The sequence below is a fragment of the Mustela nivalis genome (genome assembly GCF_964662115.1).
Source record: "Mustela nivalis genome assembly, chromosome: 2".
Taxonomy (NCBI): Eukaryota; Metazoa; Chordata; class Mammalia; order Carnivora; family Mustelidae; genus Mustela; species Mustela nivalis.
The window spans coordinates 1,471,067-1,540,911 of record NC_139021.1 but is presented as its reverse complement, the minus strand read 5'-3'; the positions used below and the strand labels follow the sequence as shown (position 1 = coordinate 1,540,911).

Below are 69,845 nucleotides of genomic sequence, written 5' to 3'. Positions count from 1 at the left end.
GTTGGGGGGAGGCCCAGGAACCCCCAGAGCGGAGCACAGCCTCGGGGCCAGCCCCGGCGGTGATCCCCGGGGCACACAGAGCCAGGACCAAAGCCACCAGGCCGGCCACTCTGGGCTGCAAGGAGCAAGTTGACCAAGCTCTCCGCTCTGGCTGCCTTCCCGCCTGTGTCCTCAGCAGCTTCGGGAGGGACAGGTCAAAGCCCAAGTCCCTGGCTGCGGCCCCACACCCATGCCACCCTGCAATGTTCCTCCCTGAGGCTCCAGCCCTGCTGCCCCCTCAGGATTCCTGCCCTGGGGTCTCCCTACACACCCTCCGGCCCTTTCTCACCCTGGGCCTTTATACCTGTTGTCCTCACAGGTTCCCAGGGTCCGGATCACAGCTGTCACCTGCCCCTCAGAGAGGCTGGCGTTCCCTCCAGCACTGCCCTCCCCCCCTCCTCCTCCCCTGCCCCAGTCCTGGGGAGGACTGGCCTGCGCTGGTCTGTAGGCTTGCTGGCTGTGGCCCCATGTGCGTGCTGCTGCACTGGTCCCAGCGCCAGCACGACCCTGGTGTGTGGTGGGCGCTCTCTGAGTGTCTGTTGATTTCATGACTGTGGTGCCGCTGTGGGGGTTGGGGGAGAAAATTCTGGCTCTGGACAGACCACTCTGCCAGCCCAGAGTTGAATCTGAAAAGCTGTTTGTGTCTCAGTGTCCTCTAATGTCCTCACGTGGAACAGTCTCTTGGTCCCCTCCCCCCCGACTTCTGAACGCAGAAGCTCCCGGAGGAAGAGGCGGTGGGTCATGATGCGGCACCCACTGCGGCTTTCCGTTGTGACTTGTAGGGGTGGGGCGTGCCCTGGAGGGAGGGCTGGTCGGACAGGAGTCAAGAGAGGGACTTTCCACTCTGCTTAAGAAAACCGACCTTCCAAGGCTGCGTGGGGCCACCGTACCCCAAACGCCTGAGATGTGGACACTTGACATGGACCCCAAACCAATCTCCTCCTGGGTCCCTGGAGCCCCACAGGCCTGGCCACGAAGGGAAATCGTACTGGAGGCTGGGAGGGGCCCCAGGGGAAGGCTGGCATCCTTGCTTCCAAGCCGAGCCCCCTCCGCTGCCGTGTCTTCCAGGGTCTTCCTGGGCACAGAAGGAGCCACAGCAAGTCTGCCAGCACCGGGCACCCTCCCACCGGCCTGAGTCCCCACACGCCTCCGGAGCACTGAGCTTCCGCCAGAACGGCCGGCCCAGGGCAGGAGCAGGCACCGGGTGCCCGCAGCAGGCCGAGCTCACAGGCGCCGGGGGGCAGGGGCGCTGCCAGGCCAGAGAGGCGGCTGCTGGGAATGGGAAGGAGCGCCAGGCTGGGCTGTGGAGGCTGGAGGCTGAGAGAAGGGTGGTGGGGAGGCTGGGCGGGTTAGCGGCACATCTGCGGCCGGTTCCCAGACCTGAGGCCCATGCCCAACCGGGGAAGCGGCTGCCTTTACCACACCCCGTGGCCGTGGCCTTGAGCTGTGGCAGCCCACCTCCGGCAGGCAGGCCCCCCCAGGAGGGAGGTGAGGGTTAGTGATGTGACGGAAGGGAAAGGACTCGGGGCCTGCGTGGGGGGAGGCAGGCGGACCGGGCTAGGCCCCATAGGCTGGGACAGGGAGACCCCGCAGGAGCCGTGGGCAAGGGCACCCGTGTGAGGTTCTGCGGAGAGGCCCTGCGCAGAGGCTAGGGAGGGCCTTGCTGGCCAAGGAGAGCCTCGTGTGCCTGGCTGGGCCCCGACCGGGGGTGCAGTGCGGTGGGGGTTGTGGGGCACACGGTGGGGCTACCACGGATGTCAGGGGACCCCATGTGAGCCCCCAGGTCGAGGGGGTGGGAGGGGGTGCTGGCTTCTTGGGTTCCGAGGGGAGCGTGCTTGTCCCCGCTGAGCTTGTGCGTGAGAGTGCGCTCACCCTCTGTAGAGAGCTCCCCGCCTCGTCGGAGGCACAGCCCTCCACCCCCCAGTTGAGCGTCTCAGAGAATGGGACAGGACAGGATATGTGGCTTTATTGCCCCTCACGGGCTCCCAGGGGTGGGCTTGCTGCGGGCACCCCTGCCGGAGGCGGTGGCGGCCGGCAGCCGAGGGATCGGCACAAGCCTGCCTTCACCTGGCAGGGACTGGGCGGGGACGTGGCGATCTCTGAAAGCCTCATCCTCTCTCCAGGCTTCGGGCAGGGAGCCAGGGGCCCCGGGAGGGGCCTGGCAGATCCGACAGGGCGCCTGGCTCCCAGGAGGCCCTGGTGGGCCAGGAGGAGTGAGCGTGCCCACTGGGGTGTGAGTCAGCCGTGGAAGGAGTGGGCGGGGGATGCACGTGGGAGCCCAGGGGTGGCTGGTGCTGGGGTGGGGGGGATGCCCCGACCTCTGAACCCCCACCCCCATGCACAGTGGCTCTGGGCACACGAAGCTGGTTGGGAAGGAACCCCCAGTGGAAGCCCCTGAAAGCGGATGGAGGGAGCCAGGGGATGGAGGTGCCCTTCCCACTGCCGGGTGGCTGGGACCCAGGGACTCAGGACAGGGCTGAGGGTCCCTCGGAGGGGGCTTCCTGAGCAGGGGGGAGCCTCCCTCCCAGGGACAGGAGCCCGGGGTCTGGGTGGGGCCCAGAGGAAGCCAGGAGGAGCCCCAGGAGAGACAGAAGCTCTTCTTGCCAGCTTGGCAGTGTGCGGGGAGTGGCATGGCTACAAAGGACCACAGGGTCCAGGCGACAGCCAGCGCCAGGGCGGGCACGGCAGGCTCACCAGGCTGCCCGGAGCAGTGGCCACAGCAGGCTGGCCAAGGCGCTGAGCCACAGGGCCCCTGGGCTGCCCGCCAGGCCCGCGGCTGCGCTGCGGTTACACTGGCTGCCTTGGCAGCAGGAGACGGAGAGGGTGCGGCCGTCCGAGGACATGGTGCTGTTGGGACACACCGGGGCGCAGGACTTCATGACCAAGATGCCTCCGGGGTTTGCTGTGGAGAGAGGCACGAGGGCCCATGGCTGGCGTGCTCTGGGTACCCCCCCCAACCAGCCGCAGCGGGGCAGGCCAGTAGCCCAGGGCCATCAGCACCGCCCGCACGGCCAACCTCTAGGGCCTCCTTCCGTGGTGCCCGCCGGCCCGGGGAGTCCCGTCCAGGCCCTCAGTGACCCCCCACCTTAACCCTTCCCTCTCACAGGTGTCTGGACTCATTCCTGGGTCTAGAGGAAGGACCAGGCCCAGTCCCCAGCCCTGCCCTGTCCTGGGCCGGGAGGCAGAACACCTCGCTATGTGACCCTCTGGCTTGGCCTCTGCGCCTGCACCTGGGGACAGCTGAGCACCGGGTTCCCAAAGTGCCCGGATGGCCGCGCAAGCCAGCGGTGTTGTGACTGTGCGGGACTTCCCTCCACCTGTGACCTGTGACTCAGTGCACTTGCCACGGCCCTGCCAGAAAGGGACGGCCCCAGTGCGCGGCCGGACCTCTCGGCTCAGCTTCCTGGTCCAGGAGACAGGGGCCCAGAGCCGCCCCTCCGAGACTGCTCGGGGGTCGGCAAAGTTACTCCCCGCACAGCTCTGAGCGGGTCAAGAAAATGCTGCCCGTGGTGAGCGCCGTGCGCGGGGCCGCGGGCAGAGCAGGGGCACAGGTGGGCGGCAACAGCACTGGGACTTAGCTGAAGGTGATGGCTGGTCAGGACCGTGCTCAGTCGGGGCAGGAAGGGGCAGGAAGGGGCCTGTGTTTATGGACAGAATGAGTGGGGGCAGGGGCTGCCCCGAGTCTCCAGGGCCCAGTGGCATTTCCACAACGCAGCAGCCTCCTCCCTGCTGGGATCTGAGCTCCGGGCTCTTCCCTTGAGAAACGGGCTACGGAGCCAGGCTTGGGAGGGCGGAGTCGGAGGGCACGGCAGGTGGCCTGACGGCCCCTGACGCTCCCCTTCGTCACAGGCAAGACTGCTTGGCGCTGTGCTGCGTGGACGGCAGTGCCCCCTGCCCCTGGGATTGCCAGCAGGGAGCCGGACGCGCTGCCACCCCCAGAACCCGCCGGAGGGGCCTCAGTGGTGCAGGAGGCCCACGGGAGTGACGGCACGACCACCTGCCCACGGCCGGACCCCCCAACCAGGGGACCCCCGGTGCGGCTCCCGGAGGCCCCCCACCTCCTCCGCTCACACAGGAGCACCTCGTTCACGGCCCCCTGTAGCGAGCACAGCCCTCCAGCACGGCCCCAAGGTCAACACATCCGCTGCTCCTGGGGGACCTGCTCAGGGAGCGCGGCCCGGCCGGACCCAGGGACAGTCAGATGCACCGGGCGGTCCGTGAGGGAGAGGCCGGCCTGGGGGTCTGAAGGAAGCCCCCACCGTGGGGCTGGACCGAGGGGCCCATGGGGGCTCCGGGTACGCTGGGGACAACCAGGGAGAAGCCCCCTCGGCCCCTCCTCAACGCCCCCCGCCCCCTCACATCAAGGTCTGCGGTTTTAAGGCCCTTCCACCACCGATGCTGCTCAAGGCCGAGAGCCACGCGGGCCCAGCCTCACACCCGGCCAGAGCCAGCAGGCGCCAGGCTGTGGGTGACCGATGGAGAGCACGGCTGGCTGCGGCCCCCCACCCGCAGGGCTTGGCTGAGTGGGGCAAGTTCCCCTGCCCCCTGAGAACGCGACACGGTCCTGGGACGCGGTCCTCCTCTGTCTGACAGGGAAGGGTCCTGGGGGCAGTGGACTGTTTGTGCTGCTTCCTCATGGGGCCCTGGGCCGAGCGGGGGGTGGGGGTGGGGCAAGACCACCTGTGTCCCTGGCCAGACACCACGTCTCCTCGTACTAAGGGGCCTGTGTCCCAAGCAGGAAAGCCTTTGTGATCACCCAGGTTTATAGGGAGCTGGGCCCAGTGTGGCTGCCTGGCTGCCTGGCCCACGGCAGAGCCCCTGAGTCAACCAGGGAGTCTGGGGATGCTGCTGGGACCCCCCGACAGGACACTCATGGGGACAGCGGCCTGTGGGGCTCCTCATTCCCTCCCTGGAGCCCAGAGCCTCCTGGACCGCCACACACCACCGTCTGCAGGGGACCCGGCTCGCGTCATGCCTCCTCCTCTCTCGGGGGCTGCCGGGGGGGCTCACAGCAGCTTCTAGGCCCCCTCCCTTCAGTCCCCACCCTGTCCTTGCTGTGCCTCCAGGCCGGCTTCCCACTGCCCTGTCCAGGCCTCTACGACCCCGTCAGGCTCGCCACTCCTCGGGGTCACTGGAATCACCGCACCCCTTGCCTCCCTGCCATGTGACCTTCTGTGGTCTGTGCCCTGACCCTGACCCTGCCTGTCACCGCCACTCTCAGTCCCCGACTCAGCCCTTGACGGCTCACGGAGGGAGCAGACTGCAAAGGGCATCCTGGGAGGTCGGAGGAAGGAGAGAGCCTGTCCCATGGGGTCGGAGGAGGCCGGCAGCCGGGGGGCGGGGGGAGTCCGGAGGAGACGGGTCACAGGTGTGGTGGTGACATCCCCCTCCCCGGGCGGAAGCTGAGAGGGGCGCGGGGACCCATCACCTGCCACCAGCCAGGTGGCCCTGCAGGGCTGTGCCCGCCGGGTCCTCCAGGGGCCAGCCTCCCTCCATGTCTCGTCCTGCCACAGCCCTGTAGGGCCTGCTCCCCGCCGCCTACATCTCCTGCGTGGACCCCTCTGACTCCGGCTGGAGGGCGTGGGGTACTCACTGGCCTGCGTGATCACGCAGTACTTGTCGGTTGGGGCGCACTCCACCAGAGACTCGCAGTCCTTGTGGCCACAGCACACGTGGCAGTGCAGGGCCGGGGCTGGGGAGAAGCAAGCACAGGCCCCTGTCAGTCTGGGCAGGGGAGCCCGGGGCGGGGCGGGGTGACGGGGAGGCCGGGCCACTGTGCAGCTGGCTCTCTCTGACGGGGAGGCCGGGCCACTGTGCAGCTGGCCCTCTCTGACGGGGAGGCCGGGCCACTGCGCAGCTGGCTCTCTCTGCACCTTGTCTTCCTCCCAGACTCCCTGCAGAGCCGCTCCCGGTCCCCTGGGCTGGGACTAGAGACTCGGTGGCTGGAGACGCACCCCAGGCCAGCCGGGGCTGTGCAGGGAGTGCTGGCCCACAGGCGGGGTGTGTGTGTGTGAGTGTGTGTGTGTGTGTGTGTGTGTGTGCGGCGTGTGGCCTGGTGTCTGCAGGCGGCTCTGGGACCGGGACAGAGGCGGGCACCGGCAGCAGGGGCAATGCAAGGAGAGCTAACTTTGGGGGGATCCGGACTCTGCTTCTCAGTGCCCTTGCCTCTATCACGGGACTAGCGCAGCCTTGCTGGGAGAGGACACGACATGGGCATCGGGCACTTCTCTCGCCCCCACCCCCGCCCCGCGCGGAGCTCCCAGCCACGGTCCGCAGGGGTTTGCACACTGAGGGCTGCTTAGTTACCAGGAGGCACTGGCCCTGCCCCTCACTGCCTGGGACCTGCCTGCCTGATCCAAGGGGAGTCTACAGCAAAAGGCCCCTGTTCTAGCCAGACCCCCGTGTGGTGTGACTGGCCCCAGTTCCCAGCCACGAGGAGACCCTGCAGGACCCGGGGGTGGCCGACTGAGGTACTATGTGTGACTGAGTGGGATGGATTGGAAGCTACAATAGGGACACCTGTGGGACACCAGGCCCAGAAAGAACTGAGTCTCAGTACAGGGCGGGGTCCATCTGGGAGGGCTGCCAGAGCCGTGAGGCAGCAGCTGGGCTGGTGGGAAAGCGGGACGCCTTGCCCAGGATAGGGGGGCACTGTGCTGCCGGAGAGGGCACCTCTGCACCAGGTCTGGGGCCCTGTGGTGTGCTCTGGGCAAGGCAATGCCACTCGGACATCGAAGCCGGCACCTGAGAAAGGAGGTGATGGCGTCCCCTACACATGGGTCAGCGGCCATCAAAGACCCTTCCCCCTGTGCGGAAAGTGAGGACACTTGAGGCTGAACCATGGGCAATCAAGTCAAGGTCAGACCCCAGGCTCCCAGGCTATCTTCCCAGGCTAGGGTTCTGGAACCCCCAAGAAGAATCGGTATCTGGGGTGACCCTGGCTGTCCCTAGGGTCTTGTCTGCAACGGAGTCCCGGATGCTGGTGGGTGCAAGTCCTAGGTTCCTCTGAACAAGAACCTTACTTTGCCTCTGTTTCCCCCCAAAGGGTTGGAGGGGCCCTGTGAGCTGGGGGCTCTGAGCACATCCTCAGTGGGGCCCCGCACAGCTGCGCCCCACCTCCGCGCCAGCCTCTCTTCTGATAAGCACGTTGTCCTCTGCTCTCTCCCCAGAGCCAGCCTCGCAACCTTGCCCAAGCGTCCCCTGCCTGTTTCCAGACCGCCCCACCGCAGGCTGGGTCTGATCCCCTAGGTGCCTTTCCCCGCGGCCAGAGGCCCCACCTCACCGCCTCCACTCAGGGGACGCTGAGGGGCCATTATCCCTGGATGGTAATTACTCTGCTGATAATCACAGGCTGGATCACCCCCTCCTCGGGCCCCATTTCCGGTGGCCCCAAAGCAGCAGGTGCTCTGGTTCAAGGTCACACAGCCAGGTCATCAGGTAGAGACAGGGCTGGGGCTGGGAGGGGGTGACCCACTCCTTTTCCCAGTTTCAGCACGAGAACGCCCTTTTCCCAGGAGCACGGGGTGGAGGTCCCCCAGCTGCTCCCACCGCCAGCCCGGAGCTCTGGAGACTCGGGCCCCCCCACCGGGGTCTTTCACCCCACAAGATGCAGACAGACCAGAAACTGGGCCCGAGGGGACACAAGGAGCACAAAAGCCTCCAGGTCTGGCTGATCAAGGAGCAGCCACAGGAGCTCCCCCTTGGCTCCCTGCAGCTCCCAGCGGGCCCACCGATGGGAGCCAGTCCCGCCCAGCACCTGCTTGTCCAGTCCCTCCCACCCAGGTCAGTGGCCCTTACCCAGGTCAGCGCACAGAGTAGCCAGAAGCAGAGACAGCAGGAGCGGCCTCATCGTGGGGTATCCACCGGGACTGGGCAGCCGCCAGCACCAGGTGCCTTTATATGGCTGGCGTCCCGGCGGGGGTCAAACCTAGTAATTTAGCTGGAGCAGAGCTCGGGGTGGCAGGGCTGCCTGACTCCTGCTGCCTGGGCTTCCCTCTGCCCCACCCCCAGGCTCTGGGGGCTCTCTGGAGGCCCGCTGTGTCCTCTCTCTCCTGAACATTGGCCTCCTGGTCCCCATAGGTACCACGGGGCCCCAGGTCAGGCTGGGGAGAAGGAAGAGGAATGATGGTCTATGGGTGCCGGCCCACTCTAGGGACCTGGGGGCCGCAGCCCTGCCAGGGGTCTTCTGAGATTCTCCTGAGCCTCCCCCTTTGGACAGGCAATCAGAGAGACACCAACCCCATTTTGATGGGGACACTGAGGCTCTGTAGGCTGAAAGCTGGCTGCGGACCAGCCCGTCTCAATTTTCATGTACACACGGATCACATGGGACTCTGGTAAAGTGCTGGTCTGGGTTGGGGGCCCAGGCAGGACCCGAGACCATGCATTCCTGGTAAGCCCCTGGGCGTGCTTCTGCTGCTGGTCCGCGGGGCCGACCAAGTGGGGATGGGCAGAGCCAGAGGTGTGGCCCAGCATCTCAGGTAGCACCGGACTACTGCCCGTTGGCCTCCAGACCAGGCTTGGGGGAACCACGGAAGACAAGGGTGCCTGGGGAGGAGGCAGGGAAGAGTCTGCCCATGGCCGGCTGAGCCCAGTTGCTCTTTTGGGGTCTGGCTGGACTGCCAGGGCTGAGGGTCGGAGATCACACCTCCTGGTGTCTCTCCTGCAGCCCCTCCCAGGGCCACAGGCCCCTCTCTTCTGGCGGCTGGAGTCCCTTCTCCAGTGACCATAGCCACCCTTCTAGATGCCACCCTGACTGTGCCACCACCCACTGAGAGCCCCGAAGCTGTGCACCATCTGCATAACCCCGGCTCCCCGGCCTCCCCTGTGTCCCCCAGGCCCTTGCCTTCCCCACAGACTCTGGAGTGAACCCACAAGCCTCCGCGCCCTCATCCAGGCCTGGCCTGATGCCCGAGTACCCTCCCCTTCTTTCATGCCCCTGCAGAATCATCCTTGTCTAGGACCAGAAACTGGGCCCAAGGGACATCCTCAGACCCAGTATTCCTGTCTGTGTCCACCCGGAGCCTGTGTCCAGGCGGGGCTGGGCCGAGCTGCGCGTGCCCATCCCTGGGTACAAGGCAGCAGAGACGGTTGGTGGTGGGGTGGGGGGTGGAGCAGGCGCTGGGGGCCGTGTGCTTGAACATGGGGGCCCTGCTGTGTGGCAGGGGTCAGACCCTGGGCTGGGACGGGCATTCTCTGCACAGCCACCACCTAGCAGATTGTCTCAGAGCCTGGCATCCCAACACACTGGACCGCTTGCTTACTCTGATGGGATCTTTGTCGACGATATTTTATGTTCCTTTTTTAAACTTTGAGAACTTTCATAAGTTTAGCCACATGGGGTGTGAGGCCTCATTTGCCCAGAAAGATGGGGTGGGTTCCCCCTTATCAGGAGCCTGCTTACAGGGCACCAGGTGCGGCAAACACACAGCTCAGGTCACAAAGCCTGAAATTCATTCACATCCAGGTGCTATGATGGGAGGGGTCCTGGCTGCACAAACCCAGTGCCCACACCGTGCCTCCGGCCTCATTCAGTTTCTCTCCCCGCCATGCCCTCCACCCAACGGGCCCCCGAATCCCTGTTCATTCCATGCCCTCCACCTCCTCTCTCCACGCCACCTTGCATCCCTTCAGCTCATCCATTCATGGCACCCGCTCCGCGCACACCAGCCGCCCTGTGCACGCCAGCCGCCGCGCACACCAGCCGCCCTGTGCACGCCAGCCGCCGTGCACACCAGCAGCCCAGTGCACGCCAGCCGCACGTGCACGCCAGCCGCCGTGCACACCAGCAGCCCAGTGCACGCCAGCCGCACGTGCACGCCAGCCGCCGTGCACACCAGCAGCCCAGTGCACGCCAGCCACACGTGCACGCCAGCCGCCGTGCACACCAGCAGCCCAGTGCACGCCAGCCGCACGTGCACGCCAGCCGCCCGTGCACGCCAGCCGCCCATGCACACCAGCTGCCCCGTGTACACAGCCATCCGTGCACACCAGCCGCCCGTGCACACCAACCGCCCGTGCACACCATCCCTCTATCCATTCCATCCCCTAAAGCCGCTCCGTCCACACCATTCACTCCATCTCTCCATCCATGCCACCCCCTCTACCCCCGCGTCTCCTCCATCCTGGTCATCCCTTCCATCCAAACCACCTCCTCCACTCCCACCCCCACACCACGCAGCCCATTTCTCGGGTCACCGCATCCAGACCGTCCCCTCCATCGTCATCCCCCGCGCGCCCACTCCGCGCCCCCCGTCCTCACCAGCTGCTCCGTCCCGCCGGCCGCCCCCTCCTCCCGCTCTGTCCGGGTTAGTGCGTTCCGTTTCCCGCAGCTGCTCTGTCCGCTCTGGCTCCCCGCGTCTCTGCACCCCACGCGCCCCGTGCGCTCGACCCCACACACCCTCCTGGGTCACCCCATGTGCTCCGGTCCGTGGACCCAGAATTCCCGCCTTCATCTCACCACTGATCTTGGTGACCTCCTGCAGCCATGGCCATGACCGGCAGCCGGGCCTTGCTTAGCAGCCCCTGGCCTCGACGGACCCCACCCGCATGAGGCTGCCCTGGGACAGGGACCGGCCCCTGAGGACTGAGTTCCTTCCCAGACCCCACGTCGTCCTCAGCTCAGGCCTGAGAGAGTTCTTGACTCTGCTTCCAGGATGCGAAGGGGCGTGACGGAGCCCAGACCGTGATGTCGGAGCACAAGGCAGGGGGATGGCCCTCGATTCGGCTCAGCGCTCACGGGGGAGAGGCCAGGTGCTCAGGGGCCGGTCGCATTCTCCAGCTCTTCTAGCAGGGCCCTACCTGGGTTCCAGGGAAGGGGAGCCCCTCCCTACACGTGCGAGCTGCCCTTGCCATCTTGGGTGACTCTGACTACAGCCCCTCCTCTCGGTGAACTCAAACCTGCTTCTCACCTTTCTCCCACCCCCAGCACCCAGGTAACCCTGCCTGCGCCTCCGTGCCTGTCCGAGTGTGCCGCAGAGCAGCTGTGCGCGGGGAGGGAGCCTGGGACTCTGGGATCTCCCGACCCCAGGCAGTAAACAATCGTTGGCTCCAGCAGCTCTCACTCCTACTGTCAGGCTCCGGCCCTTGGTGCAGGGGTGCGGAGATGAGAGGTTGAGTGTGGGCACGCGGCAGACCTGCACTAACGGAGATCCGTCAGGTACCATGATGGGGACCCCACGCACAGCCCCCCACGCACCGCCGGGGGGCTGTGTCAGAGGCTTCTACCTGAAGAAGGTACCAGGTGGGCCGCATTTTGAAGTAGGGGCGAGGAGAAGGGGAAGGAAGGGCCGATGTGAAGGGGCCAGCTGAGCCAGGGAGATGGGTCCCCAGAACTGTCTGTGCAAGCAAGCTTGGCTGGATCTTACCGAATGGGCACGCCATGTCTCAGATCGGGCTCCATATGCTTGGGTTTCTTTGAGTATATTCTCCTCTAGTAAGGTGATCTGAGAAATGCTGAACTTTGCGCATCTGAAAGGACCGTTGGGGCAAAGACTCTGCAGCCTCGTGGGGTAGGGTCTCTGGGATGGGTCCCTGTGGGGCGTCATCCCTCAAGGGAGCAGTGACTCTTCCCACGGGAAAAGCAGGGAGGACAGGGCCTGTCCCGGGCTGGGGTGGGACGGGTGGCCCAGGCGCTGGCGGAGGAGGCGGACCCACCCCGCATTGAACTAATTGGGCATCTGCAACTTTACAAGCTGGGTCTTCTCCAATTAAGCCCCAGACTCCCACCCCAGGCCACAATTAATGCCTGGCTTCCCTCTCCTGCTGCCGCACTCCATTCCAGAGTGACTGAGAGGGAGACGTGGGACTTCCTGTCCCGCAGGTGCGCAGTGCAGGTGAGGGAACTGGGGCAGCAGTGGGGCTCTCAGCCTGACACCCAGCATAGACTTTGCCAGCCCGGAAGAGCCTGATCTCACCTTCCCGGAAGTGACCTTGACTTCTGATAGAAAGCCCAAGATGGCCACATGAACCAGAGGCCGAATCCTGTCCCTACCTCCCCCTCCCTCTGTCCTCCCCCCCCCCAGCCCTTTCTGCCCTGTCTCTTTCCCATCTTTCCTGCTGCTCTGGCAAGGAAGGGAGCAGGACCCAGAATTTGAACTGATGCCCTTCCCTGTCGGGCAGGGCCTGGAAAAGGGGTCTCCTGTGCCCACATTAACCAAGGAGTGCCCTGATCTTGGTCACACCCTAAGCCCTCATCGTGTTCATGCCCTGAGCCTTGACCCTGACGAACGGGTTCAAGACAGCCCCCCACCTACACCCCCAGCAGACACTACCACTTTGGTACGTGGATTATTTTGAGCTGAAGGCACTTGAGACCCTACAGGCGCAAGAGAAACTTTGTCCCTCCCTAGACTACACAGAAGAACCTAAATTGGGGCCTTTCGCAGAAGAGGGTGATTACCAGAGAGAAATTTTATCGAAGTGACCCGTCTGTACGGTGGGGCAAACGTCTGACCACCAAACACCTGCTCTTCGTTTCGCCTTGTGAAATGCGTCCTTTTCTTCTGACCCGCCGAGCCCCTTCTCTTTAGCTCAGAATGACACTGGACCTTTTTCCTCTCTCTGGAATTTGTGTGTCTATGTTGACCCCTTGCAGTCCATTCACTAAATTTGATTTTCTCCTGTTAATCTGTTTTATGTTGATTTGATTCTTAATCCAAACAAGCTCAGAGGATCTCGCAGGGGACAGTGTTCTTGCTCCCCGACCCTGCGCACACTCCGAGCCCTGTGTTTCCTGTCTGAGCCCTGACACTGTCCATAGACTGAGCCCTAACTCTGGCCATAGAGATTAGAAGCTGTTCTAGTCTTAGGACCCACAACCAGAGCATGGGGAGAAGCAACGAAAGGCCAGTTTGCTTGAGGGCTCAGAGGACCAATTGGAGGTAATAAGGGTAGCACAAGTCTTTGAGTGTTTTGAGCAAAAACTTTGGTGTTCTGAGGTGTTCTGGCCCCTGCTCTCGGTCAGCCTAGCCTCTCCCCGCCCTGCCCTGGCACTGGTGCCCTCCATTTTCTTACAGCAGCTAGAATACCGGCTTCTCTGTATCTATCCTGAGGGATCCCAGCCTCACGGGTTGGGTTCTCTGAGACTACACACAGAAACACAATGAGCTCTTGTCTGGGCATGTCCCAGCTGGTCCCTTTGAGGGCAGGTCCCTTGGGCCAGAGTGGGAGGGATTCCCTCTATGTGCTCGGGGCAGGGGGTGGTTGGCTGATCCAGTTCTGGTCTGTCTGGACAGCAAGGAGCCAGGATGTAGGGAGGCCCCTGTTGCTAAGTATGGGCAGCTGGTATTTTCCAGAAGAGGCAAGATGGCACACTGGATAAACAAGATTGTCCCCCCTGCCGGCATCCGGTCCCGCAGGACGCACCTGAGTTAGCCCCGCCTGCCCTGCCCTGCAGGCTAGGGCTGAGCCCTGGGCGGGACCCCACAGCCAGCTTCCCAGAGGAAAGGCACTGGCAGTGGGCCAAGAAGGGTGGAGAGGAACTCCGTAGCCAGAGCAGGGCCCAAGATGGACAATGAGGCCGTCCTAGGGACTGTTTCGTGGGAGCAGCTCCCTCTCTGAGCCAGGTTCCCTAGGCTTCTGTTCTGGCCCCATGGAAATCATAGCACTCCCTGGGCAAAGGCTGGCCATGGAATTTTATGTGCCATTATCCTGCTTGGCAGTGCCAGGGGATGGGGTCGTGAGCACGGTCTGAAGGTGCACACAGGAGCTGTGTCTTTCCACAATGCCCGCTCTAGTCATCATCAAACAAGGTGATGTCATCATAAAGCAGATTCAGGTCTCCAAATTTAGCGACATTTCACCACATGATTAACACAGCATAGAGAGTGAACACAAGACAAGCCACACGACAAACGAGATACCAAGGGGGCAGGGAGTTCACGAACTGAACCCCAAGTCCGTCTGTGGGCGGCGGCTGAGAGGAGGCCCGGGTCTTGCCCCCGGTCAGCTCTTGGCACTTGCTGCTGCTTCTGTTTAAGCAGGGACGCATCTCAGTCCTGTTCGGAGGCCAGCTGGGCGAGGCTTGGGCAGCAGCTGCCTTTCTGAGGTGGTCAGACTGAGGGGGTCTGTCTGTCTAGGGGGGTCCGTCCGGAGAGTCTGATGTTTGCTGCAAAGCCCCTCCCTTTTAATTTATTTATTGTTTTAATTTTTTATTTAAGTTCAATTAATTAACATATAGCATGCCATTAGTTTCAGAGGTAGAGGTCAGGGATTCCTCCGTCTGTTTTGTTTCTTAAATTCCACATATGAATGAGATCAGACGATAATTGTCTTCCTCTGACTGATTTCACTCAGCGTAACACCCTCCAGCTCCATCCACGTCATTGCGAATGACAAGATTTCATTTGCTGATGGCTGAGTAATACTCCACTGTGTATATGAACCACGTCTTCTTATCCATTCATCTGTCAGCGGACATCTGGGCTCTTTCCATAGTTTGGCTGTGGTGCTGGGTCCCCTTTGGATCATTATGTTTCTATCCTTTGGAGTAAAATACCCAGTAATGTAATTTCTGGGTTGTGGGATAGCTCTATTTTTGATGTCTTGAAGACCCTCCATACCGTTTTCCAGAATGACGGCGCTGACTTGAGTTCTCACAAGCAGTGTAAGACATTTCCTTTTTCGCCACGCCCTCCCCAACATCTGCTGTTGCCCACTTGTTAATTTTGGCCATTCTGGCTGGTAAGAGGTGGTATCTTATTGTGGTTTTGATTTGTATTTCCCTGATGCCAAATGACATTGCATACTTTTTCATGCGTTTGTTGCAGAAATGTCTGCTCATGTCTTTTGCCCATTTCTTGATTGGATTATTTGTTCTTTGGGTGTCGAGTTTGATAAGTTCTTTATAGATTTTGGATACTAGCCCTTTATCTGATATGCTGTTTACAAATATCTTTTCCCATTCTTTTGGTTGTCTTTTGGTTTTGTTGACTGTTTTCTTTGCTGTGAAAAAGATTTGATCTTGATGAAGTCCCAGTAGTTCATTTTTGCCCTTGCTTCCTTGCCTTTGGCGATGTTCCTAGGAAGAAGTTACTGAGGCTGAGGTCAAAGAAGTTGCTGCCTGTGTTCTTCCCAAGGATTTTGTTGGATTCCTGTCTCACACTGAGGTCTTTCATTTTGAGTCTATTTTTGTGAATGGTATAAGGAAATAGTCCAGTTTCATTCTTCTACATGTGGCCATCCAATGTTCCTAACACCATTCGTTGAAGACACTACCTTTTTTCCATGGAACATTCTTTCCTGCTTTGTTGAAGATTGGTTGACCATAGAGTTGAGGGTCTATTTCTGGACTCTCTATTCTGTTCCATCGATCTATGTGTCTGTTTTTGTGCCAGGACCATATTGTCTTGATGATGACAGCTTTGTAATAGAGCTTGAAGTCTGGAATTACGATGCCATCAGCTTTGCTTTTCTTTTTCAACATTCTTCTGGCTATTTGGGGTCTTTACTGATTCCATACAAATTTTAGGATTATTTGTTCCATTTCTTTGAAAAAAAGTTGATGGTATTTTAATAGAGATTGCATTAAATGTGTAGATTGCTCTAGATAGTATAGACATTTTCACAATATTTGTTCTTCCAATTCATGAGCATGGAAAATTTTTCCATTTATTTTTGTCTTCCTCAATTTTTTCCCTGAGTATTCTCTAATTTTCTGAGTGCAGATTCTTTGCCTCTTTGGTTAGATTATTTCTTATGTATCTTACAGTTTTGGCTGCAATTTTAAATGGGATCGACTCCTTAATCTCTCTCTCTTCTGGCTTCTTGTTGGTGTCTAGAAATGCAACTCATTTCTGTGCATTGATTTGCTATCCTGACACTTTACTGAATTGCTATAAGAGTTCTAGCAGTTTTGGGGTGGAGTCTTTGGCTTTTCCACATAAAATATCATATCATCGCAAAGAGTGAGAGTTTGACTTCTTTGCCAATTCAGATGCCTTTTATTTCTTTTTGTTGTCTGATAGCTGAGGCTAGTCTATTACTATACTGAATAGCACTGGTGATTGTGGAGATCCCTGCCATCATCGTGACCTTAGGGGAAAAAGCTCTCTGTTTTTCCCAATGAGAATGATATTCACTGAGGGTTTTTCACAGGTGGCTTTTATAGTATTGAGGTATGTACCCTCTATCCCTTCATTGTGGAGAGTTTTAATCAAGAAAGGATGCTGTGCTTTGTCAAATGCTTTTTCTGCATCTACTGAGAGGATCATATGGTTCTTATTCTGTCTTTTACTAATGTATTGTATCACATGGATTAATTTGTGGATTTGAACCAACCTTGCAGCCCAGGAATAAATCCCACTTGGTCGTGGTGAGTAATCCTTTCAACGTACTGTTGGATCTTAAGTGACTAGTATCTTGGTGAGAATTTTGGCATCCATGCTCATCAGGGATATTTGTCTGTAATTCTCCTTTCTGATAGGGTCTTTGTCAGGTTTTGGGATCAAGGTAATGCTGGCCTCATGGAAAGAGTTTGGAAGTTTTCCTTCCAGTTCAATTTTTTGAAACAACTTCAGAAGAATAGATATTAATTCTTCTTTAAGCATTTGGTAGAATTCCCCTGGGAAGCTGTCTAGCCCAGGGCTCTTGTTTGTTGGGAGATTTTTGATGACTGCTTCAATCTCCTTCCTGGTCATGAGTCTGTTTAGGTTTTCTGTTTCTTCCCGGTCCAGTTTTGGTAGTCTCTAGGTGTCTAGGAATGCATCCATTTCTCCCAGATTGTCTAATTTGTTGGCATATAGCTGCGCATAATATGTTCTTGTAACTGTTTGTATTTCTTTGGTGGTGGTTGTGATCTCTCCTCTTTCATTCATGATTTTATTAATTCAGGTCCTTTCTCTTTTCTTCTTGATAAGTCTGGCTAGGGGTTTATCAATCTTATTCATTCTTTCAAAGAACCAGCTCCTCGTTTCGTTGATTAGTTCTGCTGGGGTTTTTTGTTTGTTTGGTTGGTTGGTTGGTTTCTAGTTCATTGATTTCTGCTCTGATCTTTACTATTTCTCTTCTCCTGCAGGGTTAAGGCTTTATTTGCTGTTCTTTCTCAAGCTCCTTTAGGTCTGGGGTTATGTTGTGTATTTGAGACCTTCCCTGTTTCTTGAGAAAGGCTTATAGTGCTGCAAATTTTCCTCTTAGGACTGCTTTTGCTGCATCCCAAAGTTCTGAACAGTTGTGTTTTCATTTTCATTTGTGTCCATGAATTTAAATTCTTCTTTAATTTCCTGGTTGACCCATTCATTCCTTAGTAGGATGCTCCTTAGCTTCCATGTATTTGAGTTCTTTCCAACTTTCCTCTCATGATTGAGTTGGAGTTTCAAAACATTGTGGTCTGAAAATATGCAAGGAATGATCCCAATCTTCTAGTACCATTAGAGACCTGATTTGTGACCCAGTGTGTGATCTCTTCTGGAAAATGTTCTGTGTGAACTTGAGAAGAATGTGTATTTTGTTGCCTTGGGATGGAACGTTCTGAATATATTCGTGAAGTCCTTCTGGTCCGGTGTGTTACAAAAAAAACCTTCTTTCTTTACTGATCTGCTTAGATGATCTGTCCATTTCAGTGAAGGAGGTGTTAAAGTCCCCTACTATTATTGTGTTATTATCAATGTGTTTCTCTGATTTTGTTATTAATTGTCTGGTCCCAAATTAGGGGCATAAATAGGTACAATTGTTAGATCTTCTGGCTGCATAGACCCTTTAATTTTGAAATAGTGTCCTTCTTCATCTCTTATTACAGTCTTTGGTTTAAAATCTAATTTTTCTGGGGGCGCCTGGGTGGCTCAGTGGATTAAGCCGCTGCCTTCAGCTCAGGTCATGATCCCAGTGTCCTGGGATCAAGCCCCACATCGGGCTCTCTGCTCAGCGGGGAGCCTGCTTCCCCTTCTCTCTCTGCCTAACTCTCTGCCTACTTGTGATCTCTCTCTGTCAAATAAATAAATAAAATCTTTAAAAAAAAATAAAATCTAATTTTTCTGATATGAGGATTGCCACCCCAGCTTTCTTTTGATGTCTATTAGCATGATAAATGGTTTTCCACCCCTCACTTTATTTTTATTTTTTTTTCAGTGTTCCAAAATCATTGTTTATGCACCACATCCAGTGCTCCATGCAATCCATGTCCTCCTTAATACTCACCACCAAGCTCACCCATCCCCCCAACACCATCCCCTCCAAAACCCTCAGTTTGTTTCTCAAAGTCCACAGTCTCTCATGCTTCATCTCCCCCTCCCATTTCCCCCAACTCACTTTTCCTTTCCTTCTCCTAATGTCCTCCATGTTGTTCCTTAAGCTCCACAAGTAAGTGAAACCATATGGTAGTTGACTTTCTCTGCTTGACTTATTTCACTCAGCATAATCTCCTCCAGTCCCGTCCATGTTGATACAAAAGTTGGGCATTCATCCTTTCTGATGGAGGCAAAATATTCCGTTGTATATATGGTCCATATCTTCTTTGTCCCTTTGTCTGTTGAAGGGCATCTTGGCTCTTTCCACAGTTTGGTGGTTGTGGCCATTGCTGCTATGAACATTGGGGTACAGATGGCCCTTCTTTTCGCTACATCTGTATCTTTGGGGTAAATACACAGTAGTGCAATTGCAGGGTCATAGGGTTGCTCTCCTTTTTTTTTTTTTTTTTTTTTAGTTTTTTTTTTTAATTTTTTATTTTCAGCATAACAGTATTCATTATTTTTGCACCACACCCAGTGCTCCATGCAATCTGTGCCCTCTCTAATACCCATCACCTGGTTCCCCCAACCTCCCAACCCCTGCCCCTTCAAAACCCTCATTGTTTTTCAGAGTCCACAGTCTCTCATGGTTCATCTCCCCCTCCAACTTCCCTCAACTCCCCCCTCCTCTCCATCTCCCCAGGTCCTCTGTGTTATTCCTTATGCTCCACAAATAAGTGAAACCATATGATAATTAACTCTCCCTGCTTGACTTATTTCACTCACATAATCTCTTCCAGTCCCGTCCATGTTGCTACAAAAGTTGGGTATTCATCCCTTCTGATGGAGGCATAATACTCCATAGTGTATATGGACCATGTCTTCCTTATCCATTTGTCTGTTGAAGGGTATCTTGGTTCTTTCCACAGTTTGGCGACCGTGGCCATTGCTGCTATAAACATTGGGGTGAAGATGGCCCTTCTTTTCACTACATCTGTATCTTTGGGGTAAATACCCAGTAGTGCAATTGCAGGGTATAGGGAAGCTCTATTTTTAATTTCTTAAGGAATCTCCACACTGTTCTCCAAAGTGGCTGCACCAACTTGCATTCCCACCAACAGTGTAAGAGGGTTCCCCTTTCTCCACATCCCCTCCAACACATGCTTTGCTGAGGAAAATTTGGAAAGAGGAAAATTTGCAGCACTATAAGCCTTTCTCAAGAAACAGGGAAGGTCTCAAATACACAACATAACCCCAGACCTAAAGGAGCTTGAGAAAGAACAGCAAATAAAGCCTTAACCCTGCAGGAGAAGAGAAATAGTAAAGATCAGAGCAGAAATCAATGAACTAGAAACCAACCAACCAACCAAACAAACAAAAAACCCCAGCAGAACTAATCAACGAAACGAGGAGCTGGTTCTTTGAAAGAATGAATAAGATTGATAAACCCCTAGCCAGACTTATCAAGAAGAAAAGAGAAAGGACCTGAATTAATAAAATCATGAATGAAAGAGGAGAGATCACAACCACCACCAAAGAAATACAAACAGTTACAAGAACATATTATGCGCAGCTATATGCCAACAAATTAGACAATCTGGGAGAAATGGATGCATTCCTAGACACCTAGAGACTACCAAAACTGGACCGGGAAGAAACAGAAAACCTAAACAGACTCATGACCAGGAAGGAGATTGAAGCAGTCATCAAAAATCTCCCAACAAACAAGAGCCCTAGGCTAGACAGCTTCCCAGGGGAATTCTACCAAATGCTTAAAGAAGAATTAATATCTATTCTTCTGAAGTTGTTTCAAAAAATTGAACTGGAAGGAAAACTTCCAAACTCTTTCCATGAGGCCAGCATTACCTTGATCCCAAAACCTGACAAAGACCCTATCAGAAAGGAGAATTACAGACAAATATCCCTGATGAGCATGGATGCCAAAATTCTCACCAAGATACTAGTCACTTAAGATCCAACAGTACGTTGAAAGGATTACTCACCACGACCAAGTGGGATTTATTCCTGGGCTGCAAGGTTGGTTCAAATCCACAAATTAATCCATGTGATACAATACATTAGTAAAAGACAGAATAAGAACCATATGATCCTCTCAGTAGATGCAGAAAAAGCATTTGACAAAGCACAGCATCCTTTCTTGATTAAAACTCTCCACAATGAAGGGATAGAGGGTACATACCTCAATACTATAAAAGCCACCTGTGAAAAACCCTCAGTGAATATCATATCATTCTCATTGGGGCAAAACAGAGAGCAGGGTCAGATAGTTTCCCAGGGGAATTCTACCAAATACTTAAAGAAGAATTAGTATCTATTCTTTTGAAGTTGTTTCAAAAAATCGAAATGGAAGGAAAACTTCCAAACCGTTTCTATGAGGTCAGCATCACCTTGACCCCAAAACCTGACAGAGACTCCACCAAACAGGAGAATTACAAATGATGATGAACCCTGATAAACATGGATGCTAAAATTCTCACCAATGTATTAGCCACTAGGATCTAACAGTACCTTAATAGGATTACTCATCACGACCTCATGGGATTTATTCCTGGGCTGCAAGCTTGGTTCAACATTCACAAATCAATCAGTGTGATACACCACATTAATAAAATACAGAACAAGAACCATATGATCATCTCAATAGATGCAGAAAAAGCATTTGAGAACATACATCTTTTTTTTTTTTAAGGGACAGAGACAGTGACAGAGATAGTGAGAGAAAGCACCAGCAGGGAGGAGAGGGAGATGCAGGCTATCAGCTGAGCAGGTAGCCTGTTGCAGGGATTGGCCCCAGGAGCCTGGCATCATGACCTGAGCCAAAGGCAGACGCTTAACCCAACTGAGACACCCAGATGCCCCTACAACATGCTTTCTTGATTAAAACTTTTCACAGTGTAGAGATAGAGGGTACATACCTCAAAATCATAAAATCCACCTATGAAAAACCCGCAGCAAATATCATTCTCAATGGGGAAAAACGGAGAACTTTCCCCCTGGTCAGAAACACGACAGGGATGTTCAATATCACCACTGTCATTCAGCATAGTGCTAGAGGTCCCAGTCTCATCAGTCAGACAACAACAAAAAAATAAAATAAAAGACATCCAAATCTGCAAAGAAGAAGTCAAACTTTCACTCTTTGCAGATGACATGATACTCTATGTAAAAACCCAAAAGACTCCACCCCAATACTGCTAGAAATCATATAGGAATTCAGTAAGTGACAGAATATAAAATCAATACACAGAAGTCAGCTGCATTTTATACACTAACAATGAGACAGAATAAAGAGAAATGAAGGATCAATCCCATATACAATTGTACCCCAAAACACAAGATATGTAGGAATAAACCGAACCAAAGAGGTAAAGGATTTTCTTTGGATCCTTTGGATCTTCTTCAGGATCCTAAAGTACCCAGAAAACTACAGAACACTCGTGAAAGAAACTTTGAAGAAGATACAAAGAAATTGAAAATCATCCCATGTTCATGGATTGGAACAACAAATACTGTGAAAATGTCTGTGCTACCTGGAGCAATCTACATATCCAATGAAATCCCTACCAAAATACCATCAACTTTTTTTCAAAGAAATAGAAAAAATAACCCTTAAATTTGCATGGAACTAGAAAAGACCCTGAACAGCCAGAGGTATGTTGGAAAAGAAATCCAAAACCGGTGACATCACAATTCCGGATGTCAGGTTCTATTACAAGGCTGTATTCATCAAGACAGTATGGTACTGGCACAAAAACAGACACATAAATCAGTGGAACAGAGTAGAGAGTCCAGAAATGGATCCTCAATTCTATGGTCAACTAGTCTTAGACAAAGCAGGGAAGACTATCCAATGAAAAAAAGACAGTATCTTCAACAAATGGTGTTGGGAAAATTGGACAGCCACATGCAGAAAAATGAAACTGGGCCATTTTTTTACACCACAGAAAAATAGGCTACAAAATGGATGAAAGACCTCAAATTGAGACAGGAATCCAACAAAATCCTTGAGAAGAACACAGGGAGCAGCTTCTTCAACCTCGCCCACAGCAACTTCTTCCTAGAAACATCATCAAAGGCAAGGGAAGCAAGGGCAAAAATGAAATATTGGGACTTCATCGAGTTAAATCTTTTGCACAGCAAAGGAAACAGTCAACAAAATGAAAAGACAACCAACAAAATGGGAGAAAATATTCACAAATGACATCAGATAAAGGGCTAGTATTCAAAATCTAGAAAGAACTTATCAAACTCAACACCCAAAGAACGAATAATCCAATCAAGAAATGGGCAAAAGACATGAGCAGACATTTCTGCAAAGAAGATACCAAAATGGCCAATAGACATATGAAAAAGTGCTCCACATCACTCAACATCAGGGAAATACAAATCAAAACCACAGTGAGATCCCACCTCACACCAGTCAGAATGGCTAAAATTAATAAGTCAGGAAACAACAGATGTTGGCGAAGATGCACAGAAAGGGCAACCCTCCTACACTGTTGGTGGGAATGCAAGCTGGTGCAGCCGCTCTGGAAGACAGTATGGAGATTCTTCAAAGAGTTAAAAATAGAGCTACCCTACGACCCAGCAACTATAGTGACATTTACCCCCAAAGACACAAATGTAGTAATGTGAAGGGGCACATATACTCCAATGTACAGCAGCAATGTCCACAACAGCCAAACTATGGGAAAAGCCTCAATGGCTATTACACGGGAAGACTATGCAGCCATCAAAAATGAAATCTTGCCATTTTCAATGACATGGATGGTTGGAGAGGATATTATCCTAAGCAAAATAAGTCAATCAGAGAAAGTCAATTATCATATGATCTCATATGATTTAAGAAACAAGGCAAGGAAAAAAAAAAAGAAACAAGGCAGAGGATCGTAGGGGAAGAGAGGAAAAAAATAAAACAAGATGAAACTAGAGAGGGAGACAGACCTTAACAGGCTCTTAATCACGGGAAACGAACTGGTTGGTGAACACTGTGGTGGGAGGTATGTGTTGTAATGAACACTGGGTGTTGTATAAGACTGATGAATCCCAGACCCATACCTCTGAAGTAAATAACATGTGTTAATTAATTGAATTTAAATAAAAATTTTAAAAAGTAAGCATTCTGACTTTGCACTCCGCTGCTCCATCACTTTCTAGTAGCCAGCTGACAGAGATTCCCTCCCCTGAGGTTTATCTCCCAATATAGCACCCCAAATTCACATCCCTGCAACTTCCACCCTGCAAACAGCAGCTCCTTTTCTATTCGTAGATTGGCAGCCGTCCTTCTCCCCGACGTCCACTTGATTTCGCAGGTGTTCAGAATGATTTGTGACGATCTAGCTGAATTCCGGGGAAACAGACGAGATTAGGATTCCCTACTCCTCCACCATCTTAACTCCTCCCCAAAGCCTCTCCTTTTAAAGGGATTTAATTGGTCTCGGGCCCTGCAGACCTCTTCTGCTTCTACTGGTTATCAGTTCTGGGCTGGTCTCGGCAACGCCCAGGCCGTGCTGGTCTCAGCAATGTCTGGTCTTAGTAGCCATGCCCTTGACACAAGCCACTGTTCGACGTGAGTGACGCCATCTTGCTCTCTACTGACGGCGGTGGCACAAGCATGGCTCCTACCCTCCGGCATGCAGCTCCCTCGAGCACTTCCTGCTGGCAAAGTAGAAATGTGGAGGGCAGAGTGGCCATGGGAAGCTGGGCACAGAGGCCAGTGGCATGGACCTGAGCCCTGACTTCACTACCAGCGGCCCTCCTGCCACTAAGGCCAGGCACCCTTCAGGACTCCTGCACGCCATAGGGAGTAGAGTGGACCAATGCTGCAGCCAAGGACAACAAACAGGAAGCTTGGGCCTGGCCGGCATCTCAGAACACCCTCCACCATCCTCCCTGCACTGAGGGCAGACTCGGCCACTCCTCCTGGCTCCTGCTGCCCTTCCCAGCATCAGCCCCCTATGAACTCACGCACGAAGCACACTCAGAGCTGTCAGCCCCGCTTCACCCCAGTCTGCCCTCCACTGCTTCACAACACCCCCCCACAGGCTCACACACTATCACACATGTGTGCATCCTCATACATACATATGTACACACACAGACGTGCGTGTACACACTGCCCCACGCCCACTCACGCATACGCACACACGTGCTCGCATGTCCATGTGCACCAAGCCTGAGAGTGTCAAACTCAGTCCAGCTTCCTGGCCTTCAGGAGGAATCGCTCTGCAAGACCCCCATATCTCACTGACCTGCTGTCCTTCATGGCTGGCAGGCTCTCCTGTGAGAGTCTGGGGGCCCTGAGTACTTCCCACATGATTGGCTGGAAGGGCATGAGAGGGCAGGAGGGAGGCAGCCTTCCTGCACTGGGAAGACACCCTGGGGTCTCTTCCCCACAGTGACAACACTGTATCAGGCAGGCCTGCTTTGGTGTCCCCAGACCAGTCAATCTGGTCTTGGCCGTGTGGCCTCTCCTTCCACAACTTTAAATTTGTCAGTAAGCTAAAGTGCCCTCCCCAGGGGAAGTTTAAGGGGATAAAACGTGTAGCATGTCCGGCCCAGCAGGGAAGCAGGAGACGATATGATGGGGAAGAGGGGGGCGATGACTTTGGGGCCACGAGCTGTGGGGTTCGCATCAAGGCATCGGGAAGACAGGTGAAAGGGAGTTTGCAGAAGGGCCTGGGAGGGCGCGTGCAGCAAGAGAAGCTTCTAGAGCTCCAGAGCACATGGAACTGGTGGCTTCAGGGTCACGCTCCTCACCGGAAGACAGCACGGGGGACAGTGGAGACTGAGCTGGCTCAGGACCCTGGGCCTTCCCTGCTGGGTCCAGACCCGGAGCTCATATCCTTTTGCCAGATAGGGTGGGTCTGGGCGGGACTGACACGGCCATCTTCGCCCAGCTGGGGGAATGCCAGCAAAGGTGGCTTTGAAGGAGCTTCCCAAACCCCTTCACGGGTGAGCTCCGGTGGCCCCAGCCGAGCAGGGAAAGGAAAGTGGCTCATCTGTGGGCACACACCCTCAGCCTCAGGACCCCGGCTTCCTCCTCATCCTCTAGCCCACGTTACCCTGTTTCCACCCCCACCAGGCCCACTCTACCCACAGTGGGCACCACCCCCGGCCTGTGGTGCCCAGCCTGGCACCTGTCCCCTGGGAGGCCCTCTGTCACTGTGCTGCCTCCTGTAGGATCATGTCTGGCCCTGGGGAAGCCAGCTGGCTGCCTGGAGGCTGGCGCGCCCTGTGGGGGGCCACCACCTTGCTGGTTCCGCTACCGAAGCCTGGCCAGTGGGGCAGGCAGGGGCCTGGCAGACATCGGTCTGCAAACAGGAGCCAGGTAGGGGAGGACTTGTCCAACTGGAGTTGAGGAGGCCCCCCGCCCTGAAGTCATTTAGCTATTCATTCACTCCACAAATATTTATTGTGCCTCCCACATGGCGGGCATGGTGCCCAGCCTTGGCTCGCTGTGGTCTTGGCTGGGGTTGGAAGGGCCAATGGTTTTCACAGGAAGGAGGGCCCTGGGGGCTAGTGAGTGCCAGCCTGTGGCAGCAGAGAATGGCTTCTTCTCCCCCTCCTCCTCCTCCTCCCCTTCCCCCTCCTCCTTCTTCTTCTAAGATTATTTATTCATTTGTTTGTTTGGGTCAGAATGCCCAGCAGGGAGGGGGCAGAGGGAGAGAGAGAAGCAGACTCCCCACTGAGCAGGGAACCTGAGGCAGGACTCAATCCCAGGACCCCAGGATCATGACCCAAGCCAAAGGAGGACACTTCACCCACTGAGCCACCAGGTGCCCCAAGGGAATGGCTTCCTCTTGGGCTTCCCACAGTTCCAGGTAGTAGAGAGACCTACTCAAGAAAGCCTCTGGGCTCAGTGGCAGGAGCACCTGGCTCCCACACCTGGCTGTGTCCTCCCTGCAGTGATGCCCTGGGCAAGCTTCCTGCCTTGCTGGCCTCACCTTTACCACAGAGTCCCCCATGTGGCCAGCCTCGGAAGGCCCTGCTGAGTTCTAGTGAGACGATGCCACAGACAGCTCCTGTGCCCGCTCATACTCTCTGCCCCACAACCCCTTGCGGGTGCCTGGCTCTCAGTGCTGGGACCAAAATTCTGGGGCTGGGGCTTGTGCCAGGATCTTAGCAAGGTTGGCCAGCAATGCCAGAAAAATAGATGCCCCCTCAGTCCCTGAGGTGCCCCAAGTCCCTTGCCAGGTGGGACAGTCAGAGGGGAAAGTTCTACACAAATACCATGTGATTCCCGTGGGAGGAACCCATGGCCTGCAGTGGCAACTGGCTAGTCACTGCCTTCTCTTCATCATCTCCCCCAGAGAGGTCCCTTTACCTCCTGAATGAATCAGGGGCTCTACAACCCTCCCTTCGGGGTCTGCTTCTAGAGGGGCTCCAACTGGTCACCTTCAGTGGCCGGCACACAGTCGGTCCCCCAGCAGCCACGGCAATGGCTGTGAGTATCCAGTAGTAGTGGACACCTGCATGGTAGACCAGATGTCTGTGTGCATGTGACCTAGGATCTGGAAGCCTGTGATTTCATCTTCCCTGGGCTGCCAAGTCCACCGGAGCAGTCCCGGGTGGCAGCTGAGCCAGCCATCTCCCCCCAAGGGAGCCCCATCTCCAGAAGCAGCCATGGACAGGCAGGCCTGAGCTGGGAATCTCAGGGTCTGGTCCAAGGCCTGGCAGTGCAGTTTAGTGGGAGTGCCGAGCACGGCACCAAGGCTAAGAGCCCTGGTCTCCCACCTTAGGTTGTGGGGCTTCCTCTAGGCTGACCCTGAGGATCAAACACTGTTTGGGTGGGAAATGCTCGGTGACCTCTAAAGTCTGGCCACCATCCCAGAGCTCTTGTATCCCAGAATTCCCCAGAAAGCTGTGTTGACACCGGCATCAAGACTTCTGGGGAAGGGAGAAATGTCATGAACACTGTGACCTTTGGTGCCGTTAACTGGAAGAACTGATCAAGGGTATGGAGAGTCTAGGCCACCTGAAGCAAGAAGGAATCATATGGGGGGGATATGAGAGAGAGAAAGGGCCGAAGAAGGGAGAGGCATCCACAAGACAAGATGCACAGTAGACAGGAGGGGTGCACTGGGGAAGGTTAAACCAGCAGCTCGTCCACAAAACCATGCAGTTGTACACATGTGCTTAAGTTTACTACAAATTATATGCATATAAAAGACATGTAGCACACCAGTCATGAAGAATGAAAAAATGCACAGTACTCCTTATGGTCCCCCCCGACGGCCAACAGATGTGGCCAGGTGCCTTGCTGGGTTTCTTGCAGCACAAGGGAAGTGCCCATTCTGACTGAAGTACTGACTGATATTTCCCTCTGTATCACAGGCTAAGAGGAATGTGGAACAATACAGACGTCGCAGGTGAGGGTCACTCATCAACACTGTCTGTGAATTCTCTGTGCGAGTGGATACTGGTTTTCAAATTCTGGAAGAGGACATCCCGCCAGATTGGGGCCACTCACAGTGGTAACAATCACTCCTGCGTGATCAGCGTTTCCCTGTCACTTTCTTAAGTGTAAATAACCCCAAAAAGGATCCATTGAGACGTGGTTTTCTCTGATGATCTGCCGATTTCTGTGGTGTGGACCATCCCCTCTGGCTGACCTCTGCTGCCAGGGTCATGCCCCTGGGCCCTGAGTGAGGAAGAGGAACACGGAGGCGCCGCCACGTCACAGCCCCGCCGTCAGGTGCAGTGGGCAGAGCCACCACAAGAGACTAGATGATGGTCACATGTGGCAAAATAATCCGAAGTAGTCAGTTCTGAGTATCACCTTTGTTGTAATATGGCTTATTAAATTGCAAGGTGATAGAACTTAACTTGACATATGACCATCCTTACCGAAAGCTCCCCAAATTCTTGAAAGTCGGACGGCTGACTCTGGGGCACACCACTGCTGTCCCTGCAGTGTCCCTGCAGTGGCCGGGGGAAAGGGAGGGGAGGCAGCTGGTAGGGAATGGTTGGGGGGAGCGGGAGAAGGAAGCAAGCATCGGAGACAGAACAGTGAGTGGAAAGTCAGGTCGGAGGAAAGGGAGAGACGCCGGGGGGCTGGGGTAGCTCGGGGGCAAAGCTTGTGGCCCCCCAGCCGATCAGTGGGCCTCAGACATGCTGTGGTCTGTGGAGAGGATGGCCAGGGCTGGTCGGCACTGGGGCCACAGGAGGGTGCCTAGGGCTGTTTGCACCATGGGGTCTGTGGCCAGAGTTTCCCAACCTCACGGGGGCTGCGAAGACCATGCTCACACAGAAGAGGACACGCTGTAAGGTTAATTCAGCTGTGTCCCACTGTTAGGACTTGGGGGATGGATTTTCTTGATTAAATTTTAAAAGATAAGAGGAATAGGAATGGGGTGCCTGGGTGGCTGATGGCATCTTAACCAACCGCAGGTGACGTGCGGAGCCCAGCAAAGTCCGAGAGCTGTGGTTTGGGATCACAAAACCTCTCCTCTAGCTTCCTGTTTCCCCAGCTCCAAGCAAACTAACATTACTGTTTAGGTTATTTGGATTTGTCAGGGAAAAGGGTTCCTTTGCTTGAAAACCAAACGTATCTCTTCAGTTCCGCTTGTCTAAGTGGTCTGTGGGGGTGACCAGACTTCCGTCTTGCTCTGTTTGCCATAAAGAAGGCCAAGAGCAGGTCTGAGGCTCTGACCATGAGCGAGGAGGCAGCACTGGACAGCCACAGAACTTTCCATCCCAGTCCCATGTGCTTCCTCAGCTCCTTCTGGAGGCCCAGACGTGCTTCTGATAGATCGAACAAGGCAAGGAGCTACCCCGCAGGGAGACACACCAGACCCTCTCAAATGGTGCAGATCTAAACTTTTTTTTTTTTTCTATATGTGTCCCAAAGAGAAGGAGTGCTCTAACTTAGCTTTTACAGTTGCGGCAAGTTTGAAATATGCTTTCAATCATGCCTTCATTTTCTTATTTGTCAGATAGAGGCGCGAGTGAAGAACAAGAGCTCACCACGCACCACGCAGTGATCCGTCCGCCGTCGCCACGCAGCAGCGGCTGTCTTCTCCCTCGCAGGGGGTTCTGCTGTAAGGATTTCCCATCACAAGCTCAGGGTTTCTGGCTGTTCCTGTTCTGTTTCTGATACAAAGCTTGTATCATTTGGGGGACTCTTCTGCAAAAAGAACCCAATAGTATGTAGGGAGTGTGACTTTTTCACTCAAAATAATTCCCTTGAGTTTCATTCAGGTTGTTGCATGTGCCACTATTTCAACCCTTTCATTGTTGAGAAATGTTCCACAGTGTGGATACACCACAGCTGGCTTAACCACTTGCTTCCTGAGGGGCATATAAGTGGTTCCCAGTTTATTTACTATTATGAATGAAGTCCCATCACGAATTCAGTGAAAGGGCAGGTTATAAAATCAATGCACAGAAATCAGTTCTATTTCTAGACACCAACAAGAAGCCAGAAGAGAGAGAGATTAAGGAGTCAGTCCCATTTACAATTGCACACCAAACTGTAAGATACCTAGGAATAAATCTAACCAAAGAGGCAAAGAATCTGTACTCAGAAAACTAGAGAATACTCACGAAAGAAATTGAGGAAGACACAAAGAAATAGAAAAACATTCTATGTTCATGGATTGGAAGAACAAATATTGTGAAAATATCTAGGCTACTTAGAGCAATCTACACATTTAATGCAATCCCTATTGAAACACCTTCTACTTTTTTTCAAAGAAATGGAACAAATAATTCTAAAAATTTGTATGGAACCAGAAAAGACCCTGAGCCTGGGTGGCTCAGTGGGTTAAAGCCTCAGCCTTTGGCTTGGGTTGTGATCTCAGGGTCCTGGAATCGAGCCCTGCATTGGGCTCTCTGCTCAGCAGGGAGCCTGCTTCCCCCTCTCTCTCTGCCTGCCTCTCAATCTACTTGTGATCTCTCTCTGTCAAATAAATAAATAAAATCTTAAAAAAAAAAAAACCCAAAGCTGTAATCATCAAGACAGTATGGTATTGGCACAAAAGCAGACACACTGATCAATGGAACAGAATAGAGAGCCCAGAAATGGACCTTCCACTCTATGGTCAACTAATCTTTGACAAAGCAGGGAAGACTATCCAATTTCCATTGGATACAGTGAAGTCTTCCTTTGAAGACAGTCTCTTCAACAAATGATGTTGGGTAAAATTGGACAGCCACGTGCAGAAAAATGAAACTGGACCATTTTCTTACACCACAGAAAAATAGACTCAAAAATGGATGAAAGACCTCAATACAAGACAGGCATCCATCAAAATCCTTGAGGAGAACACAGGCAGCAACCCCTTTGACCTCAGCTGCAGCAACTTCTTCCTAGAAACATCGTCAAAGGCAAGGGAAGCAAGGGCACAAATGGACTATTGGGACTTCATCAAGATCAAATCCTTTACACAGTAAAGGAAACAGTCAACAAAATGAAAAGACAACTAATGGGAGAATGGGAGAAGACATTTGCAAATGACCTATCAGATAAGGGCTATTATCCAAAATCTATAAAGAACTTATCAAATTCAAGACCCAAAGGAAAAACAACCCAATCAATAAATGGGCAGAAGACATGAACAGACATTTCTGCAAAGAAGACATCCAAATGGCCAACAGACACATGAAAAAATGTTCCACATCACTCAACATCAGGAAAATACAAATCAAAACCACAGTGAGATCCCACCTCACACCAGTCAGAATGGCTAAAATTAACAAGTCAGGAAACGAGAGATGCTGGTGAGGATGCGGAGAAAGGGGATCCCTCCTACACTGTTGGTGGGAATGCGAGCTGGTGTGGCCACTCTGGAAAACAGTATGGAGGGTCATCAGAACTTGAAAATAGAGCTACCCTATGACCCAGCAATCACACTACTAGGTATTTAAAGTTACAAATGCAGTGATCCAAAGGGGCACATGCACCCCATGTTCATAACAACAACGTCCAAAATAGCCAAACTATGGAAAAACTCTAGCTGGCCATCAACAGAAGAATGGATACAGATGTGGTATATATACATAATGGAATATTACGCACTCATCACAAAATGAAATCCCGTCATTGGCAACAGGGTGGATGGAACTAGAGGATTTTATGCTAAGCAAAATAATTCAATCAGGGAAAGAGACTTTTCATATGATCTCACTGGCATGTGGGATTTGAGAAACAGGGCAGAGGGTCATAGGGGAAGGGAGGAAAAAATGAAACAAGACAAAACCAGAGAGGGAGACACACCATAAGAGAGTCTCTTGATCTCAGGAAACATACCGAAGGTATTCCTGGAGTGGAGGGGGGTGGGAGGGATGGGGTGGCTGATGATGGACACTGGGGAAGGTATGCGGAAGTGCTGTAAATTGTGTTAGACTGACGATTCACAAACTTGTACCCCAGAAACAAATAATACATTAAACAGAAGTTTTTAAAAATTTTACTTTGAATTCTGTATCTATTATTTACAGTGTTTAACACCCCTAGTGGTCTATTTCCACTTATTCATTGTATCTTTTATTAAAAGATTTTATTTGACAGAAAGAGAGATCACAAGTAAGCAGAGAGGCAGACAGAGAGAAGCAGCAGCAGGCTCCCCACCGAGCAGAGAGCCTGATGCAGTGCTCAATCCCAGGACCCCGGGACCATGACCCAAGCCGAAGGCTGAAGGCTTTAATCCACCGAGCAACCCAGGCACCCCCCGACCTCCATACTTCTCATGCTAAATTCTCTGTAAAGGACATTATTAATTTCCCAATCAGAAAACTAAACACAGCACCCCAAGCTAATGATACACAGTGGAAAATGATATGAATAGAGATATTTCTGTCTCTTAACTCCTTAATATATGCCACTCTGTTATTCATTGTATCTGGTTTCCTTCTGTCTTGGGCAAATTTTAGTATTTTAGCAGGTATTTATGAGATAATACTGGAAAGGTCATATGAATTCTGAGTTTTGGCATTTGTTTTACATTTTGGGTAGGTAACTTTTATTACGTGATTGAAATTTCCTTATACTCTGGAATTTTTAGAAAGTCATGTTATGTGAATGTAGACAATCATAGGGTTCTCACCCGATATTCTCAGATGAGAGGACGCGACACCCTGTGTACCATGGACCGTGCTCCCCTTGCTGGAGGAAGCCGAACTTTCTCATACCCTACCCGTTGCCTTCATCTGCCCAGGCTTGGTTAGCTTCCATATCTCTCTCGTTCACAGTTACATTGGCCCCCGGCCTTCTTGGGCTCCTGATGCCTCGTGGTCATACCCGTTCTGTACAAAGGAGGAGGTAGTGGAAGGTTTCTAAGTGCTTGGAACAGAATGATGTTTCAGACAGATGGACATGTCGTTCAAAGACGCAGAGGCTGCAGAGAGCCTGCATGTTCAGGAACGTGCCAGCAGCTGCACGAGTATCAATCAGGGGACAGGTCCCCGGCAGCCTCCGGTGGGCAAGAGTTGAAGCCTCGACTCCTGAGCTCCTCCCATGGGCCCTTGTGTGACCCACCAAGTCCAGACATCAGAGAAGAGGGATGGGCAGCTCACGGAGCTTCAGAGAGTTGTCTTCCCCTTGGAAGATGGCTTCCTAGACTCAAAGTGCAATCTCAGACTCTCGTTTTTCTAGGTCTGAAAGCCAACACAGAGGTGCTGAAGCTCACGGGCGCGCATGCTCTAGCATGGGGATATCGGCCAGCTGGCAGCACTGCTGCCTCGCCCGAACCCACACCGCCCACTCCCCAGGCTGTGCTCCCAGGAGCAGCGGCACTCAGCAAGGGGAGGTACCCGGCCCTGCTGCCGGCTACTGGACCCATGTTCCCGATGATGGATGAAGGAACATGGGCACACCTGTGAGCCCACATACCTCTGCTGGGTGCTGGGCAGAGTCCAAGTTCATTGCACAGAATTTCCCCTGTTCCGTCTCCCAGAGTCTGCGTGGAGGAGCCCAGAGAGAGCAGCTGTGGTCTGCTCTGCCATCGGAGCTGGGCTGTCCCTGGATGCTGTCCCCCACCTCGTGTTGGGTCCTTCACTCCTGGGTGTCCCACGCCCCGCTCCTCCAGTCTTCCTGCTGGCCCGGGGTCTTCCAACGCCAGAAGCATCTGAGCACTACTCTCCATGGGTACCACTAGGGCTCCCCTCCACCAGGACTGAAGCCTTCAAAGACCAAGAGGAGGAAGCGTGGCAGCAATGAACAGAGCTACAAGGCCTCTCTTCAAAGAGAACCTTTGTAAACAAGATCACTGTCAGGGGATGGACTTGCTCCAAAGGCAAGCTACGGGCCAGGCCCACTGGACGTGGTCCCCACCCAGCTCCCCTCACACCCCTCGAAAGTCAGACCATGAGTTATTCAGCAGAAAACAAGTTTGATGCAACAGGTTCCAGGCATCGGCAGCAAGTGTGCTTCCTTTGTGACATGCTCCAGAAGACAGGGCCTGATGCATGCTCCGTGGCTCAGGGCAGCCTGACTTCCTTGAGCCCAGAGGACAGGGTAGGGAAGAGAACCAGCCCAACACGGCTGCTCCCTGCGAGGCTTGTGCTCCCGGCTCGTCTGTACACTGGGTCCGGCTCCTCTCCATTGCATAACATCCCATGATAGCTCCTTGCATGCAGAAAAGGTGTAGGCTTTAAGGGGACAAAGGTCTTGGCTATCCAATCCAACGAGTTGCCCAACGGATCCAACGAGTCACCCAGCGGACAACCCTTTGAGCACTGCTTTGAAACATAGTAGAAACGTGGATATATCCCTAAGAGCAAATACACACAGAGAGAAAGGAATCAGCCCCCAAAGCACGTTCTGTCAGTACCTGCCCATCCCTGACCTTCTGGTTCTCCCTGCTCAGAGGCCCGGGCTTAAAGAGGTCCCCTCTGTCTAGGAGGTAGTCAGGAGCCCTCGCCGAGGAGAAAATGGACAGGACTTAGTGTTAGGAACTGCTCTTGTGGATGGGGAAGGCTTGCCTACAGAGTGGCCAGGAGATGGCCGCCCCACAACCCCTTCTTCCCCAGGCCTGGCCTGTGCATGCGTACTGGGAACCTGGGGCTCGGCTCTCCATTTGGGACCACAGAGGCTCCTAGGCCTCAGCATGTCACTAGCAGGGAGTCCAGGCCTTGGTAGCCAGGGGACACACTCGGGAGCTGGGACTTTTGCTTATCTGGGCTATGGCCCAGGGATCAGCTCTGGACTGTCAATGAGCCTCCAGCCAGGGCCCCAAGCTGTTGCCAAGCACTTCTCAGGGACAGCGTGGGTCGGCGCTTGTGGCTGGGCACTCTTCTGGCTTCCCCTCATCTTTAGTTTCTCGTGCCATTCACTCTTCCCTAGGAGCCTGTGAAGTCTGCCATGGGACGAGCGCGGGTCCTCAGCCTCCACTCTGCACCCCACACGTTTCCGTTCGTCGGCAGGACCACCGGAAGTGGCTGCCATGCTGCATCGGAGTTCCCGAGTCCTGACCACGCTCTGCTGTCTGGTGCTGGGCCTCCAGACTCCTCTTCCAAGGGGAGCATTGTGTGGCCAGAAGGTCTTGGGTGATTTGCCTGTAACAGAACGATGGTCTGCAAACATTTAACAGCGTACGCCTTCGTTCCCGAACATATAGTGCGCTCACACCCCTGATTATGTAGCTCTCTTGTAGAAGCTACTCCCCATGGGACAGGTGAAATTATTACAGCTTCATTTTTCACTTAAAATTGAGTACAAATAGGGGCGCCTGGGTGGCTCAGTCAGTGGAGCGTCCAACTCTTGGTTTCAGCTCAGGGTGATCTTCGGGCTCAGTGGGGAGTCGGCTTGGGACTCTTTCTCCCTCTGCCCCTCCCCTAAGGACCCCTCTTGCCCTCTAACTCTCTTTCCAGGGTAGATACACACATTCTATAAAAACAGAAACAAATACACCACGACCACTTTCCTCCTGCACCCCACTTTACCCTGGTCCAACTCTTTGTGGTCTGCTGTATGTCGGCACTGGCCTTCCAAAAGCTGGTGTCCTCTGCCACCGGATTTCGGTCCTGATGCCTCAGGACGTTGTTCTCCAATTTGTTTAAAGGTCACTTTTATATTAGTTATTCCCTATTGAGAAAACCTGGACAGACCCTAATTCCTGTTAGCATTTACTGACCTGCCTATGAACCCCAGGAGAAGCCGAGATCCTTATTCATGGAAACAGAGTAACTCAGTTTACTCAGAGTAACTCAGGGCACATTTTTTTCCTGGGTGCAGCGGAAGCTGTTCTCTGCCTCACATAGATGACACCTCAGTGTTATATCTAAAAGGAGGAAAAAAACCCGAAGTGGGTAGTTACAGTCCCCGGTCCTGTCAGATGAACACCCAGCACCATCATTTCCCTCCTCCACGTGGGTCTGGAGTGCTTTGTCTTCCCTCCTGGGCTTCCCTCCTCCTCCCCCAGGCTGTGCCTCGCTCACACACCCACACCCAGACACACGGCATGGACATGTACACACACAGACACACACCAGTGCACACGGACACCGGAACCACCTGCCTGCCCACCCGTGCCTTTCAAGAGAAGAACCCTCCCTCCCCACGCTCACACGTGCACATGAACACACAAGCACACGCACATGCACGCACATGCACACGCTCGTAGGCACATTCACACACATGCACACACACACACTTGGCATCTCACATTCGGCAGCTCAGCAGATTTGCCATCTGTTCTCCCGGCCCTTCCCACTCAGCTTCGTGGGCCGCCGAACCTCCTCCAGCACTAGCTGCGCTGTCCTCAATCCCTCCAGGCCCTGCGCCCTGACCCCTGCGCAGTAGCCCGCTGTTGGGTCTGTATTAGGGCAGGACATGCTCCCGGGAGAGAAGCTGGTCACCGTCTCGCAGCTGCTCCCGTTCTCAGACACAGCCCTGGACGGTCCCATGCGGACCAGGCCAGGCTTGGCTCCCATCATGACCTCTCCCAGGAAGGCAGTCTGACGGGACATCGAGGAGACAGCAGGGTGCTAGGGAAGACACCAGGATTCTAGCACTCCTGCCTGTCTCTGCCCGGGGAGCCCCAAGATGAGAGACTCTCCCGTGAGGTGACCAAATCCGCAAGCTGGCTGTTCTGACCATCTCTTGCTCCCTGATGCTTCTGCTTTCCACTGCCCAGAACCACCTGGGGCCCTGAAAGTGTCCATTATGGGTGGCCCTGCCATGTCTGCAACTCAACACCTGCTGGCCTGCCTTCTTCTCCCAGTCAGGAGGCCGGCGGCCCGACTTACCTGTTTGGTGACATTTGTCTCCACGCATGGCAGGGCCATGACCAGGATCGTCATTTCCAGCGATGCCTGATCCTGGACACAAGGAACTGGACGATGTGCTCAGCTCTGTGGCCCCAGGGTCAGGCCTAACTGCCAATGGGACCAGGAGTCCAGGATCAGGGAGGGAGTGAGGTCTCTCTGGGAGGGGGGACACCTACTGACACATTCCATCGTCTGGTAACCCATTTTATGGCCCACCTCCCATGTCAACCAGATCCCAGGTCCAGCCACGCTCACCCTCACCATCCACTCCAGACCCTCCTGCTTCCTGACACCAACTGTGCCCACGGCCCACCTCACTCACTATAGCCACTGAGCATAGGCCCTATCTACCCACACACCGGTTAGTAAGCGAGTTAAGCCACTGACATTTATTGAGATGATTGGTATGCTGGGTGTGAACTCCCTCAGAATCTCTCTCTGCTTTAGATCACTACGTACATTGATCATAGTGCAGAGTGGACTGATTCTTTGTGTGATGTGTCATCCCTGTTCTTTTTAATATCCCTCTGGATGGTTCAACTTTGCATTTCTGTTTCCGTTTTACCTTACACCCCAGGCTCCTGAAACAGCTTTCTTTCTCCACGTTTTCCTATGTGACTGTTCACTCCCGGCTGTCTCGCTTCAGTGGTGCCCCTTCATTCCCGCTGACCGCCAGGATTAATGACCGCCATTCCCCGTGACCCGTGAGCCTGTTCTCCTTGACGCTCTCTTCTTACCCCATTCTGTAGTCCCACGACCTCCGCTTCATCTGCACTGACAGAGGAAGCCTGGAGCATTTAGCCCTACATAGTAGGAGCTTGGGGCCATCACTCCCAAAATTAAACACCTGCCAAACTGGAAACCAACCACATTTCGTAGCCCCTCAGAAAACTGAGGTCACCGAAGTGACAGTCCAAATCCGCTGAGCCAGGGGGGACCCTGCCAGGACGCGGTGAAACACGCTGACCTGGAGCAGAAGCTGCTGGAGCTGTCAGCCAGGAGGATCTTACACCTGATTTTGAAAACATGCCGGAGGTTGGGTGTAGCAGCAGTCCTCGGGAATCTCCCGTTCTCACAAGAGTCCGCATCCAGCCCCAAGCACTTGGCCACCAAGCCCTTTCTTTTGCTTTTGGAAGGATAACTGCTGAAAGTGCCACCAAACACACCCTCCGCCCTAGGAGCAATGCACAGGAAAGATGCGAGCTACAACAGGAGACAAAAGCAAGGACACTCAAGAATGTGAACCCTAAGGAAGCAGAGCTGCAGCAAACATTACAGCGTCCAACCCCAGGCCAAGTAGCATGAATCGTCATGCCCACGGCCTATTTACAGCAGTTCCTACTAACCAGCTCCACGCGTCGGCTTTCAACCAGAAATACAAGAAGTGCCAAAGCCAAGAAAACAGTTTTGCGGAGGGAAAGCACACACGAGGACAAGACCTATGTAACAGATCTATCACAGTCATTAGAGAGGGAGGTGACAGGACTAGGATTGGAACACGAAGAACCCCAGTGGAAAATGCAGATGACACGCGAGAACACATACATAATGTGAGCATAGAGATGAAAAAACTGAGAGTCAAATGGAAATGCTGGAAGCCAAAACCAGTGTGGCAGAGATGCCGAAGGCTGGAGAGGGCCCATCAATGGATTCGAGACACATTCGGAAAGACTCGGTGAGTTTGAAGACGGGTCAGTAGAAGTCTCCCCAGCCGAAAAACAAAGGCAACAGACAATGAGAAAACAGAATAGAATATGGAAGAACTGTGGGGAGGTGATGTGAAATAACATACAGGTAGTTGAAAGACCAAAAGGAAGAGGACAGAAGGCCACAGAAGAATCGCCTGACATATTAACGGCTAAGGCCTTTCCAATGCTACTGATAGACATCACTGGCAAGACTCTGGAAGCTTCGAGAACACTACGCGTGCCACCACCCAAACGAACAAGATGAACACACACACACACACACACACGCACACACAGAGACATTTTACCTACACCTGAGCGTGTTCAAGTCACAGACAATCAGAGAAAACTTTAAGGAACCCGTGCAAAGAAACAAGCAGGGGAACTACAGTGGGCTTCATGTCAGAAACCAAGCAAGCCAAAGGAGTGTAACGAAACATGTCCCGGGTTGGAAGACAGATCGCGCCTACCTAGGATCCCGCACCCGGAGGAGTTACCCTTTGAGGTACAGCAGAACATAGTTTTGAAAAGGCACATAACGTGTAACCTCCATTTCGTCCACTATTGACTGGAACTTCCCTTTACTACTGCGTGTATGACAAAACACACCGCACACGTTTGCGGTAGCAACTCCCATCTCCTTTACAATTCCGAGTCAATGGCTCCGAAAACGTCCATCACAACTGCAAGGATGCTCTCTTGACGCAGTTATCGGCACGTGCTACACAGCCGCCCCCTCCAACAGCACAGACGCCCCGGGGGTGCCACCGCTCCCTGCACATCAGCAGAGAGCACAGCTCCTCGGGAGGGTCAGCATCGGCCGGCCAGCCGCGCGCGCCTCCCGGCGCCTCTCCCCACCGGCCCCCGCATCCCCACGCAGCAGGGCCGCAAGCTGCTGCAGGCAGGGACGGGGCACAGCAGGCCTTTCCCAGCACGAAGGCTCTGTCACGGCTGCCCCCGTCCGGAGGAAAGTCCCCCTGCCTGCTCTCCCTCAGGCAGCGCTCCGCGCAGACAGCCAGGCCCTGCGGCCGCCTCCACCCGGAGCTCGGCCCCGGTCCTGTGCCCGCAGATGCTTCTCCTGAGGTAGTCCTTGGCCGCACCGTCAAGAGCAGCTTGGGCACGTGCCAGGACACCGTCCCTCCGACACTCCCTGCTCCTACCGGCGTCCTGACAAGCGTCTTCTGGGAAGGGGAGGCGGGTGTGGAACGTGCCAGAAGCCTCCCTCGCGCGGAGGCTGCAGTGGGGCCCAGGAACCTCCTGCCAGGCCCGCCCCCGCCCCTCTCCCCCCTGCGGGATCAGGTGGCCCGAAGGGCGGGCGCGGAGGGGCTGGGACCCCCGCAGCTAAGCCCACGCCCGGGCCCTCTGCTCCCGGAGGGCCCCCGGCCCCGGGCAGCGCCTGCCCCCGCAGCGAGGTCTCGCGGCTAGTCGTGGAGGGTTCGCGTCCCCACGGGCCGGAGGAGCTCAGAGCCGCTTCTTCGGACGAGTGGCGCCGAGCAGAAGGGAGTCCCCGGCGACCCGGGGCACGGGGTACGGGGCGCGGCCACGATCACCCCCGCGGCCCCGCAGCCCCGCCCCCAGCACCCCCGGGAGAGGACGGCAGGTGTCTGGGACAGCGGACAGCGTGGGAAGGACAAGGCGACAAAACAGCGCCCGACAGGACGGCCCCAAGGGCGGGCGGACGAAAGGCGGCCGCGGCAGCCCCGCGAGGAGGGCCGAGCGCGGCGGCGCAGGCTCCGCTCCGCGTCCGCGAGACCAGGAGGGCGAGACCACGCTCCGCCGCAGCCAGCGGCCCGCGGGAGGACGCGCAGAGCCGGGCCGAAGCGCTCCCCCAGGGCCCCGCCGGGGCTGCGACCCCCGTGCGGAGCGACGCCCCCCCCCACCGCCCCGCGCCCGCCCCGCGCCCGCCCAGGCCCCGCGGACCCGGCCGGCCTCCGCGCCCCTCCCCCGCCCCGGAGACGCCCGACCTTCTGTCAGCGACGCTGCTGCTGCTGCTGCTGCTGCGGGCCGGCGACCACCGTCCCGGAAACCTCTGGAACGGTTCCCGCCTCCCGGCCCTGGAGGGCGGGGCCCTCGGAGCCTGCCGAAGCTTCTGGAATCCCGCGCGTCTGAGAGCGCATGCGCACGGGCGTGCGCGCGCAGGGCCCCACGGGAGTTGGGCGCGCCCGCGCGGACGGCCTCCGGGTCGCGCTCCAGCTGTGGGACGCGCCGCTGTGGTGCGGAGGGTCGTCTCGCTCAGCTGCTTCGGCTGTGCCTTGAAGCCCGCTGTGCCCGCGGCCTCAGGCCCCGACGTCCGGGGCTCCAGAAGGTTCTCGGGGGTCGTCGAGGGTCGGGTGTGGACGGGGGGCTGCGGGAGCCGGCAGGCGGGCGCGGGAAGGGACTGCGGGGGCGGCGGCGGGAGGCAGGCGGGGCGCGCGGCCGGGAGCGGCTGCCGTGGAGGGCGCGTCCTCCCCGGGTGGGACAGCGGCGGCGGCGGCGGGCGGCCGGGGGCAGCTTCTCCTCCGCGGCGCGGCGGGCCGTGTGCCCCGGCGGCCCCGCCCCCACCGGGGGCTCCCCACAGGCGCGGCCGCTCCCCTCCGCCGGCTGCTCCCCCACAGCGGCCGCCTCTCCGCCGACAACCGCCCCGCTCCCTGACAGGCCGCGCGGCCCTCAGACCGCGCTCCTCGCGCAGCAGGCGGCCGCCTCCCTCAGGCAGCGGCTCCCTGCGCCCCGCACGGCGACGTCCACCTGGGCCAAGGGCTCACACACGCCCCCGTAGGGGCCACCACCCCCTGCCCCAGGGTGCTCCCCCCCACAGAGACGGCGCCGCCCCCCCAGCCAGGTGCTGTCCCCAGCCCGGTGGTCGCGCCCCCGCAGCCGGGCGCTCCCCGCGGGGACAGGCGGCGCCTCTCGGGGGCTCGCCCCCCATGACCGGCGGCCGCTTCCTCGGGCAGATGCTTCCCCGCCGGACGGTGGCCCCGAGCAGACGGCCGCGCCCCTGCCGGACAGGCGGGCTGGTCCCCACAGGGGCTCCCCCACCGCCACCCCTGCTCAGGCAGGGACTCGCCCTCGAGAAGGCCGCTTCCCCCTGTCAGGAAGGGCATCTCCCCACACGCAGGTGGACGCCCCTCGTGCAGGTGGCCTTCTGCCCTCAGGAAGGCGGCCGCACCCCTGCCCCTCAGGAAGGCGGCCCGCACCCCTGCCCCTCAGGAAGGCGGGCCGCACCCCTGCCCCTCAGGAAGGCGGGCCGCACCCCTGCCCCTCAGGAAGGCGGGCCGCACCCCTGCCCCTCAGGAAGGCGGGCCGCACCCCTGCCCCTCAGGAAGGCGGGCCGCACCCCTGCCCCTCAGGAAGGCGGGCCGCACCCCTGCCCCTCAGGAAGGCGGGCCGCACCCCTGCCCCTCAGGAAGGCGGGCCGCACCCCTGCCCCTCAGGAAGGCGGCCCCAAGCCCCCACACCCCTTCCCCAGCACCTCGCGCAGGTGCTTCTCGCGGGGCAGGCGCTGACTCTCAGCCTCAGCCTGTCACCTCTGGCCTCAGCGCAGAGCCCCCCGCTCTCGGGCAGGTGGCCTCCCCCGCGCTCAGGGTCGGCCCCAGTGAGGCAGGTGCCAGGCTGCCCCCCAGTCAGGCTCCGTCTCCAGCAGGACCCATCTCCTGCCCCATGCGGTGAGGCGTCCCCTGAGCGCCGAGGACTGGTCGTGACCCTGAAAAGGCAGGTGGGGCCTCCAGGGCGACAAGCTGCTGGGGCGGGGCACGAGGGTTCCTGTAGGACCCCGGGCCGGCACAGGTCGGGGTGCCGCTGGGGCCCCAGGGGAGCTGGAGCAGAGGCAGGCGCTGCTGGTGCCTCGGGGGCCGCCCTGGAGCAGAGGGCCAGGGTCCGGGCTCAGCTGTGGGGGGCCCCAGGCGCTCCGAGGCCTGCACCTCGGGGCCACCTGATTCCGCAGAGGTGGGGTTCGGGGAGAACGTTCCTGGGGCACACTGTGGCCAGTGTGCAAGGAGGCTTCTGGCATCTTCCACGCTGTAGTCACGCCCTGTCCCCCATGTCTGTCCAGACGCTGGCGGGAGCAGGAAATAGCCAGGCGGACAGTGTTCTGGCGCTTTCCCCAGGTTGCTCTTGAGATCGAGGGGTGCATAAGGAGGAGCATCTGGGGGCACAGGGGACCTCGGGCGAGCTCCAGGTGGAGGCGGCCCCGGGACCTGGCTGCCTGGGCCGAGCGCTGCCTGGGGGCGAGCAGGCGGGATGACTTCCCCCAAGATGAAGTCGCTGGTGGTAGCGCAGCCTTCCTGCTGGGAAAGGCCAAGCCCCAGTCCCTGCGTGGAGCAGCTTGGGCCCTGCTGGACGGGGGTGCAGGGGCAGGTGGGGAGAGGAGCCCAGAGGCGCGAGCAGGTACGCGCTGCCTTCCCCGAGGAGCCCGGCTCGTGCCCCCCTGGCTCCTGCACACATGCAGCCGGGGGGCGGCGCTCTGTGCACACGGAGCTTGCTGACACGCGTGCCCTGCGTCTCCTCGCCCGTAGGTTCGAGCCTCTGCAGGAGATGATGCTCCTCTGCGCCTTGCTGCTAGCCGGCGGCTGGCCATTGGTCATGGCTTCAAGTCAGCATTGTGAGTATGTCGAGTCCCTCAGGAATGGAATAAGCATCTACTGTGATATCCCGGTCAGAGAAGGAGTTCGAAGGGGAATTTCTGTCATCTTAGCCAGCAGAGACCTTTGTCATCAGTGCAGATGGCAGACACGGTGTTGAACTTCCTCATGTGAGCAGGCAGTGGTGGCTGCATCCAGCAGCCTCTGGGAGGGCACCAGCCATTTATGACTCTCAAGGTTCCTCAGGCAGTTGAGGCTTATCTGCAGAGGGCAGGGTCCCCCCCTTGGCCTCTGGGAGCAGGAACAGGCCCCGGCTTCTGTGCAGAAGCTTGTGCTGCCAACAGCAAAGGGGCCTTCAGGCAGGGGGAGGGTCGGCTGCCAGGGCAGGGCGCAGCCGGCTGGTAACGGGGCAGAGACACGCGGGCCTGATGCGGCTGCGTCTTCCCTCAGGGCCCTACAATATGAGGTGCTACAACTGTTGGACCATCAACAATTTCTACTGTTCACAATCTAACCTCTGTCCCTTAAATTTGAGGCGCTGCCTGACAATCTCCATTCGTAAGTATCTGTTTGTCCTTCCTACGCCTTGTGATTGAGTCCGTTACAGGGAGCAGGTCCAATAAGTTCTTTCTCTGCACCCAGAACCAGCCCTTGGCCCGCCCTGACCCATCCTGGGAGCACATCCCAAGCAGTAGGCTCAGCCCAGCAAAGGGCAGTGCCATTATCATGGAGAGCCCAGCCCTGTAATCTGCCGGGGCAGGCTGCAGTGTGCACATGTCCTGAGCTGTCTTGAGGGCTCGGGGGTGGCTGATTCTCTAGGCTCTAGTCCCTGGCAGGCCTGGTCGTGTGTGTCGACAGCCCTGTGTAACCTGGGTAGTTCCTCGTGGCCCATTTGATTCTGGTCGTTGCCAGAGGCTTCCAGATAAGCAGACCCAGGAAGCGGACACGCCATGGTCGTATCAGGGCAACACCTACCTCCCGCAGATGCCAAGACCAAGCGTGGGCTCAGGCAGAAAGGTCAGGCAGTCGGGCCCTCCCAGCACGCTCTCGCCTCTCACTCAGAGGCTCTCGGGCCCTGAGAAAGGCGCCCCACTCCCCAGGCCCCTAAGCTGAGCAACGTGAAGCACCGGCAGCCAGTGACCACTTGTCACCCCAGAAACACTCCACACACATACCCCCGGGGTTCTGGGCAACCGTGCCGGCGCCGTCGGTGGGGAAAGACCGCCTCTTCAAAGGCATCGGGCAAAAATTCATCTTCACCTAAACCTCAACTGGGATTCAAAAATTCCCTCCGAAGGACCGTGGGCTAAGTGTAAAAGGTGCAGTCTGTGACTTTCAGGAGGAGAGAGCGCCGAGGAGAACGTTGGCGTCGGGGGCTAAGCAAAGAGGACCGGGCCTGGCCGCCAGAGCGTGACCCACAGAGGGGAACTGGTGGTGGGGGACGCCCAGCGATGAGAAGCGCTTCTGTGCGGAAGGCCCTGTTCGGAGGGTGGAGAGGCTACGCACGGGCGCACCAGCGTGCAGCCCGCACTCCCCACAGAAGACTGCGGTCCCGAGCACAGACAGAGCTCTCGCCGTTCAACAGCAAACAATGCAGCCCTCCCGCTAGAACGAAGCCAAAGACACGAAGAGATATTTCACCGATGCAGAGTCACACGTAGCAGAGAAACCCATGAACAGATTTTCAGCATCTTGCGCCACTGCCAAAATGAACACTGACACACACAGTTAGGCGTCCTGAATCCGAGTGGCCGAAGTAGAAGAGAGTGACCGCCCCGAATGCTGGCCGGGACAGTAAAGAAACCACATTCTCACACACCGCCAGCAACAGTGAAGTTGGGGCAGCCGAGACGGGGTCCGGTTTCTTACAAACTGAACACGCAGCTGCTCTGCGTGCCCGGAATGGCACTTCTGAGGGTTTCCCCAGAGTAACCAAGTGAAACGGCGTGGCTGTTCACAGCAGATGAATGCGCGACACGACCGGCCGGAGCATCCCGGCTGTTCTGCTCTGCTTAAAGGGTACGGAAGCCCTGGGACGGCTGCCCTGCGGGTGCTCCTGCCAGTAAAGAGGAGCAGGTACCGATCCGCCAGCCTGAGCGAATGTCTGGGGCTTCTGCGGAACGAGGGAGGGTGAACCCCAGAGGTGACCGTCCGTGGTCCCGGTTGAGGCCGTGCTCGAAATGACCAACTGCGAGAAGCAGACCCCAGGTTAGTTCTGAGCGCGTGCAGACGAGGGTCCGTGGCTGGCATCTGGGTGGCAAAGACGTCCGTGCATCCGTCTGAGGGTGGAGTGCGGCGATACAACTGTTGTCTGTCCTGACCGTTCTGAAAGCCAGTGCCCTGGCTGTGACAGCCCGCTGTGCCCTCGCCAAATGTTCCTTTGCAAGTGACTGAGCGACGCTACACGGGAGCTTGCTGTATTTCCTGCGAGTGCTTTGAATATGCCGTTGTCAAAGGGAAAACGTTTAGCGGAAAGGCAATTAAAAATCTACGTGGTTAGATGGTGAAGCCCGGTAGACGGAACGTGGCTGTTCTCCCCAAATTAATCTAAGAACGTCCTGTTCCAGTCAGACTCTCAGTAGGTCTGTGTGTGTGTGTGTCTGTGCACTCACATGCAAGCTGAACCAGATACTGGGATGTTCCGGGGTTAGGAAGGGCTGGAGGGCCCGAGGCAATCTTGCGGGAGAGGAGAGAAACTGGAGGATGGCGCTCTGAACTCGCAAGATGATTTATACCTTTTTGTCAATTCAGACAGTCTGATGTTGGTGTCAAGGTTGAAGAATAGACCTTTAGAGGGGGAAGGAGATCTCAGGTGTGTCTGGTTTCATGCTTTCTGATGACTTTGGCCCCGCAGGTTTAGGGAAGGAGGCTTGTCTGCGCTCACAGCTGGTGGGAGATGGGACCTTAGTCACCGTATGTACTTTACACCAAAGCAGAACTTCAGGTGTCTTGTGGGTCTCCTTGTAAATACGAAGAGAGCAAGGGGGTCCTGGGCGTTTCTCCAAAGAACAGTGATCCGAAGGGGCACATGCACCCCAATGTTTAGAGCAGCAGTGTCCACGCTCCCCGAAATACGGAAAGTGCCCAGAGAATGCATAGAGATGGCGTGTGTGTGCGTGTGTGTGTGTGTGTGTGTGTGTGTGTGTACACACATAATGGAGTATTACTCAGCCGTGAAAAGAACGAATCTTGCCATTTGCAACGACATGGTTACAACTAGAGTGTCTTATGCTCAGAGAAATGAGTCACTCAGAGAGACAAATGCCACATGATTTTACTGGCATGTGGAGTTTAAGAAACAAAACAGATTAATGTAGGGGAAGGGAAGAAAAACACAAGAAGCTGAAAGCAGAGAGGGAGAGAAACCACACGAGTCTCTTAACTGCAGGAGATAAGCTGAGGGTTCCTGGAGGTGAGGGATGGGGACGGGGTGACTGGACGACGGGCAGTAAGGAGGCCGCCGGCTGGATGAGAACTGGCTGTGGTTCGCACCTGATGACTCGTGGGGTTCTGCGTCTGACACTCGGAATACCATAGACGTTCCCTGAATTGGATTTAAAGAAGATAAATTTTAAGACGTCAGCTGAAGGGAAACGTAGAAGAATATCTTTGTATCCTTGGATAATTATGAACTTGAGAAAAGCGAACAATATCGTGCTGGTCACATGTAGCCAAAGTGGCAGGTGTGATTACATAAAAACTCAGCACTTCTGCTCTTGAGAAGACACTGAGGAGACAGTGAAAATGATGCCAGAGTTGAAGAGAGAGCAGTGAAAGGCGCTCTGTGGAGGGGCTGTACGCGGCATATACAATGACCTTCGTCCTACAGATCAGCAGTTGAACAAGCAGATCGCTGCACAGAAATTCGAGCAAAGCGGCTTGAAGGATGTTACCAGAAGATGATACCCACATGGGCAGTAAGTCTCCACAACGAAGCTCAGCATCATCGTTTTTGGTGGAAACGCTAGTCTGAGCCTTGATGCGGTACCCCCAAGGCAACGGTTCCGCATTCACAAATGCCCAGTCAGGGGTGGCGAGTCGTCAAAGCGTCCACCACCCTGCGGAGTGTGCAAAGGTACGGCAGGCCCGGCAGCGTGTTCGGCAGCATCTGCCGCAGCCACGCGTCCACACCCTGAAGACGCGGCGTTATCAGCTCTAAAGAACCCTGCGCGCTCGCCTCTGGATGAGGCCCAGAACATTCCTTGCCATGCTCCTTGGGGATAGACAAGAGCCAGGAACAGCCCTGATGCCCATCACGCACGTGCCGTGGCGCAGTCAGCGGGGAAGCGTAGAGCTACCGAGCAGGCGGGATACAACAGGGGCCATGGCGGGGGTCGGTGTCCCAAACACGAAGCAGGCAGGAGAAGCCAGACACCGAAAGGACAAAGCAGGAGTCCGTAATCACAACGTCCAACGACAACAACGAAGTTCAAGGACGGACGAAGTTAACATATGGCTTACACACCGAGACACTCGCTGTCTTGGGCGCTGGCTGCTCGTCATGCCTGATGGAGGAAGAAAAGCAGGAATGAGGGTTTTCATCCAGTTCTGTTTCTGGACTTTGACGCTGCCGATATTGTTACGAACCCTTCCTGGAAACCCCCTCGGCGGCCGACTTAGGATTCTGCGCTCCACAGGACGGTACGGAACTTTCAAGAGTCCTTTACGTGGCAAAGAAAGAAAAGCAAGTGCCCGGAGCCGGCTGTTCGTTCCTTCTCTGTAACCCCAGAGCCGTGAACAGCACATCAACTGCGGCAAGTCCCAGGGAAACAAGTCGTGGGTCAACACGGGTCCCCGGGGGCAGGCTCATGAGCGAGAGCCGAGGACTCGAACTCAAGGACTCGGGAAGGAGGCCTCAGAGGGAGCCTGGCTCCAGCGGCACTGGCTGGCCGAGGCTGTTGGGTGTGCCCGCCACTGAGGTGATCACAGTCACTGTGGGACCCTGGTTGGGATAGAGCGTCCAGTCTGTGCTGGGGAGCAGGTTGGCACTACGCGCACATTGCCAGTTTCTGTGTTGGGCCAAGAGCTGGGAACGTCTGGCCGAGGGGCCGCTCCAACTGCAGAAAATCAGGTGAGGGTCACGGTTTTGGGGTGCTCCACACCAGGGCCTGTGTGATCCTGCGGGACACGAGCCACCATATTTCTAGAGCCCTGGGAGTCTTAGTGCACGTACCGAGCAGGGCATGTCACGCGTGCGGCTGCGTGCCAAGGTGCCCAGCGACTATCGGGGAGAGCCCGAGGCAGAGGTGAGGTGGCAGTGCGGACACAAAAACATTTCCAGGAGAACCTGTTCAAGGAGGAACAGAACCTCTCGAGGCCTCACTTGACGTTCTCTACCAGGAAAGAATTCTAGGCATCAGAGAAGCAGATGTAGAAGGAGGGCGCAGTGCTACGTGGCGCTAGTTAGACTGGTGAGGTGTGTGTTGATACTCGCAAGCAGAAGCCTGAAATCAATGATTTTCATGTCTGTATCTCTAGGTTTGAATGAACGGGAACTCCTTGTTTACAAGAACTGTACGAGCAACTGCACGTTCGTGTATCCATCCGAAGTACCCCCTGAAGCCCCGAGATCCAAATTTTTCAAAACTAATAGTTTCTATTATGTTCGTTGTTGTAACTTTATTAATTGCAACGAGGGAGGACCTCTTTCTCTGGAGAAGGATTTCTCCCCCGAGCGTACAATTGAGGAGACTCTGTCAGGGACCGGGCGCTTGGCGGAGTCGGCATTTTTCCTGGGTGCTGCCTCCATCCTAGTCAGCAACACACTGACGTGAGAAGCCCTCATAGAGGGTCTGTCCCCCCCCCATTCCTCAGAGCAAGTTCACGTTCCATCCCTCCCTCGTGAGCCAGGCGCCCTGACCCACATGGCTCCTGGGTGGCGGGTTACCCCTTTGCAGCCTACTTGGAGAGAGAAATAAAGAGCATCATTGTTTGGACTCTGGTGCCCTGGAGGTTTCTTTGTGGTTTTAGCGTTCGATCCGTTTGTTCCTCTTCAGTCATCAGCTCACGAGTAGACCAAAGCCTCTGCCACTCCGGCACACGGGGATCGAGCGTTTGAGTGAAAAGTGGAACGGTTAGAGGGGACAGCGCACGTCTCAGCTGGCAGCGCCGGCCCAGCTGTGCCCAGACCACAGGGAGCTGAGGCCCCCCGAGACCCCAAGCTTCCCTCTCAGAGCGGGACGGTGGTTGCAGGAGGGCGCTTGGCCATAAAGCAGCACGCGGCCCACAGTGCCTGACGTTAGAGACTGTGCCGGTGCCTTCGCGCGGGTCAGTGAGCCAAGACCTGCATGAAGCGCCGTCCTCTGTCACAATGGCACCTGTCGTCACGCCAGCGAGAGAAGGTCTCCTCAGATGCTGACGTCAGAGGGGTAAGGGGCCAGAGCCAGCTGCTGAGCGCCTTGAACCGGCAGGGAGACTTCCGGGCGGTGCTGTCATCCTCATTGTGCTCGGGGTCTGTGTCAGGAGAGAGACCTGAAGGGAGCACTAGAGCTCCACCTTCTTTGGCGTCGACCTCTCCTTCTCTCACCTGGATTTGAAATTAGCTAAACTTCACGTAACAGAAAAGTCATCATTTCAAAGAGTGTAATTCAGTGTTTTTTACCATATTCACCATACTGTGCAGCCATCCCCACCGCCTAATTCCAGAACATTTGGCAACCCAAAGGGACAGCCTGCTTCAACAAACAGCCAGTCACTTAGGACCTCTCCTGTGAGACCGGCAAATATTTCTGCACGAGGGCGCGACAGTGTTTGCAAACAGAGTGAGACGTCCTGTCAGCAGCGGCGACTGTGCCACAGTTGTCAGCTCTGTGCTCTCCAGGGCATCCCCAACTAAAGAACTCAGGGAATCCCAAGCGGGACTCACGGGAAGGGACTGCCACGAGCGATCGCACAGTGAGACATCGGGAGCCACGCAAAACGAGAGATGACCTTGACCCCGAGACCCGTTACTGGGAGGTCATTCCAAGATGTGTGCGGTCACTGCCAACCCAAGGTCCTCCGCTGGCGGGAAGGGGTGCGGGGAGGGCCTGACAGGCGGGGGTCGCAGGGCGCCTCTGCCCGGGGGAGCTGCGAGGCGGTGCAGCAGGAGGGACCCTCTGAGCCTCGGCTTCCCGGCCTGGCCCGCACGCATGAGCTCCTCGCTCCCCTGGAGGGCTGCAGTGACCATGAGGTGAACACGTGAGCTCCCCGCAACAGAGGATCCCTCCGGCGGAGCCTCTTCCGTTCCAGGCCCGCCTCCCTCCCGCGATCCCACAGAGCAGGGCCGCAAACAAGGAAGGGACTTTGGAGCAGCGGGAGAAGCCGGAGCTGCTGACTGAGCGCCTGCTGCAGCAGAGAGCTGGGCCCCTTCCAGACCCAACCTTGCTGTGTCCTCCCCGGGGCCTGGGGGGTGGGAGTTCTCCAGCAGAATGCCCACGGGAAGCACTCGAGGCTCAGAGGGGTGAAGGGCCAGGCGCGATGGAAGGGCCAGGCCCGCGTGTGCCTGTGCCCGCAGGGTCCGGGAGCCGCTCTCTCCTCCACGGCTCCACGGCCCCTTGAGCCGTGCCTGGCGGGAGCGGGAGAAGCCCACGCCCCCCGCTGCGGCCCTTCTCCGCGGCCAGTGGAGCCAGAAGGGTGCACATCGCCTCCCTCCTCCAGGGAGTCTGGGCAGGACCAGATGCCCGAGGGGCCCCTCAGTGCAGGCAGGGCGGGCTCAGCAAGGGAGCCACCCCTCCTCCTCACTGCGCTGCCGGGAGCTCAGTGCCTGGTTAATGGTAGGTCAGTAAATACTTACTAGACAGGGGTTTGTCTAGTTTTTCTCAACAGTGAATAACTAATCTAAAAATGAGATTTTAAAAAAATTGGAGAGCAACGTCCTGAGACGTCACCACTGATACCTGGTGGCAGAGGAAACCAGCTTTTGGATGGCCAGTGCCGACATATGGCAGACCACGTTAGACCAGGGGAAATAGTGGGGTACAGGAAGAAAATAATCGAGGTTTATTTGTATGTGTTTTTACACAAATGTATATATCTACCCTGGAGAAAGAGAGAAAGAAAGAGAGGTCCCTGCAGGAGAGGGGCAAAGGGAGAAAGAGTCCCAAGCCGACTCCCCACTGAGCGTGGAGCCCAATGCCAGGCTGATCGTAGGACCCGAAGATCACCCTGAGCTGAAACCAAGAGTCAGACGCTCCACTGACTGAACCACCCTGGCACCCCTATTCTTACTCAATTTTAAGTGGAAAATGAAGCTATAATAATTTCACCTGTCCCGGGGGGAGTAGCTTCTACAAGAGAGCTACATAATTGGGGTGTGAGCGCACCATATGTTCGGGAACGAAGGCGTACACTGTTAAATGTTTGTAGACCATCGTTCTGTTGCGGGCAAATCACCCAAGACCTTCTGGCCACACGATGCTCCCCTCGGAAGAGGAGTCTGGAGGCCCAGCACCAGGGAGCAGAGTGTGGTCAGGACTTGGGAACTCCGATGCAGCATGGCAGCCACTTCCGGTGGTCCTGCCGACGAACCGGAAACGTGTGGGGTGCAGAGTGGAGGCTGAGGACCCGCGCTCGTCCCATGGCCGACTTCACAGGCTCCTAGGGAAGAGTGAATGGCACGAGAAACTAAAGACAAGGGGAAGCCAGAAGAGTGCCCGGCACCAAGCGCGGAGCCACGCTGTCCCTGAGAAGTGCTTGACAACAGCATGGGGCCCTGGCTGGCGGCTCATTGACAGCCCAGAGCTGAGCCTAGGAGCCTCTGTGATTTCAAATGGAGAGCCGAGCCCCAGGTTCCCGGTACGCATGCACAGGCCAGGCTTGGAGAAGGGGCTTTGAGGCGCGGTGGGGGGCCCTCTCCTGGCACTCTGTAAGCAAGCCTTCCCCATCCACAACAGCAGTTCCTAACACAAAAGCCTGTCCTGTTCCCCCTCGCCGAAGGCTCCTGAGTACCTCCTAGACAGAGGGGGCCTCTTTAAGCCCGGGCCTCTGAGCAGGGAGAACCAGAAGGTCAGGGATGGGCAGGTACTGACAGAACGTTCTTTGGGGGCTCTGCTTTCAGCTCACGTGATTCCTTTCTCTCTGTGTGTATTTGCTTTTAGGGATATATCCACGTTTCTACTATGTTTCAAAGCAGTGCTCAAAGGGTTGTCTGGTGGGCGACTCGGATCCGCTGGGTGACTCGTTGGATTAGATGGCCAAGTCCTTTGTCCTATTAAAGCCTTCGCCTTTTCTGTATGCGAGGAGCTGTCATGGGATGTTATGCAATGGAGAGGAGCCGGACCTCCCCGACCCAGTGTACAGATGAGCCGGGAGCACAAGTGTCGCAGGGAGCAGTTGTGCTTGGCTGGTTCTCTTCCCGACCCTGTCTTCTGGGGTCAAGGACCTCAGGCTGCCCTGAGCCACGGAGCATGCATCAGGCCCCAGCTTTTGGAGTGCACTTGCTGGCGATGCCTGGAACCTGTTGCATCAAACTTGTCTTCTGCTGACAAACTCAGGGTCTGACTTTCCAGGGGCGTGAGGGGAGCTAGATGGGGACCACATCCAGTGTGGCTGGCCCGTAGCTTGCCTTCGGAGAAAGTCCATCCCCTGACAGTGATCTTATTTACAAGGGTTCTCTTTGAACACAGGCCTTGTAACTCTGTTCATTGCTGTCACGCTTTCCTCCTCTTGGCCTTTGAGGGATTCAGTCTTGCTGGAGGGGATCCCTAGTGGTACCCATGGAGAGTAGTGCTCAGATGCTTCTGGCTTTGGAAGGACCCCCGGCCAGTGGGAAGACAGGAGGAGGAGCGGGCGTGGGACACCTAGGAGTGAAGGACTCAACATGAGGTGGGGGACAGCATCCAGGGACAGCCCAGCTCCGATGGCAGAGCAGACCACAGCTGCTCTCTCTGGGCTCCTCCACGCAGACTCTGGGAGATGGAACAGGGGAAATTCTGTGCAATGAACTTGGACTTTGCCCAGCACCCAGCACAAGTGTGTGGGCTCACAGGTGTGCCCATGTTCCTTCATCCATCATCAGGAACGTGGGTCCAGTAGCCGGCAGCAGGGCCCGGTAGCCTCCCCTTGCTGAGTGCCGCTGCTCCTGGGAGCACAGCCTGGGGTGTGGGTGGTGTGGGTTTGGGCGAGGCAGCAGTGCTGCCAAGTGGCCGATATCCCCATGCTAGAACATGCGTGCCCGTGAGCTTCAGCACCTCTGTGTTGGCTTTCAGACCTAGAAAAACGAGAGTCTGAGATTGCACATTGAGTCTAGGAAGCCATCTTCCAAGGGGAAGAAAACTCTCTGAAGCTCCATGAGCTGCCCATCCCTCTTCTCTGATGTCTGGACTTGGTGGGTCACACAAGGGCCCATGGGAGGAGCTCAGGAGTCGAGGCTTCAACTCTTGCCCACCGGAGGCTGCCGGGGACCTGTCCCCTGATTGATACTCGTGCAGCTGCTGGCACGTTCCTGAACATGCAGGCTCTCTGCAGCCTCTGCGTCTTTGAATGACATGTCCATCTGTCTGAAACATCATTCTGTTCCAAGCACTTAGAAACTTTCCACTACCTCCTCCTTTGTACAGAACGGGTATGACCATGAGGCATCAGGATCCCAAGAAGGCCGGGGGCCAATGTAACTGTGAACAAGAGAGATATGGAAGCTAACCAAGCCTGGGCAGATGAAGGCAACGGGTAGGGTATGAGAAAGTTCAGCTTCCTCCAGCAAGGGGAGCACGGTCCATGGTACACAGGGTGTCGCGTTTTCTCATCTGAGAATATCGGGTGAGAACCCTATGATTGTCTACATTCACATAACATGACTTTCTAAAAATTCCATAGTAGTAGGATATTTCAATCATGTAATAAAAGTTACCTACCCAAAATGTAAAACAAATGCCAAAACTCAGAATTCATATGACCTTTCCAGTATTATCTCATAAATACCTGCTTAAAATACTAAAATTTACCAAATATCCTTCTCAGTGGGACAAAACTGACAGCCCTCCCATTGAGATCAGGAACATGACAAGGATACCCACTCTCACCATTGTTGCTCAACATAGCTCTAGAAGTCCTAGCAACGGCAATCAGACAACAAAGAGAAATAAAAGGCACTCAAATTGGCAAAGAAGAACTCAAACGCTCTCTCTTCACAGTTGACAGGATAACTTTCTATGGAAAACCCAAAAGCCTCCACCCCCAAATTTCTAGAACTCATACAGCCATTCAGTAATGGGGCAGGATACAAAATCAATGCACAGAAATCAATTCCTTTCTTATACACTAACAATGAAACCATAGAAAGGAAAATTAGAGAATCAATTCCATTTGTTCTAATACCAAGAATTATAAGATACCTTGGAGTAAACCTCTCCAAAGAGGTAAAGGATCTGTACCCGAGGAACTATGGAACACTCATGAATGAAATTCAAAAGACACAAAAAGATGGAAAAGCATTCCATGCTCATGGATCACAAGAATAAACATTGTGAAAATGTCTATACTGCCCAGAGCAATCTATACTTTCAATGCCATCCTGATCAAAATTCCACCGGCATTTTTCAAAGTGCTGGAACAAACCATCCTAGAATTTGTATGGAGCTGGAAACAACTCTGAATCGCTAAGGAAATGTTGGAAATGTTGGAAAAGAAAAACCGAGCTGGGGGAATCCATTGCCTGATTTCAACTTTACTACAAAACTATGATCACCAGTACTGGCACAATAACAGACACATAGAGCAATAGAACAGAATAGAGAGTCCAGATATGGACCTGCAACTCTGTGGTCAAATAATCTTTGACAAAGGAGGAAAAAATATCGAGTGGAAAAAAGGCGGTCTCTTCAATAAATGGTGCTGGGATGGGGCGCCTGGGTGGCTCAGTAGGTTAAAACCTTTGCCTTTGGCTCAGGTCATGATCCCAGGGTCCTGGCATCAAGACCCGAATTGGCTTTCGGCTCGGCAGGGAGCCTGCTTCTCTTCCTCTCTCTCTGCCTGTCTCTCTGCCTGCTTGTGATCTCTGTCTGACATCAAATAAATAAATAAATAAATAAATAAATAAATAAATAAATAACATCTTTTTAAAAAGAATAAGTGGAGACTGGAAAGTTGCTTGGCTACATATAGAATGAAACTCGACCATTCTTTTACAACATACACAATAATAAACTCGAGATGGATGGGAGACCCCAACATGAGGCAGGAATCCATCAAAATCCTAGAGGAGAACACAGGCAGTAACCTCTTTGATATCAGCCACAGCAACTTCTTTCAAGACATGTCTCCAAAGGCAAAGGAAAAAAAGTGAAAATGAACTTTTAGTACATCATCAAGGTAAAAAACTTCTGCACAGCAAAGGAAACAGTCAACAAAACAAAGAGACAACCCACGGAATGGGAGAAGTTATTCGCAAATGACACTACAGACAAAGGGCTGATAGCTAAGATCCGTAAAGTGCTCCTCAAACTCAACACACAGAAAACAGATAATCAAGTAAAAAAAAAAAGACAGGACATGAACAGACACTTCTCAAAAGGAGACCTAGAAATGGCAAACAGACACATGAAAACATGTTCATCATCTTTAGCCATCACAGAATTTCAAGTCAAAAAGCACATTGAGATACCACCTGAAACCAGTTAGAATGGCCAAAATTAACAGGACAGGAAACACGTGTTGGAGAGGATGTGGAGAAAGGGGAGCCCTCTTCCACTGTTGGTGGGAATGCAAGTTGGTGCAGCCACTTTGGAGAACAGTGTGAGGATTCCTCAAAAACTTAAAAATAGAGCTACCCTATGACCCGGCAATTACACTACTGGGTATTTGCCCCAAGGATACAGATGTAATGAAAAGAAGGACCATAGGTACCCCCACGTTCATAGCAGCAGTGCCACAACTGCCAAACTGTGGGAAGAGCCAAGATGCCCTTCATCAGATGAAGGGATAAAAAAGATGTGGTCCATATACACAATGGAATATTACACAGCCGAGAGGAAGGATGCATACCCAACTTTTGTATCAACACAGACGGGACTGGAGGATATTATGCTGAGTGAAATAAGTCAAGCAGAAAGTCAATTGCCATATGGTTTCACTTACCTGTGGAGCATAAGGAATAACATGGAGGACATTAGGAGAAGGAAAGGAAAAATGAATTGGGGAAAATCAGAGGGGGACATGAAGCATGAGCGACTGTGGACTCTGAGAAACAAACTGAGGGTTTTGGAGGGGAGGGAGGTGGAAGATGGGTGAGCCCGGTGGTGAGTATTAAGGAGGGCACGGATTGCATGGACCACTGGATGTGGTGCATAAACAGTGAATCTCGAAACACTGGGAAAATAAAATTAAATAAAAAAAAAAAAAAAAAAAGAAAAAAGAAGACAAAAGCACAAGGAAACAAGATACAAGGAATAAGTAGAAAGAGACCAGCAGGGGTGTCAAACACTGCAAATAATAGATATGGAATACAAAGTAATGTTTTCAGGTTAACAAGAAGAGGTGTCAAACACTGCAAATAATAGATATGGAATACAAAGTAATGTTTTCAGGTTAACATATAATGTTGTATTCATCTCAGGGGTACAGGTCTGTGATTCATCAGTCTAACACAATTCCACCCATAGCACATCCCGGTCAGTCATCCAGCCACCCATCCCCCCACCCCTCCACTCCACAACCCTCTGTTTGTTTCCTGAGATCGAGGGAGTCTTTTATGGTGTGTCCCCGTTCTTCATTTTTCCTTTCCTTCTCCCTAATGTCCTCCCTGTTTCCTACATGCCAGTGAGATTATATGAAAATTCTCTTTCTCTTGACTTATTGCAATGGCAGGATTTCATTGTCTGATGGAGGCATAATATTCCATTGTATGGGTAAACCACATGTTCTTTATCCATTCATCTGTTGATAGCTCTTTCCATAGTTTGGCTATTGTGGACATTGCTGCTATACATTGGGGTACATGGGACTCTCTGGATCACTGCAATTTGTATCTTTGTGGTAAATGCCCAGTTGTGCAGTTGCAGGGTCGTAGGGTGGCTCTATTTTCAAGTTCTTGAGTTCAAGTTCTTGAGGACCCTCCATACTGTTTTCCAGAGTGGCTGCACCAGCTTGCACTCCCACCAACAGTGTAGGAGGGATCCCCTTTCTCCGCATCCTTGCCAGTGCTGGTCATTTCCTGATTGGTTATTTTAGTCATTCTGACTGGTGTGAAGTGGTATCTCATTGTGGTTTTGATTTGTATGTCCCTGATGCCGAGTGATGTAGAGCACTTTTTCGTGTATCTGCTGGCCATTTCGATGTCTTCTTTGCAGAAATGTGTGTTCATGTCTTCTGCCCAGTTCTCGATCGGATTATTTGTTCTTTGGGTGTTGAGTTTGATAAGTTCTTTCTAGATTTCAAATACTAGCCCTTTATCTGATATGTCATGGGCAAATAACTTCTCCCATTGTGTCAGTTGTCATTTGGTTTTGTCGACCGTTTGCTTTGCTGTGCAAAAGCACGCTACCTTGATGAAGTCCCAACAGTTCAATTTTTGCCCTTGCTTCCCTTGCCTTTGGAGATGTGTCTAGGAAGAAGTTGCTGCAGCTGAGGTCAAAGGGGTGGCTGCGTGTGTTCTCCTCAAGGATTTGGATGGATTCCTGTCTCACATTGAGGTCTTTCCTCCATTTGGAGTCTAATCTTGTGTGTGGTGTAAGGAAACGGTCCTGTTTCATTCTTCTGCATGTGGCCGTCCAATTTTCCCAGCACCATTTGTTGAAGAGACTCTTTTCCATTGGACTGTCTTTCGTTCTTTGTCAAGATTAATTCACCATCGAGTTGGGGGTCTATTTCTGGGCTCTCTACTCTGCTTCATTGATCGATGTGTCTGTTTTTTTGCCAGTGCCATACTGTCTTGATGATGACAGCTTTGAAATAGAGTTGATGTCCGGAATCGTGGTACCACCAGCTTTGGTTTTCTTTTTCAACATTCCTCTGGCTACTTTCTCGTTCCAGGCAAATTTTAGGATTACTTGTTCCATTTCTTTGAAAAACGTTGATGGTATTTTGATAGTGATTGTACTGAATTTGTCCATTGTTCTAGGTAGCATAGACATTTTCACAATATTCATTCTTCCAATTCATGAGCATGGAACGTTTTTCCATTTCTTTGTGTCTTCCTCAATTTCTTTCGTGAGTATTCTCTAGTTTTCTGAGTACAGGTTCGTTGACTCTTTGGTTAGATTTATTCCTAGGTGTCTTATGGTTTGGGGTGCAATTGTAAATGGGATTGACTCTTTGATGTCTCTTTCTTTTGTCTTGTTGGTGTATAGAAATGCAACTGAATTCTGTGCATTGATTGTATATCCTGCCACTTTACTGAATTCTTGCACGAGTTCTGGCAGTTTTGGGGTGGAGTCCTTTGGGTTTTCACATAGAGTATCATGTCCTCTGCAAAGAGTGAGAGTTTGACTTTTTCTTTGCTGATTCAAATGCCTTTAAAAAAATTTCTTTGTCAAATAAATAAATAAAATCTTTAAAAAGAGGGGGGGGGTGCCTGGGAGGCTCAGTCGTTAAGCAGCTGCCTTCGGCTCAGGTCATGATCCCAGAGTCCTGGGATCGAGCCCCACATTGGGCTTTCTGCTCAGTGGAGAGCCTGCTTCTCCCTCTCCCTCAGCTCTACCTACTTGTGCTCTCTCTCTCTCTGTCAAATAAATAAATAAATAAATAAATAAATAAATAAATAAAATCTTTTTAAAAATTTGTTGTTGTTGTTGTCTGATTGCTGAGGCTGGGACATCTAGTACTATGCTGAGTAGCAGTGCTGACAGTGGACATCCCTGCTGTGTTCCTGACCTTAGGGATAAAGCTCTCCGTTTTTCCCCATTGAGAATGATATTCAGTGTGGGTTTTTCATAGGTGGCTTTTATGATTTTGAGGTATGCACCCTCTATCTCTGCACTGTGAAGAGTTTTAATCAAGAGAGACTGTGGACTCTGAAAAACCATCTGAGGGTTTGGGAGGGGTGGAGGGTGAAGGTTAGGTGAGCCTGGTGTTGGGAATTAGGGAGGGCACGTATTGCATGGAGCACTGGTTGTGGTGCATAAACAATGAATTCTGGATCTGGAACACTGAAAAGAAATTTTAAAAATAAAAATTTTAAATAGAAATTTTAAAAATGAATTTTAAAAAATTTTAAAAGGATGCTGTACTTTGTTAATTGTTTTTCTGCATCTATCGAGAACATATGGTTCTTGTTCTTTCTTTTATTAATGTAGTGTGTTGCATTAGTTGATTGATTTCCAGATGTTGAAGCAACCTTGCAGCCCAGAAATAAATCATGGTGAATAATCCTTTTAAGGTAGTGTTGGATCCTATTGGCTAGAATTTTGGTGAGAATTTTTGCATCCGTGTTTATTAGGGATATTGGCCTGTAACTCTCCTTTTTGATGGGGTGTTTGTCTGGATTTGGGATCAAGGTAATGCTGGCCTCATAAAATGTTTTTGGAAGTTTTCCTTCCGTGTCTGTCTTTTGGAAGAATAGGTATTAATTCTTCTTTCAAAGTTTGGGAGAATTCCCCTAGAAGCCACCTGGCCCTGGGCTCCTGTTTGTTAGGAGATTTTTGATGACTGCTTCATTTTTCTTGCTGGTTATGTGTCTGTTCAGGTTTTCTACTTCTTCACGGTTCAGTTTTGGTAGTTTTTACATCTCTAGGAGCGCATCCCTTTCCTCCCGATTGTTGACATATAGTTGCTTATAATACGTTGTTCTAACTGATTGTATTTCTTTGGTGTTGGTTGTGATCTCTCCACTTTCATTCATGATTTTATTAATTTGGGTCCTTTCTCTTTTCTTTTTGATAAAGCGGGCCAGGTGTTTATCAATCTTAATAATTCTTTCAAAGAACCAGCCTCTAGTTTCATTGATCTGTTCTGCTGTTCTTTGGGTTTCTATTTAATTGATTGCTGCTGTGATCTTTATTATTTCTCTTCTCTTGCTGGGTTTAGGCTTTATTTGCTGTTCTTTCTCCAGCTCCTTTAGGTGTGAGGGTAGGTTGTGTACTTGAGACCTCCTTGTTTGTTGAGAAAGGCTTTGTAGTGCTGTGTACTTTCCTCTTAGGATAGATTTCACTGCATCCCAAAGGTTTTAAACAGCTATGTTTTCATGAATTTTTTAAAAATCTTCTATAATCTCCTGGTTGACCCATTCATTCTTTAGTAGGATGTTCTTTAACCTCCATTTATTTGAGGTCTTTCAGCTTCCCTCTTGTGATTGAGTTCAATGTTCAAAGCAGTGTGGTCTGAAAATATGCAGGGAATCACCCCAGTCTCTTGGTACCAGTTGAGACCTGATGTGTGACCCAGGATGTGATGTATTCTGGAGACTCTTCCATGTGCACTAGAGAAGAATGTGTATTCTGTTGCTTTGGGATGGAATGTTCTGAATATATCTGTGATGTCCATGTGGTCCCGTGTGTCATTGGAAGTCCTTACTTCCTTGTGGAGCTTCTGTCTAAATGATCTGTTGCCGCTTCCAGTCGGCGACGGGAGAAGAATTAGGCACAAACAAGTCAGCTGCAAGAGATTGGGAGCAGGGGACAACAGTCAAAAAGACTGCTGCCATGAGCAACTCCACAGTCGCACTTTTATTAGATAGAAACAATAGCCAACAGAAGAACCGATGAAGGTCAAACGTTAATTACATGTCTTGTGGACAAGCAAGGAGGAGGATCAAGTTTCTAGTTAACCAAGCACACTCGAAGGACTCATCTAACTAACAACGGGCACTTCTGGGAAGAGAAAGGAGCGAGAACGGAAAAGGGAGGCAGCTGGTATTTTGTTCCACCCTGAGCTGACCGGACGTTCACGGGTGCTGGGCTTCCCTGAAGCAGGCGCCGTTCTGCCCTGGGCGGGCCAGCGTTCCCGGCTGCCCGGCTTCTGTGAAGGGGCAGCCTTTTGCCCTGAGCGAGCCGGGCATCCCCAGCTGCCCAGATTCACGGTCGTATATCATCCTTCTCCCCAAAGACCCGTTGCTAGTATATGCTTTTATTAAGGCCATATCTAAATGTGCTTGGCAACTAGTAAAATCCTCCAGGGGTTATAGTTTAAGTAACAAATTGTTCCGAGGGGCAGCAGCAATCTGTCCATTTCACTGAGGGGGTTGTTAAAATTCCCTAGTATGGTTGTATTATTCTTGATGTGTTTCATGATTTTGTTATTAATTGGCTTAGGAAATGGGCTGCTCTCATATCGGGGACATATATATTTACAGTTGTTAGATCTTGTTGGATAGACTTTTTTAGTATGATATAGTGTCCTTCCCTGTCTCTTATTACAGTCTTTGTCAGATAAAAGGATTGCTACCCCAGGTTTTTTGTTTGTTTGTTTGTTTTTTTACATCCTTTAGTGTGGTAAATAGTTTTCCACCCCCTCGCTTTAAATCGGGAGGTGTCTTTGGGTCTAAGATGAGTCTCTTGCACACAGCATATCGATTGGTCTGGGTTTTTTGTTGTTGTTGTTGTTTTATCCAATCTGATAAGCTGTGTCTTTTGAATGGAGCATTTAGTCCCTTTACATTCAGGATAATGATTGAGAGAGGAATTTAGTGCCATCCTAAAGCCTGTAAGGTGACTGTTACTGTGTATTGTCTTTGTTCCCTTCTGGTCTATGTTACTTTGACACTCTCTCCTTGCTTAGAAGACCCCTTTCAATATTTCCTGTAGCTCTGGTTTGGTGATCACAAATTCTTTTAGTTTTCTTTGTCCTGGAAGCTTTTTACCTGTCCTACTATTTTCAATGATAGCCTAGTTGGATATAGTATTGGTGGCTGCATAGTTTTCTTGTTTAGTGCCCAAATATATCATGCCAGTCCTTCCTGGCCTATCAGGTCTCTATGAATAGGTCTGCAGCTAATATAAACACTTTAATGAAATCCGAGTGAAACTAGAGGGGCAGGTGACCGCTGGATTGGCACGAAGCCATGGAGTGACCACCATCTCACAAGTAACTTTGCTTATAGAAGAATAAGAGCATATGGGGTGACTGGGTGGCTCAGTGATTTAAAGCCTCTGCCTTCGGCTCCGGTCATGGTCGTGGGGTCCTGGGATTGAGCCCCGCATCGGGTTCACTGGTCAGCGGGGAGCCTTCTTCCCCCTCCTCTCTCTGCCTGCCTCTCTGCCTACTTGTGATCTCTGTCTGTAAAATAAACAAATAATAATCTTAAAAGAAGAAGACGAAGAAGAAGAGCATAGAAAACACGACAAAAGAAGAAGACATAGTCAAAAAATGGTATGGGGATTTTCCTGAAAGAAAAAATTCTACAGATAACTCTTAGGAATGAGAAATGGAAGAGCTGAGCAAAGAAATTGGGGAAAGTGAAATATTACACATTACACATAGGTGAAGAGTGAGTAAGAAACTAGGGTGTAAGCTGTCAACGTCACAGCCGTGATTTTGCCAGCAAAATGGGAGTTTCAGAGAATTGCAGGACCGGAGGAGCAAGCAACAGCTGAGCCACAGTCTAGTCCCACAAACAAAGGGCACGAATGTTACTTTAGGGTGAAGAAGAAGGACGCTGGGAGAGTGGGTTTGAAGGAAAGGCCACCGGAGGCTAGCAGGGCTCCAGACAGATGCTGGCTTCTGGTGGCTGTGCTGCAGGGGGTGGTGACTTCGTGTGGGAGCCCCCATCTTTCCCTGCGGGGGCCCATAACTCATGGTGTTTCCTGTGACCAGACATGGAGGGCTAGGGACCCCTTCTGGCGACCCCTTCTAGCTCCCAGAGTCCACATCCATAAGGTTTTCCTTTACTCTTTTTCACAAGCTAAACACGTTCCTTAACTGAAATTCACAGGAAGGAAAAGAGATGGGAGATGCAGCCGGAGGCCCAAGTGCTTGGCCAGTGGAGGACACAGTGTAGAGAAGTAGGGAGAAGGACAAAGAGGTCAAGGGAAGAGGACGCACAGGCCACATTCAAAGTAAGAACCGTGGAGGATGTGCCAAGGGGGCTGAAGGGCAGGGCAAGGGAGACGGGAGGTATGGATGGGTTCCTCGGCACAACGCTTCCGTTGTATGGGGCGAAGAGACTTGCAGAGGGTAGCAGTGATGGACACAGGACGAGCTGATGGCACTCAATACCCCTGAGCTGAGCACTACAAAATGGTCAAGAAGGTCAAGTTCTTACTCTGCGCATCTTAAAACCAGGGAAAGCGAGACAAACGGAAAACATGGCGTAATCTGAAAACAGAACGTGAAGAATAATCGTTCTACATCAGTTATCGCACGTACGCCACCAGAATGAATTTGGGAGGAAAAGGCGCCGAGTTGAGATGGGCAACCAGACACCGCCGCACGGCACTCCAGGAGCCTCTGTCTCCGATGCAGTTTCCTGAGAGGCCGAGAGTCGCAGGATGGAAATCTACATCGCAGGCGACGGTGGCCACAGGAAAAGGCTGCCTCCGTGCTGCTGGGGTGGGAGGTGCACCCATGTCTTCCGTGGACCAGGGCAGGGCCCCGGGCCGGTGAGCCAGCATGGGTCCCTCTTGCTACCCGCTCCGTAGTCTGCCCAGAGGGATGGGGGCATCCGGGCAGGCGTGGGTGGTGATGAGCACACCTCACCAGCCCTCGGGCTGTCAGCGTCTTCTCCAGCGACCGACCACCCGGAATACAGACGCAGCTGGCGACGTCAGAACACTGCAAGGGAGAGCCGCGCCGGAGAAGCACCCAGCGCAGAAAGCGTCAGGTCGGTCCAGCTGTCTGGCTTGGACAGAGTGACGTCCACTCCGGATGGCAAGATTCGCTGACGGCCCTCTCATGGCCTCGTGCTGTCCCATCTCACACTGGTGAGCAGCTGGGTGGCAGAGGGACAGAGAGAGGAAGAGGTGTGTGTGCGCATGCACGAACGCACACACATACCCACACACACACACACACACACCCTCTCCCACTGCGAGTACTGGCCTCCCGGAGACCCAAGTTCAAAGCAGTGAGCTCTGCAGTTCTCAGAGTTGATCCCAGCAGGGAAGCAGGAAGCACAATGGTCCAGAGGTTGGAGACACCCATGTTCTGTGGAAAAGCACCTGAGGGCCCCAAAGAACCTAGCGGGGAGGAGGCACAGGGTTGTCTGCACGTCGGGGCTGTTGGTCCGTTCGAGAAACACTGCCTGAGTCCTCCCCACGTCACCTCTGCCACCCACGAGGCCAGACCCAGGTGCTGGTCCGGCACGGAAGGACAAGCTGAAAGGCCAGGACACTGCACTTGGAGCCCCTCGTGTTCCCCGAGCACCGCAGGAGGCGCTCAGAGAGCCCAGGCTCGACGCAGGAGCTGCGGACCACTGTGGGGGCCACTCTCTGCCTGGCGTTCGGATTGGCGGTCTGCCACCGGCCAGCGATCAGCCTGGGAGGAGGGGAGCTCGGGATGGCTAGAGCCCGTTTGTCTGCTCCTTGGTCTGTTGGTCTGTCTGGTAGGAGGGGCTCCCGTCCAGAGCTTCAGGGCATTTGAGCAGGTGCCTGCCCTCTGCTGGTCTGCAGCCTGCCGCGGGGGCAAAGCTGCTGTCCCGGGGACCCAGGAGCAGCGTGGGGCCTGACTGGGTCCTGCCCGGCCAGAGCAGGCTACCCGCACTGGTGCCCGCGGACCACTGACATTGGCCTACAGGCCTCGAGGTCTGTTGCTTCCTCGCGGAGGCCCTCTTCGGAGTGGAAGGAAGGACCCAGCCCAACCCTAGAAGAAGAGCAGGCAGTTCCCCCACCTCCCGTTCCCAGTGCACCACCTCCCTGTTTCCCCCAACGTAAGGCCCGTCGTGGGGACTCCGTCTTCCCCAGACCTCATGGGGGACCTGACCTTAAACAGCCATACGTAGTGCACTTCAGCGTCTAGCTTCTGGCCGGGCTCAAACCTGATGCCGAGCGTGTGGTGCCGCGGTGAGCAGCTGAGACGTGTTCCTCCTCACCCGGGGCTGTCTGGCCCCCTGGCCCTGTCCTTGCTGCGGGTCCTTCTCCCTGCAGGCCCTGGGGCAGCGCCGCCCCCCGCCCGGGGAAAGCCAGCTACCACCTTGGAAGGCAAAGAGGCGCTTCTCTTGCACGGGGTCCCGTGGTGATGCCTGCTGAGCACGGGAGGGAGGGTGGGGCAGAAGGGGGAAGGGAGGGAGGCAGCCCCGGCCTGGCCCGTCCATGGCTTCCCCTTCAGTGATGCGCACGCGCGGCCGGGACAGCCCTTTCCCCCCGACCGGACATGGGGGGGCACTTGTTCCCCGTTTCTCCCCGGTTCTCCTAGAGCACCAGCGCACACTTAATGCCATGTTGGGAATATAGTATCATGGCGTGGAGGCCGAGAACATTTAGGCCATCCCCCGTCAGGCTTAGCTCTCGCATAAGTACGGCCACCTCAGCCCAGGCGGCCGGCTCAGACCCTGTGCCCAAGGGCTGAACTACCCCTACTTCGCTTTCGTAAGCCCCACGCTGCTTTGGTTCCAGGAATCCCCACCCTGCTCTAGTAGCAGGAACCCATAAACACCCCTGCCTTTACCAAGCTCACATCCGAGTCCCTGCTCCGCTGTGTCGGGTATACTTGGGCCCAAGCTTAAGCTTGACAAATAAACCCTCGCGTGATTGCATCGGTGCTTGGCTCCTTGGTGGTCTCTCGGAGGGGAAAACTCGGGCACAACAATGGAAATAGAGGGGCGGGGACTCCCGGGTACCAGGGCATGTTCTGTGCGGAGCTCCCTGCTTCCAGAAGAGGGGCCCCCGTGTTCCCCATGACCTGTGCGGTGGGCATTGCGAGGCAGCTGATGGGGCCAGGCCGGGCTTGGGTTTGCTGCCCGCAGCCCAGGGGAGGGCGTCAGAGAAGCCCCTTGGGGGCGGGCTCCGTCCCTGCCGTTGGGGCCAGGAAGGACTAGCTATAAAGTGTGGACAGCTGGGACCCAAGCCCCAGGGAGGGCGGAGGGCGGACCCTGTAGTACTTGCTCCCAGCAGCCCACGTGCCAACCTCAGCTCTTTTGCAGAGGCGGGCCCGGGGCTCAGGGTGCCCGTCAGCGGACAGTTCTTTTTCCGGACACTGGGCCTTGGGGCGCCCGCCTCATTCAGGGACACCTTGCACTGGCCTTGCCCTGGCTCGCCTCCGACTGTGTTCTTCTCCCTCCCCCGCTGGTGCGTTGTCAGCAGGAACGGGCAGCGCCAGGGCTGGGGATCTCCCTCTCAGGCCGCTTGGGCCTTGGCCCCCCAGCTCTGCCTCAGAGCAGCCACCCTGCCCCGCCCCCCAGGGCCTGCCAGGCCTGTGGGTCCATGGAGGGGGCAGGCAGCAGCCCAGCAGCGGCGTTGGCAGCCCTCCTGGGTGCGCACCAAGGAGGAGGCTTCACAGGAAGAGTTTTCCGGAACCTGCTTCCGGCCACAGGGCTGGGGCGCCGGCCCGCACCGGGACTTCGGGGCAAGTGCAGGACCGTCCACCACAGGCACCTCCCTGCTGGAGCCGGCTGCACCATTCTTCTCGGCAGGAGAGGCTGGCTCCAGGCCACCTGCCTGCCCAGGTCCTCACGGCAGGCTGTGTGGGGACACGGAAAGCAGACCCCTTGCGGTAGCCCGGTCAGGCCCGAGAACGGGCAGCAGAGGTCCGGAGGGGCCGGGAGGCAGAGGGCCCACGGGCCGGCACGGGCAACAGGAGTGTCCGGCGCGGCGTGGGCCGATGTGCCTCCAGCCTGCCTCTCTGCCCGAGGACCGCTTGGGCCCCCTCCGGGGCTGAGGCACCGCACACATCTCAGCTTGCTGAAGGGGCCTGCCTGGCCGTCCTGACTCCTCGGCCGCCGCACCTGAAGACCTTCCCCTAAGCCGCCAACCCACGGAAGGGGCAGGAGCAGGGAACGGATTCAGCAGGAGGGCGACCCTGGGAGGTAGCAGGAGCGAGGGGCTTCTGTCCCCTTGTCTGGGCATGGGAACAATGGCGGCCATGGGAAGGCTGCCAGGAGTCGGGGGGATAGGTGCCCTGGGACCCCGACCCGCGGGCCCAGCCTGCAGAGGGTGGACAGCCCACGCCCGCAGCACCCCCAGCACAGACTCCACGCTGCCCCCGGCCTGCGCTCAGAGTCTGCATCCGGGAGAGCCCGCTTCCGAAGGAGGAGAAAGGAGGGCGTGGGCCCCGAGCACAGGCCCGGGCGGGCCGGCCAAGCTGGGGCCAAGGCGAGCGAGCCTCTCCCGGGGCCTCCGCCCCATCACTGCCATCCCCAGGTGTGTCTCTGGGTTCCTCTGACTGACCCCCAGCACTGAAAGGCCTCACTGGCGGGGACTCAGGGACTCTTGCCAGCTCAGGGCTCCTGGTTTGAGTCCCGGTGCCCTGCACCTAGCCGGAGGCCTGGGGAGGAGCAGACAGAAAGGCCCTGCGTTAATGGGATGGAGGCCCTCGCTCGCCCCAGCTCCTGTCCCAGGCCTCTCCTCTCTCTCTATTCCCCACGGGAAGGACGGAAGGGCCCCTACCCCGCCGCCGACCGGCCGAGCCCACCGAGCCCCCAGGCCAGACCCTGCACAGGCTCTCAACAGCCACCCGCCCGCAGGTCTTGCGTCAGTGGGAGACAAGGCACCCATCCATCTCTTTCCTCTGCCTCCAGCCGGAGGCCTCCAGCCCTGACCCCTGCCTTGGGTTTCCTGGCCTGGTCCAGGGACAGCTTCTCCCGTGACGTGGTCAGGTCGGCTGCTCCAGGCCTCCTGGCGAGATAAAAGGGTTGCGCTGCCCAGGGGCAGTGGGAGCTTCAGAATGGCACTGGGGGCAAAGGCACGCCGGTGGCTGGCCGGGCGCCGGCTGTCCCTGAGCTGCGCACGCACACTGGGCACCAGCGCCGCTCAGGCCCCCAAGGCGGTGCTGCCCTTCGAAGCCATCCCCCAGTGCCCCGGCAACAAGTGGCTGAGGCTGCTGCAGATCTGGAAGGAGCAGGGCTCCGAGAACCTCCACCTGGAGATGCACCGGACCTTCCAGGAGCTGGGGCCCATCTTCAGGTAAAGCCCTTCCTGCCTGCCTGGCCGAGAGCACCCTAACCGGCTGTCCCTCCGGACGACTGAGTCCCGGCTGGGTGCCTCGCACCAGCGCTGTCACGTCCCTGCCGGGCGCCCGTGGCCTGGGCTCTGTCTGCGCCCTCACGAAGGCAGGGTGGGAGCCGCGGGGTGGCTGTTCTGGGCCTTTGACGGTGGAGGCGGCGGCTCTCGGTGAGGACAGAGCAGTCCCACTGGCCGCTGAGAGGGCGGAGTGCAGACAGCAGAGCCCCAGAGGCTTCCTGCCTTAGACAGTGGGAGGGAGCGCCTGCTCTGGAAGGGAGAGGCCCCCGGAGACAGGCCGGCTTGGTGCTGCGGAACGAGGCCCAGGGGAGGGCAGGCCCCTCTGGCAGGGCTCTGAGCTTTGCCCCGCAGGTATGACGTGGGAGGGACACACATGGTGTACGTGATGCTGCCCGAGGATGTGGAGAGCCTGCAGCGGGCCGAGAGCCCTCAGCCCTGGCGGCCGCTCCTGGATCCCTGGCTGGCCTACCGACAGCATCGTGGGCACAAATGTGGCGTGTTCTTGCTGTGAGAGCCAGGAGGGGTGGCGGTGGCGGGGAGGGCGGGGGACGGGGCTGGGGCGGGGGAGGGGGGGCACGGGTGGCGCGCACCCCAGTGTGGGGTCCAGCCAGGTCCAGAAGCCCACAAGCGCCCCTGGCCAGGGAGATCCTGAGAGCAGGTGGGCCCTGTGTGTCGCAGGGGCGGGAAGGGGCCGTGGGACCCCAGCCCCAGAGACGAGGAAGGATGACCACTGGCACTAGGGAGCACCCACTCTGCGCCCGCCTCTGCGCGTTGTCCCGGCAGGGTGGGCTTCTCCCTTCCTATAGGTTGGGACGCCCAGGCCTGGGTGGGGGGGTTCACCGGCCAGGCGTCCATGTCAGCCTGAGGGCCCCCCGGACTGCAGCCCTCTGCACGAGGTCCCCTGTGGGACTTCGAGGTGAGCGCAGGTAGCTCAGGATGGGGAGGCTGGGGTGGGGAGAGGGCAGGCAGTAGGAAAGGCGCCCTTGTTCAGAAGTGAAACTCTAAGCGGGTGCTCGTGCGAGCCTGAGCCTGTGCGTGTGCTCGTGTGTGTGTGTGGCTTCCTGGCTGGAGCTGTCTGCAGCCTCGGAGTAGGTGTGCGCTGTGAGTGCTGCATACGTGCGCGTGTGTCTCCGTGTGCGCGTGGGTTGAGCGCTCCAGCTGTGCTGTGGCAGCGGTGCGTGTGGGGATTGTGGGCGTGCTCACGCGTGTCGTCCTGGTCAGCGAGCGCGTGTGCAGGCGTCCCGCTGTGGTATGCGCATCTCTCCGGGCGCACGTGTGTTCGCTGCTGTGCAAGTGTGCACGTGTGTGCACGCGATCGTTCTGACGACCTGCTGGCGGCCAGCCGAAGCCAAGAAGGTGTTTCTGCTTGAGTGTGGCTGAGGATGCAGGGGCCTCCCCGCAGTGCGCTGAGGGCATCCGTCCATCCTTTCAGCCACCACAGCCCTGGGCCCTGGTGCCCTCGGAGAAAACTGGTCTAACCATGTCCTCATCAGCCTGTGGGGGAGAAGCTTCTCTCCTCCCCCCCCCCCACCCTCCAGCTCCTCCTCCCCTTCCCTTCTGCTGCTGCTGTGGCCTCTTCTCCTACTCTCCCCCTTCCCCCTCCTCCTCCTCCCCCTCCTCCCCCTCTTCCTCCTCACCCTCTTCCTTCTTCTTAGCCTGTCTCTCCTTCTCTTCCTCCCCTCCCTCTCCTGTTCCGCTCCTGTCCTCCTCTTGCTGCTACTTCCGACTCACGGACCTGTACTCCCATGAACTGGCGCACTAGGACCCGGGGTCCAGTGGAAAACTCAACACTTCCGTGTGCTGCTCAGCGCTCACCCCGACACGCGCACTCTGGATCCCCGTCCCCCACCCCCGAATTCCCCCGCTCCTGCAACCACAGTTTGTTGTCTGGATTTAAGACTCCGCGTTTGGTTTGATCTCTCTGTGTCTTTGTTCATTTGCTTTGTTCAATTCTGTACATGAGCAAAACCTTACACTAATCTGTCTTACCCTGAAGGACATTTCTCTCTTAGCCTAATACCCTCTGCGTCCATCCATGGGCTCGCAAATGGCCAAGATCCCATTCCTTTTAGGGACCGAGTAGTACCCCATCATGTGGACGAGCATCTCTCTGTATCCCTCTCTGGGCCATCGTACCCGTGCTGCAGGAAACACAGGGGCAGGTATCTCGTCGCATTTGTGGTTTCATTGTCTTTGGGTAAATGACCAGTA

The 69,845-nt window shown here is 54.9% G+C and overlaps 3 protein-coding genes across 3 annotated transcripts in view; 2 read left to right on the top strand and 1 right to left on the bottom strand.

The window, feature by feature from the left end:
• Positions 1-2,729: 2,729 nt before the first annotated feature.
• On the bottom strand, positions 2,730-7,888 carry LOC309859647 (ly6/PLAUR domain-containing protein 2-like; the record flags this gene model as incomplete). The annotated part of the gene is made up of 3 exons (XM_082720611.1): positions 2,730-2,941; positions 5,633-5,731; positions 7,837-7,888. 3 exons carry the CDS (start codon positions 7,886-7,888, stop codon positions 2,730-2,732), a joined length of 363 nt encoding a protein of 120 aa, XP_082576737.1.
• Positions 7,889-40,280: 32,392 nt separating this feature from the next.
• On the top strand, positions 40,281-48,611 carry GML (glycosylphosphatidylinositol anchored molecule like). Its single transcript, XM_082720602.1, has 4 exons — positions 40,281-40,424; positions 42,610-42,695; positions 43,126-43,233; positions 48,154-48,611. The coding sequence occupies exons 2-4, from the start codon at positions 42,629-42,631 to the stop codon at positions 48,447-48,449; spliced, it is 471 nt and encodes a 156-aa protein (XP_082576728.1). The 5' UTR covers positions 40,281-40,424; positions 42,610-42,628; the 3' UTR covers positions 48,450-48,611.
• Positions 48,612-67,338: 18,727 nt separating this feature from the next.
• The window catches only part of LOC309859622 (cytochrome P450 11B1, mitochondrial-like), a gene marked incomplete at its 5' end in the record, with an annotated part of 8,025 nt that continues 5,518 nt past the window's right edge, over positions 67,339-69,845 (top strand). The window contains 2 exons of the mRNA XM_082720550.1: positions 67,339-67,577; positions 67,986-68,141. Of these exons, the coding sequence (XP_082576676.1) occupies positions 67,339-67,577; positions 67,986-68,141 (395 nt within the window). The remainder of the gene's footprint in view (positions 67,578-67,985; positions 68,142-69,845) is intronic.

Bases quoted from the DNA above. Each gene is read 5' to 3' on its own strand.
- GML (XM_082720602.1), top strand. From the start codon at position 42,629: ATGATGCTCCTCTGCGCCTTGCTGCTAGCCGGCGGCTGGCCATTGGTC. The intron at 42,696-43,125 runs GTGAGTATGTCG...GTCTTCCCTCAG, and splicing joins CATGGCTTCAAGTCAGCATT to GGCCCTACAATATGAGGTGC. The intron at 43,234-48,153 runs GTAAGTATCTGT...CTGTATCTCTAG, and splicing joins CTGCCTGACAATCTCCATTC to GTTTGAATGAACGGGAACTC.